Below are 72089 nucleotides of genomic sequence, written 5' to 3'. Positions count from 1 at the left end.
CGTTGTTAATTATGCTCAACACACGTGGGAGTGCAGGTGCCTCTTCAAGTTCATGGTTTCAATTCTTTTTGATATATACTTGGGAGTGGAGTTGCTAGATCACATGGTATTTCTATTTTTAATGTTTTCAGGAACCACTAAACTGCTTTCCACAATAGTTTTGTCAATTCACCTTCCTAACCAGAGTGTACCACACTTTCATTTTTCCACATTCTTAATAATACTTATCTTATTTTGTAAATAATAGCTATCCTAATGGATGTGAGGTGATAAATAAATAATAATTAATTATTAATAACAACCCATAAATAACTCATCTATTATTTGTTTACAATAAATAATTGTCAATTATTTATTTATTAATAAATAATTGTTTATTATTGAGTTATATGAATTCCTTATATATTTTGAATATTAACTGTCACATATAGGGTTTGCAAATATTTTCTTGTATTCCATAAATTGCCTTTTCATTTTATAGATTGTTTTTCATGCTGTGCTAAAGATTTTTATTTTGAAATATTTCACTTGTTTATTTTTACTTTTGTTGCCTGTGTTTTTTGGTGTTATATCCAAGAAATCATTGCCCAAACTAATGTTTAGAAGGTTTTCTCCTATGTTCTCTTTTCGGGGTTTTATGGTTACAGGTCTTACATTTAAGTCTTTAGTACATTTTGTGTCGATGCTTCTGTATGATTTACAAAACGGTCCAATTTCATTCTTTTAGGTGTGGATGTCCAGATTTCCTAACACAATTTTTGAGAGACTATTCTTTCTAATTTGTACCCTTGGTACCCTTGTTAAAGGTCCAGTAATTGTATTGCATGGGTTTCTTTCTGGGATTTCTATTCTGTTCTATTGGTATACATATATGCTAGTACCCTACTGGTTTGATTACTGTCACTTTGTAATTTATTTTGAAATCAGGAACTACAAGTATGGTACCTCCAGTTTTGTTCTTCTTGCTTAAAAGTGGTTAGGCTATCTGGGATCTTTTGTGACTCCATATGAATTTTAGAATTTTTTGTTTTTACTTTTTATTAAATATTTTATTGCTATTTCATTACGGTTATCCCAATTTTACCCCTCTGGAAATGTTTTGTTTTTGCAAACAGGATACATTGGGATCTTGATAGCAATCACATTAAATCTTGACATTGCTTTGGGTAGTATGGATATTTAAACAATATTATTTCTTCCATTTTATGAACATGGAAGAACTTTCCCTGTATTTGTATCTGCTTTATTTTCTGTCATCTATTTTTGATAGTTTTTAGTGTACAAATGTTTCATTTTGTTAGCTACATTTGTTCCTAAGTATTTTGTTTTATTTTATTTTATTTTATTTTATTTTATTTTATTTTATTTTATTTTATTTTATTTTATTTTATTTTATTTTATTTTATTTTATTTATTGTTTAGGTCAAACGTTGTTACTTCTTAATTCTTTATTGTTGCAATGAATGGGCAGTTATCATCCTGAACACAAGAGGACAGGGAAGCAGTGAGTTATTCCATATTAACCCGGGCACTTTTATCACAGTTACTGAAGTTTGATTTATTTCTCTCACCTTTTTAAGAGCCCACAGAATAAATGCCGCTCTAAGTATTGTACTTTTTGATGTTTGTGTAAATGGAATTGTTTTCTTAAGTTGCTTTTTGAATAGTTTATTGTTCATGTATAGAAACATGACTTATTTTTGTATTCTGATTTTGTATTCTGAAACTCTTTTGAATTCAGTTATTAGTCTTCAACATGTAAAATAATGTCAGGGATAAATTAACTTGTTTCTTTCTGATGTGGGTGCCCATTATTTCTATTTGTTGCCTGATTACTCTAACTAGAACTTCTAGGGTTGATAAAGAAGTAGTAAAAGTAGGTAGGCATACTTGCTTTGTTGTAAATTTCATAGGAAAAGCTCTGTTTTTGAACAATGAGAACTGTGGAGTTTTTATATTTATTGTGTTGAAGTCAGTGTCTTCTATACCTAATTAAATCTTTTCATCACAGAAGGGTATTGGATCTTGCCAAATGCTTTTTCAGCATCTGCTGAGATAGCAAGTGATTTTGTTGATGTGCTGTAGGTCACTGATTGATTTGCATGTGTTGAACCATTCCTGCATCTCAGGATTAAATCCCACTTGATCATGGTGCATTCTCTTTTTAATTGCTGTTGAATTCAGTTTTCTAATGTTTTGTTGAAGATTTTTACATCCATGTTCACCAGTGACATTGATCAGTAGTTGTATTTTCTTGGGTGGACATTGTCTAATTTTGGTGTCAGTGTGATCCTTGCCTCATAAAATGAATTTGGATGTGATCCCTCTTCAGTTTTTTTTCTTTTTGGCAGAGTTTAATAAGAATTGGTATTACTTTTCTTTAAATGCTTAGTGGAATTTACCTGTGATGCCACCTGGCCCTGGGGTCTTCTTTTTGGGGAGTCTTTTTATTACTGATTCATTCTTCTGATTTAATATTAGTCTGTTCAAGTTTTTTATATCTTCTTGATTTAGTTTTAATAGGTTTATGTTTCTTGAAATTTATCCATTTCTCCCAGGTTTTTGGTATATAATTATCAGTAATAGTGTCTTATAATCTTTAAAAATTTTTTTCTGTGACATTGGTTGTATTGTCTTTGCTTCCATCTCTGATATTATTTATTTGAAACTTCTCTCCCTTTTTAAAAGTTATTCCATAACTTTTTATTTTTTAAGAAATAGCTCTTTTTGTTAATTTTTTTGTTTTTCAATTTTCCTTTTGATTTATTTCTGCTCTAATGTATATTATTTCCTCCCTTCGCTAAGTTTGAGTTTATTTTGTTCTTCTTTTCAGTGTTCTCTGAGGTATAAAGATAGTTTATTTGATATCTTCTTTCTTTTGATGCAAGCATTTATCATTACAAACTTCACTCTTAGTACTGCTTTTGTTATACCCCATAACATTTCATATATTGTGTTTTCAATCTCACTTTCTTGTATTATTTTCTAATTTCCCTTAGGGTTTTTTCCTTCGACCCAGTCATTGTCCAAGAATGTGTTGTTTAATTGCTATATATATATATTTTTTTTTCATTTTCTTTTTTGCTGTTTACTTCTAATTTTATTCTATTTTGGTCACAAAAGATACTTGAAATAATTTCAATCCTCTTAAATTTGGTAAGAGTATTCTGTGACCTAGCATGTGGTCTGTCCTGGAGAACGTTCTTTGTGCACTTGAAAAGACTGTTGAATGGATATTTTTGTACATGTTGGTTAGATCCAAATAGTCTGCATTATTGTTAGAGTCTGGTGTTTTCTTTCTGATTTTTCTATCAGGATAATCAATCCATTATTAAAAGTGAAGTATTGGAGTCTCCTGCTGTTACTCTGTTCCAATGTATTTTTTTATATCTGTCAATATTTTAAATATTTAGGTGCTCTAATGTTGAGTGCATGCCGATTTATAGTTATTATATCTTTTTATTGAATTGAGCCTTTTATTATTATATAACGACTGACTTTCTTTTGTGACAGTTTTAACTTAAATAGCTCTTTTGTTTGATACAAGTGTAGATACCTCTACTCTCCTTTGATTATTATTTACATCAAATTTTTTTTTATTTCTTTGCTTTCAGCCTATTAGCTGTCCTTAAATCTAAAGTGTGTGTTGTAATCAGTATCTAGTCTGATCTTATTTTTTTTTAATTCATTCAACCACTCTAAATCTTTTGGTTGGTGAGTCTAATACATTTATATTCAGAGTGATCATTGATAGGTAAGGACCTACTGTTGCCGTTTCATTGTTTTCTGCTTTATAGTTCTGGTTCTCTTCCTCTCTTGCTTTCTTCTTTGTGATTTGATGATTGTTTGGTAGTAATATATATATATATCTTTTCTCCCTATCTTTTTGTATCCACTATAGAGTTTCATGTGTGTGTGTGTTTGGTTACCATGAGGCTGCATTAGAACCTCATTACGATCTATTTTAAGCTGATAACAACTTCAATTGCATACAAAAACACCACACTTTTAATATTTTTCCGCATGTTATGTTACTGATGTCAGAATATAGTTCTTTTTATACTGTGTATTCATAACCATTTTTTGTGGATATGGTTATTCCTAATACCTTTGTCTCTTAACTTTTATACCAGGGTTAAAACTGATTTATGTAATATCATTACAATATTACATTTTCTCTATCTGTTTAGTACTTATCTTTACTAGTAAAATTTATCTTTTTATACCTTTGCATTGCTTTTTAGTATTGTTTTATTTCTTCTAATCAAAGAACTACCTTAAGCATATCTTGTAAGGCACATTTCATGGTAAAAAAAAATGTTCAGTTGAAGGAATCCTTAATCTGATTGAATTCATTTCATTTTTTTTTAGTGCAAAAAGCGTGTCTATCAAAGTATATGAATGCTTATGATTTTTCTTGGCATCCAGAAGGCTTCCTTCAAATTTCTGTTCCTGAAGTATTCTGAAAAATAGTTAGTAACCTCCTGGGCCAGTGGCATAAAGCATGTATTGGAATAAGTTCTTGCCCTAACTTATTTTTAATAAAGTTTTAGAGAGATTTTCCTTGTATCTGCAAAGAACCCAGAGAAATGTTTTGGGGTGTATGTATGTTTTGTGTGTGATGATAAAATGAAATGCTGCCCCCTGTACACTATAGGGAACAATAACATGTTTTTCACCAAATATAGTTTCTCTTCCTTCATTTTAATTTAACTTCTTTGTTGGTTTTCATTATATTTATGTTTGATTTTTAGAAGATTTCTTTCTAAGCCTATTTTCATACAATTATAACTTTACAAGAAAATTAATTCCAATATAAGTAACTTTAAAATACATTTGTGTACTCTGTAACATTATTTTTTATTGCAGTTTCTCAAATCCAATTTGATAACATAAATATTTTATCCAGGTAACTGAAAAAAAATGTCTTTAATAATGGTTGTTAGTCCACTCTATGTGAAACAATAATTGGTAATGTCTTTATTCCACTGTTAACCTTGGCTGTTTATCAGGTAGGGGAATGATACCATCTGAGCAGATGCTGTAGGCCCATCACTATTGAAGACAGAGGAAAGGAAAAAAGAGCCATAAAATTTCCGGCTTCTATTTCTCTCTTTTAACACTTTCTAACACTTACCTATAATTATTATCTCTTCCTAAAATTTAAGGTGAGAATAAAAGGGCCTTGACTACTGTTAGGAAGTTCATCTATCCTCCAACTAATTGTTTTGCTTTCCTTTCTTTTAGATAGTATGTGCACTTTGCACATACTAAGTAAATGTTGATTTCATTTTGAGAGAGTTGAACTTATTTATTATATCTTCCATTTATTCTTAAAATTATATGAGAAGAGAATTAGAGGCTCTCTTCTTTTGCTTCCTGAAATAGTTTATCTTCTTATCTGTAAGCGTTGAGTCAACCGCCTTCACTCTTGCTTCCTCATCACTTGAGCCAAAACCTTACATTTTTTCATCAGTGCTTGCTGCCAGGTTAAATTTTGGGACAATCTGATTGTTCATGGTTTCTTTGTAATTTCAAAAGAAGAAGTGCTCTTCCCAACCCACTTGTATCATAATTAAAGAAACAACTCAAGAAGGTAAAATTAAGGTGATTTTTAAACATTGAATTCCATGGAGCCTCTATTCCAAGACTTGCTTCCAAGTTTAAAAACTATGTGTTTCACTTGGAGCTGCTGAAAATAATTATTTCATATGAATCATCTGTATAATTCAGACAAGACATGGAACAGCTTGTTTTTCTTAGTGGAGAAATTCACAAAGTTTTTGTTTCTCCAGCAGTAAGGAAAGAGGTCATTAAAATTTTCATAATAAATTGGTTCAATTTAATTGATTAATATTGTTTACAACTTAACTTCTATCCTAGTTGTATTAATCATAAGCTCTTAATAAACTCCACAAGGGAACAATATAAATTTTAATATTTATATGAAACATGACCTTAATAAAAAAGAATTCAGCTTTTCTGTATCCAAGTAATAATTTTCTTAATGTAAATAAATAAATGGCAAGCAGGTCTATAGATGTTAAAGAGAGAAAAGTCACCACAATGTAATCCCCCTGGTAAGAAATTTTCTAAGCTGCTTCCCTAAAATATTTTCCACATAAAGATCTTTCTTGCACATCCTAGTTTCAGGTCAAAACCAACACTATTTCCTTTTGGAATAAAAGCAAGGCTTTCTTAGAAATTGGAGAATTATCGAGACGAATATACTATTGATGTAGATGAAACTATGAACAACTTTATATAATTATATAAAGAAAGGATATTATATTGGACTTTAACATTTGTAGACATAATGTTGATATAAATCTATATATAGAATTTAACTATACATATAGTTAAAGTTTTATATATATACATATACATATACATATACATATATATATAATGTTTTCAGTTTCTAAATCCAGGAAGAATATTATATATATAAATATATATGTATGTATGTATACACACACACACACACATATATATATAGTAGTGGGAGTTAGTTGAGTGAAAATGGTCAACTTGACTGTGTGGAACCAGATGTAACTGAAGGGGAAATGAAATAGGGCATATGTACAGAGGTTTACATTTAATGTATGAGAAGGAGAAGATTCCTTCCTGTTCAACACATATATGTGGCCCTTGTCAAGGCAAGAGAATGAAACACCTGGTCTTTTTCCTCATAAACAAAGGTCTTACTTACCCTTTTCCCTTTATAGCAATTTTCTTCGCTACACTTTTACTGTTTTTGAAATAGAAAAGAAGGGTTTCTGGTATATTCCTGAAAGCAGGAGAAGTGTTTTTTTACTACAAGCTTAATAAATTACCAATTTGGTGTGAGGCTCAGAGAAACTGAAGTGTGGTCACTTCTTCTTCGTGCAGAAGGGACCAAGTTCCTCTAAGTCTGCACAAACAATTGTTGTTTTCATTATTTATAGAACTATAAATAATTCATAAATCCACAGGAAATATTTGAATCAAGAATGCTTATTTTGTCGTTCTGTATTTTGTTATACTAGGTGGATATTTTTAGAATGTTTCATGTCATTAACACTCTATAAGATGAGTGTTATTTATATGTAAAATGATTGTCCTCATGAAGACTCCCTCAAACAGAAACATCATTTTTTTTATTCAGTCAACGAGGGTTTATCCCAGCTAATCAGCAAGCAAATTTTGGTTGTTTGTTCTACACCAGTTTAACATGAAGTGTGATTCTTAAACAATAAAAATTTTATATATAAGGGAGACAATACGAAAGAGACAGAAGAGATTGACTCAAAGGTCAGGAGTATATGCAAATTATGTAAGTTTTATTCATTTTTAAATGTTGTAGTGTGATATAAATGTATGACCATATGTTACAAAAGTGAATCAGAATCTATGTTCCAATAAATCATTTTTTTGTTTCATTATTGGATATGAGAAACTGGGAAAGGTAATTTAAGTGCTGCAGTAATGGAATTTTCAGGACACTTTAATAGCCTAATGGTACAGCAAATGAATATTTGAAATTAGATTTGTCCCCCAAAACCTGAGGTATAAATGTATTTTTAAAATTCAAATATAACAGATAATAACAAAATCTGGAACCCTCGTGCTCAGGCCTTTACATTCATGGACCAACATGTAAGATTTTTTCTCATTTGCCCTTATATTAGTGAAAAATATATTATGGATCTACATTTGAGAAACTGGTGTTGAAGTAATTCAGTATTACTTTATAGACACAAAATCTGAATTTATAGGCAAATTGGATTTTGATAAACAGAGGAAGGATCAAAAGGTATTTCAGGTCAGGGAATAAAATCTTTGAAGAAACTGAATCCAGGAAGAATCTAGTTCATCTGTAGAACAATGATAAAGGTATTTAAGTAAAACATACCTAATATTGATTAGTGGACATGAGGAATCATGAACAAAATGAAGCCAGGATTATGGAAGTCTTGGAAAACCAGACAGTCTAGGTTAGTGGATTATCTGAGTTTCTTACACACTCTTATTGTTGTGTGAAATGGAGTCACATATAAGACAATTATGATGACATTCTTTAAAATTTTACCTTAATGACAGATTGCCATATTTCATGATGACTACTTTTTTCTAAAATTTGAGTTCCTTTTTTTCTAATCACTTAAAACACATAGAAACAACTTCTCCTCCCCCTCCTTATCTTCCTCTCCTGTCGTTCTTTCTCTAAATACACACACATATACATACACATATATGGTAATCAGTTAATGAATGACTATGAGGAAATCAATTTATTACTTTTGTAATGCTTCTTTTATTCTCCCTGTGATACTGTCATTTTCCCCATTGCTGTTATGTCCTAAAAGTGTTTTTTGAATAATAGAACAAAAACAAATCCGATTCTAATTATTGGAGGTGGTGAAACTTACCACGTATTAAGCAAAAACTACTTGATAGTCAGTGATCTGGAGTCCTTACATGCACACATCCATTGAGTCTTCTAAGAAACCATAGGAAGAAAAGATGATCTCCACGTTACAGTTGGGAATATGGCAAATCGAAGATGTTAATCCTCTTGCCCAGCAGCACACTATAGGTAAATAGCAGAGGCTGGCTCTGAACCTAGGTCTATCTGGCTCCAAAACCCTTTTCACTCCTCTGTATGACTGTTTACACGAATACTACAAACACAGAGTCGGTGGTCTAGAAGATTAAAATTGAACTGATTTTTTCAATGCATTTGTTTGAGGTTATTCAGTGGATTGTGTTTCTTTTTACCTTTCAAATATGGACCATGAAACAGTCACTTGTCGATTATTTTAATAGATAACAAAACCCACAACAACTGATTACTGTCTTTATTTGTTCATAAGAAGCCATAAGCTATGTGAGGAAACATGGATCTTATAACTACTCTTTGTAGTCAACAGAAAAAATAAACTACAGTACATTTTCTTGATAATAAGTAAAAGCAATGATTCTTGCAGAAAAAAGTTAGCCAAAGAGAACTGGCCCTTTTTTCTTTGTCACTTTCAGGTATCCTCATTCTTTCTTCTAATTCTGTCTTATTATTTGAATAGGGAAAGGGATAAACAGAAATCACAACCTAATCATGTGCTAATCTTAAAACATGCTGCCCTGACCAGTGAATTTTCTGAATTAAAAATGCTTCCCTTGTCCACCTTGTCTCTCCGTTATCAGCCATTCTGATAGTTTACTGAGGAAAAGAGAAAGCTCAGCTTTTCAAAGCTCTTTTGTGCTATTCAGTAATTATCATTATTGTCTTATTCACCTACCCCAGTTACTTCCATTGCTTTTGTTAGAGAAATAATATCAGCTAGCATTTGTTCAGCCCTTCCTGCCTGTGAGGCCCTGCTTGAAGCAAATTACAAGTGATGACTGATTTCTCCTACTTAACAGGGCGAGGCCTGTTCTTTTATCCCTGCCTTTCAGATGTAGAACCTGGGCAATAAACTGGTTGCATGGGAGGCATTTGAACTCAGACAGTCTGACTACAGAGGCTAAGCACTTAAGCCCCACATTGTACCACTTATAAGTCATGAGGAATTTAAAATGTACTAACTCTCATTTTCAGTATTGGTAATATGTGGATAGTATTTTCTAATTTTCAGAATTATCAAGATTAAATTAGATAACTTATTTAAATGATTAGCACAGTGCCTGACACAAAGCATTTTTTCAATAGAGTAGTTGCTATTAATGTGTTTTATTTAATTATATGTTAAGCATTGTTATATATTTACCTATGGTGAAAATATGAATTGCATATTATTATCACTACCTTTATTTTTATTCTGACATACTAGTTTCCTTCTATGATAAGTGAATGACAGGATTTTTTATTTACTTATGTACTCAAAGTGCATAGTATATTGTTGGGAACCACTCTGCCTGGTTTCAGGAGTTGTGACTGTCCCCCATGGATAAGGCTGAGTGAGTCACCTCCAGACTGTGAGCCACTAAGGAGACAAAGCTTATCTCTGGCAGCAGCGCTGCTTCTGCTTCATCCATTTCTAGCCTCCAAGGCTTGGTTGGTTAGTCAATGACGGGTAAGACCCCTCAGAGGAGGGGCAACCTAAGCCAGACACAATCACTTGGGAGGCCCTCAAGGAAGGACTCCGGGGGCTGCAACAATGAGGGAGTGATAGACCCTCACTCCCTGGCTATTCTGACATAGCCTGAGTCCCCATTTCCATGTGAGAGAAGCACTTCCTGCTATAATCCACGTAAGCCTAAAAACCTATGATGGGGAATGCAGTGCAGCCCCTTGCTAGCTAGAATGAGTTCTGGGGTGACTGGGCATAAGAAAGAATTTGTAAAGTCCTGTGAAGCCTACTTCGCTAAGAGTGCTTTCATTCATATGATAAGGGTCTGAGCAGGACATGAGTATGTCTCCCAAAGTTTTTGCCACCCCCTTACCTGACAGACACTGACTCAGACTAAGCCCTCAGATCTCTTTGAAACGTTATCTGCTATTTGATCCTTGTCGCCTGATACTGATTGATGAGCTTTACCTGTATTTCGATGTGTTACAAACCTAATAAAAGCCATTGAAGAAGAGGTTCTTGGTCTTTCTCCTCTGAGAGATTGACCACCTCTCCTCCCCAAGCAGGTCATGTCTCGGTAGTTTCATTTTCATCTGTGGCAGACGGGGGACTTGCAGACAAAGTTGCCTCCACAGTATATAGTTTCTAAAAATTAGCAGCCAGTTAATGCATATTTATTGACCCAACTAGCAATGTACAAATTGCTTAAGTATTGTCATGTGTTTTGAGAACTCTATATTACAACTGAACCATTGTAGAATGGAAGAATTTGATGCCCCCTAAAATTCCTTAAGATAAGGCCCTGGCTTGTGTGGCTCAGTGGATTGAGAACTGGCCTGCAAACCAAAGAGTCATCAGTTCAATTCTCGGTGAGGGTACATGCTTGGGTTGTGGGCCAGGTCCCTAGTTGGGAGAACAGGGGAGGCAACCTCACATCGATTCTCCTCCCCCTCTTTTTCTTCCTCATTTCCTCTCTTTCTAAAAATAAAAAAAAAATCTTTAAAAAATTTCTTAAGATAGGATATACCTTGTGTTCTGTAATGGGGGATGAAGAATGGTAAATTGGGTTATTAAATTAATTGAGAAATGCTAAAAATTAATGATTATATTAAAATGTTCCTGGTGTTATTTTCTACAACAGATCTACCTGACAGTACAGCATTCAAAAATTTTCAGAAATAAAGCCTAGATATTTATTTCATGACGGTTGCAAGGAAAGATGTTTGTCCGATTATAGCATAAACACTAGTGTTTCCTGAAAGTAATGTGTTTCCTAAAAGTACTGTCTTTAAGGTCAAGTATTCCACACTGGAAATTGCATTTTTTTTTGTATAGTCATTTAACAAACATTCATTGATTGCCCACTAAGTGGATGGATTTTTGGCACGAGACATTAATGGGTTCAATTCCTGTGACCACATAGCAGCTGTGTGATTTTTTTCTGACTATCTAATTATCACTACCTAGTCTGTACACTGGAACAGTGATACCAAATCCCCCAGGTTGTGAGAAATAAAATATTGTGAAGAAGGCCGCTTGAAATCAATCTCAGAGATAAACAGAAAATAAACAAATATGAAGATAAGAATGAATTCTATAAACAGTACAACACTACACAGTATTTGCTGGAAAAGAAGTAGGGGTATCTGTCTCTTTTCCAGGGATATGTCACATTTGCTACTACCCCAAACTACTGTTGACAGTCTGGGTCAGAGATTGCTCTAAGTAAGGAAGTGAGAATTCTAAGAAATAGAGTTAAGGAGCAAATTTGCTAGGGGGAAATTAAGGTATTTACAATAATTCGAGTATGTAAAACAGGATTTAGGTAAAGTGACATTGTGGAATATGAGAACAAATCTCTTACACTAATGGAATTAGAGTAAATATAGCATTCTAGTTCCTATAAAATGTGTTTCTATATTTACATGTTTCAATCTCATGGCTCCTGTTAATTTAACTCAACTAGTGCAGTTCATACTAATGGGTGTTAACTAGTGTGAGAGGTGGACTACAGCAGGATTACAATGGGGACGTAAGGAAAAGGGTAGCTTTGCTGGTTAAGTCCATGGGAATATCAAGAAATGAATGAACTCAACAAATTTAAATGATGATTTTGAACTTGATTATTATTTACCTTAAACTCTTAGACAATATCCAGTGTCCACTTCCAATGGACCTAACAGACACCTCTTTCATAAAAAACAAGTACAAATATACCTCTCTCTTTCCTGTCTCACCTCTCTGCCCTTTTCCCATCCCTTTCAGATACTCTGGGCATGAACATGGGCATGTAAAATAATATTTTACAAAAGATACTTAGAATAATTTTAGTACTCTGAACAAAATAGTGTAAGGTATACTCATCTTTCTTAAAAATGTACTCCAAAAACCTACTGAAATCCGTGACACTTACCCAGAGTTGCAATTTCACAACTAATGAGTACATATTTTTATTTAGTCACTTCTTTTAAGGCAAATCCTTTTTCTTTGCCTGAAGGTACCAGAACCTATCGACAAGAGCCTACCAATATATCCTTGATGCCCTGAAAAAATCTTGTATTTTTTTCTTCCAAGTTGTATGCAGATTGACCATAAAAATTTGATTCATGAATCCTTCTGACCAACAGGGACGGCATCTTTGGATATGGAGAACTATAATTTTTAAGAACATATCATGGAGTAGACACTACAAAAAACAGAGTCAAAGGAAGAGGGGAATAAATCATATCTTTGGAATGTGACTGGATTTTATTGCTTCTAGTGCAAGGACTGGTTTTCATGCACAATTTAGGCCAGGGTGTCAAATTCATTTTCACTGGGGGCCGTGTCAGCCTCATGGTCGCCTTCAGAGGGCTGAATGTAATTTTAGGACTGTACAAATGTAACTACTCCTTAACTAGGGGCAAGGAGTTCAGTGCTGCTGCCAGGTGCCAGGCCGGATAAAGCAAGGTAGAGGGCCAGATTCGGCCCATGGGCCTTGTGTTTGCCACCTGTGATTGAGGCTTTTCAAAGGATGATGTATAAAAATTCTACATGACCCACGGATCAGATGCCTTAATATGAACATGGAAGACACTGCCTTCAGAGAGATACGTAGAACAGATCTCATTTAGAAAGATCTAAAAACATCAAGAAAGGGGTGAAGGAAGGAGTGGGGAGAAATTGCCATGTTATAGTGGGGTCTGGCATTAGTGTTACCTGTTAGTCTTCCTGCCTTCTCTTGAGTTAAGAAATCCCCCGTTTTTACCACTTGCTGCGTAGGGCTTACCTACACATCCTTGTGGTCAGAGTCAGCACAAGTAAGATGGTTGACAGTAAAAGCCTGAAGAACAGCTAGAAAAGTTCCACTGACTTAAAAGACCACTCCTGGAATTCTGTCTTCAGAGATTCAGTTAAAGAAGGAGAAGGAAGGGAAGCAGGGAAGAAAGGAGGAAGGGAAAGAAAATTTGAGTTTGATCAATTGTCCGGAAGAAAAGGAGATTTAGAGATGATAAAAAGATTTTTGACATAGTGGTTTTTGAAAAGAGAAAAGCACGCTCCCTCTTTTCTTTTTTTGAAACTCAAGTCACAGTGACAGAAATCCAAGAGAAGTTTGTGAAATTCACAGAATTAAACAGACTGCCCGGCTTCCCGGGGTGGAAACCCAGGAGACAACAAATCTTGTAGTACAACACATGAAAAAAATAGGGGTATCCCTGAAAAATAGGGGTGTCCAGGCTGCTTGAAGAGTGACACATTCCCATACTCCCATAGTGTGGAGTGTTTAAAAGTAGACCAAAAATAGCAGAGGATCCAGACAATAGTAAAACAGTCCCTAAACTGGCTGGTTTCAAAGTATACCTAGAAAAATCAATGTGTGTCGCACTATTGAAAAGCATATAGTTAAAGACCTAAATGTAAATAGCAAAGCTAAAAATATTAGATAAAATAATTGGACAAAATCTTTGTGACTCTGAGTAGAGTGTGACTCTGAAATAAAACTATATGTGTCTTTAAACATTTATTATGTTTTTATTTAATCATACATGGTATTTTAGCCATATATATATCAATCTATCTAATTATGTATGCCCATTTTAGACTAAACATGATTAAATAAAAGTAGACATATAATTGGTGGATTGATATATGGTAAAAACATAAAGGATGTTCAAAGAAATATACTGGAAGAAAATATTTGTGAGATAAAAGGTATTAATATACATAATACATAAAGGACTTTGTCTATAATACAGTAGTTAAACACGCAAACTCTGGAGCTCTCTACCCACCCTCTGCTAGAACTTGAACCCTTTCCAGCAAGGCTGGTTCAGCTCCTTCCCAGCCAGCTGGTGGGTGAAGGAAAGTGCTTCAGCCTCTCTATGCTGTCAGTGCTCTCAATGATACCAGTACATTCGTATGTGAAGAGCTCCTAAATACTTAAATAATGTATTCAAATAGATTTTTAAAACTCACCCACTATGTAGACAAACCAAGTTTCACCAGAGTGAAGTTGGAGGCGGTAAAAGACATATTTATAGTTCGCTAAGATGGTTAGGACTTCAGATCATATGAATAATAAAATTAATCTTCAGGGAAAGTGATGTCTTGTTTCCTAAGAGTTTCATTTTATTTTTTTCTTTTATGTTTTCAGAAAAACCCTGAACAGGAGTTGTTCATCTGTTTCATGGCTGATTTATTTTGACCAAAAAGAATCATATATATTTAGTTTCTTATTTAATAATTTGCATTTTAGAAAAGAGGATGTTTAAATCTAGTTTCTTTTCTCTAATCAATTATCTATTAATTACCAGAAAGGGTGTTATAGTGTTTAGTGTTGCTGGCAGAAATATAATTAAATTTACTGACTTTGGGACAATTTAATTGGAAACTTAACAAAACCAGGCAGCTATTCCTTGCTGCTGTCTTGAGCTCTGTATTGTGTGTGTGTGTATGTGTGTGTGTGTGTGGTTAACGAGTAAACAATGCTGCAAATATCACATTAAAACATGGTGTTTTAACGTCTAATCTTCGAGAGCAGATGATTATTAAATTAATGTTATACATGGTCAAAAATTCATTACCAGGCTGAGATCAAAGGAGACCATGTAATTGGAAAGGTTTGAAGTCCCCAAAGCAAAGACCACTTCAACTATTTCTTTCATGAACCAGTCCATTCAAAGTGTAAAGTGAAAAGGACAAGTCAGTAGATGCAACTGATTGTGTCCTCTGGGCATTTTCAAATGCTTCTGACTTCTGTGTCAGCTTCAAAAGACACAGAAGTCACTGCAGATATGCTTCCCCCTGCATGTTCTCCACTGCTTGACAAGGACAGAGTCATTTTCCCCCAAAGAAAGCAACTAGGGAAAAGACTCACTTTTTATTCATTAAGAATTCAGCACACTTGGTTTAAATCCCTGCTAGCTGCCAGGTATTCTCTGGGCTTTCTCCAGGTGCAGTCCCAGTAGGTCAGGGCCTTGTGTCCGCTCCACCTTAGAATCTTACACACTTGGCTGCTGAGGCCGGTGACCAGGGCAGCCATGGGGAAAGTGCACCTTCCTCCAGGCCTCGCAGAGAAGCTGGACAGGTCCCCTGAGGACATGGGCCACATCCAGAAAGGATCTGGGTAGCTCCAGCACTGGTTTTGGATAGGCTCTGGCCTCCTGGACTGCAGTGGGGCAGGTGCCAAAGCTCCCTCAGAGCTAGTGGCCAGGCAGCGTGAAGTATGGCAGATGGAGCCTCAGGTCGGAGTCTGGGTCGGACCTCTCATGGTGGGCCAGCGGGTGCCACACACCTGCTACTAACAGCTGTGGGTCCCAGGCGCCAGGAAGTCATGAAGGGAGTGGCCAATCGTTGAGGCCCCACCCCTTGCCCTTTGATCTCTCCGCATCCATTAATGTTTGCATGGAGGCATCAGAACATCCCGGCTGATCAGTTCAGTGCGTGCTAGAACTCCAGAGGAGTAGGAAGCCAAGGAGAAACTCTCCCTGTTTCCGCTCTATTCTCAGTTTGGCACAGAAGTGGCTCTACACTGGCAATTTTCTTTCTAAGTTTTGTCTATTATTCTGCCACCGTCGCTTGTGCGGTGGCCGTATCCAGTAGTTTACCCTGTCCTCTACGATTATGCCCCACCTGGTTGGGACCCACCCCACTGCTCCTATACATGCTGTAAGCCCTTTTTACACCCTGTTTCTTCCAGGTCATGCACCCGGAGCATCTGGTTTTCACATGGTGCCGAGAAGGCAGTGTGCTCTCCCACAGACTATATGCTTCCTTTTCGGGGCCCTCCCTTTGGTGAACTGGAACAACCCTCTGAAGAATCCTGTGCTGTTTGCTCGGACATCCAGGCTGCTTGGACCCTCAAAAACAGTCTATATTCCTCCTTTGGGACTCAGATTTTCTCTCCTGGGTTCACCGCCTGTGCGGGTAGGCGAGGCTGAGAACTGGGACCATCTAGTACCATCCCACTCCTTGCCCAAAGGAGATGGTGGTGAGGGTAGGAGAAGAGTCTCCAAAAAGGATGGCAGATAACAAACACAGGTTCAGAGCAATGGACAGGCTCATGGGGACAGCCCCCATAGCAGCAGAGATCGACCCAGCTTCCCAGGGTTCACTGACTGTGCGTGAGGAGGATGCTGAAAAGTCATGGAGGAGCAAGCCTCCCCTGGCATCTGCCAGCAGGAAGCCCTGCAAAAGAAAAGTTTCTGAGCTGCTTTCGCTGCCACTGCCACCACTGATGTGGTATCAAGGTGAGCTGCCCCCACCCGCTAAGCTGCCTTGCCTTGCTGTGGACAAAAGCCTGGACACCTTGGAGAACACTGAGTGTCCTAGTAAAAAGACAGTCGAGGACAAAACAGAAGTCACCCAGCCTGCCCCTTCTTTCTCTCCACTTGTCTCAGTGACTGCAGACACCCTGCCCCTGGCCACTCAGACTGGGCAGGTTCCTGCTACCATCACTGCCATCTACAGATTTGACCTCTTGGCTGACTTTAGATGATGATGACATCGAAATGGAGACCACTCCCCCTTGCTGTGTGACCACAATCGTATCATCTCCAGACTGTGATGGAAGATTCATGCCGGTTTCCGAAATCCAACACAGCGTGGAGCACAGGTGCCCTGCCATTGGGCCCTTCTGGTGCTGATTCCGGGTGGGTGGGTTTGTGCATGTTCTAGGACCACAAAGGTCTTTCCAACAAACTCTCCTGCGAGGCTGGGAGTTTCTCCTGCTGCTTCAACCCCCACAGGATTTTTAAGTCAGAGGATTAGAGGCTTTATTTCTCTTCAATAAAACCCTGGGTTGTGCGGTCTCTTTCACTCCCAGTTGTTCCTCCCAGTTTATCTGCACTAAAATGTAGGATGGCCCACTCTGCCCTCCACCACCTGTGTTGGTTGGCCAGGCACCACCTTGCTGGCCCCAGTCCTCTAGCCACTGCCTTGCTGTGAGTCCTGTCTCTGTCCCTGCCCAGCTGCCTATCTCTGTCCCTCCTACCGGTCTGGATGAATGTTTATTCTTCAACTCCTTGGTTGTTGGACTTCCATACAGTTCAATGTTCTGTCAGCTCCGCTTTTTTTTAAAATTTGTTGTTGTCCTTTTTTTGGTTGTGCAAGGAGGCACAGGGTGTCCACCTATGCCTCAACTTGGCCAGAAGACCTGTTTGTTTATTTTTTAGACAAAAGCATCTTGAACTGATGCACAAAATATTTTTAAAATCTGTGAAATTGCGTACATTACTCCTTTTGATGGTATATTTCTTGGAATATATAGTTTTTATGGAAAATATCCCATGATGTGAGACTATCTTTTAAATAAAATCTTTAAATAACCTCTCTAAGTTTTAATGAAATGTACTATAATATGTGGTTTTATTGATATTAATTACATTTGCAAATACACATTTATAATTTTTTCGCATGAAAGTCAAATTTTGAGTGTTATAAATTGATACAGTTTGATTAGTCTCTTTGGGCCCTAGACACTATACTATGAAGCTTAGGCCATGCTGGGAAGGGGAGAAAATTAGTTTGATTCATGTAGGAAATTTCATAAAGAAGAACTTGTTATTCAAAGGGAGATTTTGTTTAGAAGCAGTGCTTCATAAAACCAGGGGGAGGGTTATTTTTGCCAAGAAATGAAACTTTAGGAGCTAGTGTAATATGCTTATGAGTAAACAAAGATGTACTTTTTCCATTTTTTCTCTCTCATTTTACTCTTTTTTCATGTTTTCTGATTTTCTGTTGGTGCTGTTTTGCCCTTCAAATTTTTTTATTGTTATTCTGTTACAGTTGTCCCAATTTTTCCCTCTTTGCCCTTCTCTGCCCAACCCACCTCCCGCTCCCACAGTCCATCCCCACCCTGTTGCCCATGTCCATGGGTCACTCACACATGTTCTTTGACTAGTTCCTTCCCCTTCTTTCCACCATTATCTACCTCCCCGCCCCCCACTGTTCAGTGTCAGACTATTCCATGTGTCCATGCTTCTGGTTCTATGGTGCTTGTTAGTTTGTTTTGGTCATTAGGTTCCCTTATAGGTGAGATCATATGGTATTTGTCTTCTCTCGACTGTCTTATTTCACTTTGCATAATATTCTCCAGTTCTACCCATGCTGTTGTGAATGGTAGGAGTTCCTTCTTTATTTCTGCTGCATAGTATTCCATTGTGTAAATGTATCACAGTTTTTTTTTACCTACCCATTTACTCATGGGCACTTAGGCTATTTCTGGCACTTGGCTATTATAAATGGCACTGCTGTGCGCCTTGGGGTGCATAGGTTTTTTTGAATTGGTGTTTTAGGGTTCTTAGGGTATATTCCCAGAAGTGGAATCACTGGATCAAAAGGCAGTTCCATTTTTAGTTTTTTGAAGAAATTCCATACTGTTTTCCACAGTGTCTGCACCAGTCTGCATTCCCACCAATAGCATCCTTGGCAGCACTTGTTGTTTGTTGGTTTACTAATCATGGCCATTCTGATAGTTATGAGGTGATGTCTCATTGTGGTTTTAATTTGCATTTCTCTAATGGCTACTGATACAGTGCATCTTTTCAAATACCTGTAGGTCATCTGTATGTCCTTTGAGAAGTGTCTATTTAGGTCCTTTGTCCATTTTTTAATTGGATTTTTTTCCCCAGTGTTGAGTTGTAGGAGTTCTTTATATATTCTGGAGACCAAACCCTTGTTCATTTGTATCACTGCCAGATACGTTCTCCCATATGGTTGGTTCCCTTTTCACTTTGATGATGGTTTCTTTAGCTATGCAGAAGCTCTTTAATTTGATGTATTTGATTTAATTTGATTTTCCCTTAGCCTTATTTTTAGTGTGTCAGTGCAGTGCAGTTCAAACAACAGCAGCTGTAAAGCCAGATTTTTGTAAGTGTCCCATTTACTAGCTACATGGACTTAGGCAATTCTCAAAGACTGAGTTTTCTCAGCAATCACAATACCTATCTCTCAGGGCTGGGATGAAGATGGTGCAAAATGACATTGTAAAGTACCTGGCATAATTCCTGACTCATTGTGATATTCAATAAATGTACTTATATGCTTTCTTTTTCCATTTCCTTTTCCTCTCTCAAACTGATGAAGCCCTTACTAAAATGAATTGTATTAATTATCAGTATTCTGTCCTTGGCTTAAAACTTTGTCTTTTCCAACTCCTTCAGATGTCCATCTGAATGTTTCTTCTGTATTGAAAGAGGAAAGAACCCCAGTTGAATTGTGAATCATGTTAAAAGAAAATGTTTCTTGTATATGCAAGTGAGGAGAAATTTATAAACTTTTTCAAATTGCATGTCTTATTTCTGAACATAATTTTAAATATTTATTAGCTTTCCAGTTTCAATTAATTTGAGTAAAGACTTCCTAGTTGTTTTTTATGCTGACTCACTTCAAATTTTTTCCTGCCATTTCTTTTGATATAACAGTGGACTTGTCTCAATGTCTTTATTTGTAATACTTTATAGTGCTAGTTTAATGATGAGGCATTTTTAGACTATTGTTAGGTAAGCATGATGACATTCCTGAGAATGTCTGTACAAAAGCAAAGTATTTTGGAAGAGTAAAAAAGGCTAATGTTACAGATTTCCTCCATTAAGGCAAATCAGAGAGGGGAGAAAAATCTCCTTCTTTCTCATTTAAGATTCAGTTGTTCTTAGTTCCTGCACTCACCTAAACTGAAGAATCTGGAGGGAAAAAAAAGAAGAAGAAACAAAACATGCTCTCAGTTCCTGGGCTCACTTAAACTGAACAATCTGGAGAAGAAAAAGAAAATGAGGAAACCTGGACACTTCTATTCAAACACCAACAGAACCCATATCTCCATAGATCCCCTAGAAGCACAAGATGAATTCGCATGTCCTTTGTTAATTCATTCACTTAAAAATACTTAATCCCAACTATGTGCCTGATACTTTGGGGACACTTAGGATGTATCAGTGTCTTGAACAGAGAATCTCTAGTCCTATAGAACTTCCATTTGCAGGAAGATTTGGTTATACAGCAATAAGTATAAAACCTAATAAATAAAATATATACTTTGCTTAAAGTTGATAAATGCTTTGAAAAAGAAAGAAAAGCAGGTAAGAGGACACTCAAATATTGTGAAAGAGGGTGGGTTGTTTTTGACCCATGGATAGTTAGTTATGTTAAGATTGTACTAAACAATGGACTAAGGTAAGAACATAAGATCAGAAATAGAAGAACAATGTATTCAAATACAATGAGAAAATGGTTGCTTAGTGTTTTAATCAATGTTCTTAGGGGAAAACATAGTAGAAATGTATTGAAGTTCTTTAGGTGATTCAAGGCATCTTCCAGGGAGCCAAACATTAGCCAGAAAAAGATCCCCAACTATGCCATATCAACTGTTGTAGAAAAGAGGTCACTGTCATCCCCAACCTGCACAGGTAGTAAGTATACTGTCTCAAGGCAACACACACACTCCCCTCATTTCTGCTCTCAAAGGGCCTTATTCCTTTACCATGTTACTTACTGTAAGATGGATTCTGCCCATGCCCACTTTTTGTTTTTCCTACTTGTCTCATAAAGATTCCTCTTGTTCTTTCTAGCTCTGTGACACAGATGTGTCCACCTGGTAGAATCTAAGTCACCTGTCTATGCCCTAGTTGACACACTGCATCCTGGGATTGACTTTGGAAGGGTAGGATTCACAGTGTGAGAAATCCCCAAATACACACAAGGCATGATTTAGAAAAAACCAAACATGGCAACTGTACATTACAGCAAGGAATCATTGATTAGCTTCTGAGTCATGTAACCTCATTTTTATACTATAAATTACTCTTAAATATTGTTTTTCTCAGATTCATAAGAGCATAGCTCTGTATCTTTCCTTTTAAAAATTATATTGTATTCATTATGCTGTTACAGTTGTCCCAATTTCCCCCCATTAGTCCCCCTCTACCCAGAATCCCCCACCCTCAGGCAATCCTTGTACCTTTGTTCATGTCCATTGGTCATGTGTATAAGTTCTTTGGCTACTCTCATTCCTCCATTGTACTTTACATCCCTCTGGTTATTCTGTAGCTACCAATTTGTATATCTTAATCCTCTCCCCCCTTCACCCAGTTCCCACCTGGCGACCATTAAAACCCTCTCATATCCACAATTCTGTCTTCTATTCCTTTTGTTGGCTTAGTTTGTTTTTCAGATTTAATTGTGATAGATAAATATTTATTGCCATTTTATTGTTCATAGTTTTGATCTTTTTCTTAAGTAAGTCCCTTCAACATTTCATATAATAATGGTTTGGTGATGATGAACTCCTTCAGTTTTCTTCTTGTCTGGGGAGCTCTTTATCTGCCCTTCGATTCTAAATGATAGCTTTGCAGGGTTACAGCAATATTGGCTGTAGGTCTCCGCTTTTCATGACTTTGTATATTTCTTGCCAATCCCTTCTAGTTTGCAAACTGTCTTTTGAGAAATCCACTGATGGTCTTATTGTAACTCCTTTGTAGGTAATTGTCTGCTTTTCTCTTGCTGCTTCTAAGATTCTCTCTTTATCTTTAACCTCTGGTATTTTAGTGATGATGTATCTTGGAGTGGGCCTCTTTGCATCCATCTTGTTTGGGACTTTCTGTGTTTCCTGAAATTGCATGTCTATTTCCTTCACCAAATTAGAATGTTGGAATGTTTGAAGTTGTCCCAGAAGCTCCGTACACTATCCTCATTTTTTTAATTCTTTTTTCTTCTTATTGGTTCTGATTGGTTGTTTTTTGCTTTCTTATGTCCCAAATCATTGATTTGATTATTGACTTCATCCACTCTACTGTTGTTTCCCTGTATTGTTCTTTATTTCAATTAGTGTATCCTTTGTTTCTGTCTGGATCTTTTTTATACTGTTGGGGTCCTCACTGAGTTGCTTGAGCATCCTTATAACCAGTGTGTTGAATTCTGTGTCAGATAGACTGCTTATCTCCATTTTGTTTAGTTCTGTTTCTGGAGTTTTGATCTGTTCTTTTATTTGGGCCATGTTTCTTTGTCTGCTTTTTTGGACAGCCTCCCTGTATTTGTTTCTATGTATTAGGTAGAGCTGCTATGACTCTCTGTTTTGGTAGCATGGCCTAATGTAGTAGGTGTCCTGTAGGGTTCAGTGGTACAGCCTCTCCTATCACCCAAGCCTAGTCTAGGTGTGCCCTTTGTGTGGACTGAGTACACCCTCCTATTGTAGTTGAGCCTTGATTGCTGTTGACAAGTTAGTGCAAGGGATTTATCTAGGCCAGACAGTTGCAACGGTGGCTGTGACCACTGACATCCAACTTCTGCCCTCTGTGGAGGATAAACTGTGCAAGGGCAGGGTGGTGGTGTGCTGACATGGTCCAAAACTGTCCACTGGGTGCACAGGCACAGGGCTTTCCTGGGTGGTACAGGCCAAGGTCATCCCACATCTGTTTTCTGACCCAGGGCCACCCTGCATGAGCTACAAAGCAATCTGCAGATGGCTACTACTTTTGCTGGGCCTGGAGGTTCCCAGACTAACCTCAGCTGTGAATCTAGGCCGGCTGCTGCTAGTGCCAGGCCTGGGGCCACTTAGCTAGAGGTATGGGGGCTGAGAGCTTACTGAGGTCAGTTGTTGCTTGTTTGAAAGGATTTAGGAAGCTGTAGAGTATGAGCCAAGACCAGCCATTCATATGGAAAACCCCCTGTTAACAGCTTTGGTGGATATGTAAGTTGGGTAGGGTGGAGTTTCAGAGGATCTCCAGGGTGGGGCCAACAGTTAGCCAAAGTGATGGAGTCTCAGGTACAGCTCAGGAGTTCAAAAAAGGAACAATGGCCTCTGCCTGCTTTTTAGTCTGGGAGGAAACTGTCCCCTAACTCTTGCCTTGATTCCAGACATTTTCTGATTCCAGTTCCTCCCTGTGTATACCACAGGTGCCTTTTAAGCTACTACCCCAGTGCTAAAGCTCAGAGAGAGTGGGTCTGAGTAAGTTTGTATGTGGGTTCTTTAAGAGGAACTGCTTGGGACTCCAGAAATGTCTTTCATTGACTCAATCTCCACTTGTTTTTGGAGCCACAAGATATGGGGATTTACCTTCCTGGCACTGGAAACCTGGGTTGGGGGGCCTGGTGCAGATCTGGGATTCCTCACTTCCAAGATATCTCTCCTCAATTTTTATCTACCAGACATGGGTGTGGGGCCATCTTGTTAATATTTCTGCATCTTAATCCCTCCTACTAATCTGGATGGATGTGGCTTCTTAAATTCTATGTTGTGGGACTCCCATTGAATTTGATTTCTGATGGTTCCAAATAATGGCTGTTCTATAATTTATTGTAATTTTGATGTGGTTGTGCAAGGAGGTGTTTATCTACACCTCTACCTCGACCAGAAGCTAATGTATTCCTGGCTCTGTGTCTTTCAAGGGCAGAATTTTGGAACATTTTAGTATTTCAAGCACCATGGCTTGTTTTCACATATGGTGAAGAGAGAATATTGGTTATTTTTGACAATAATGGTTTCATGGTGGTTATATTTGAATATCTAGTAAATAGAGTTTTCCTAAAGGTTATATACCAGTTACAGTTTTAAACACAGAACTCTAGATTTTGATATACTATGGGAAGAAGTATACTCTAATTTAGCTGTCTGTCTTTTAATATACTTATTCCTTCCTAAGAACAGATCACAAATATACTTCTGTCTCTTTTATAACTGGTAAGATTAGATGATGAGCGAGTGAAATATTGTCATAAAAAGTATGTGCAACCTTGTGAAAAATCACAGTGATAAAGTTACATACTATAAATATCAATGTAGGCATTTTAGTTATGATGTATGAAGCATATATTTTCATTTATGATTATAATATTTTTGCTTAGCTTTTCTCTCTTCCTTAACTTGAAGCTAATTTTAATAGCTTTAATCTATAAAGTATCTACCAAGAAGTCTTAAGTATATACATTATTCTTTTAAATACTTACATATATATACAAAGAATTCAGTACCATATAAATAATTGGTTGTTTTATAATTTTTTTTGCCTAATTTAAGTAAAATGAAACTGAACCAAAATACTCTGAATAGAGTTTTTATTACTTAGGTCATCACTAAAGAAGGCAGGAAGTGAGGCTGCAATCCTGAGTCAGAATTAGAAGGGGTGGTATGTGTGAATATTGGAAGAACTGCAGGTAAATTGTACTGGAGGAAGGAAGATCATTAAAGAAAATTTTCTGGCATAAAGTGAAGGTGCTAAAGGAAGGGGTGCGTGATTACTGGAGCCAATTCTTCCTTCGCTATAATTTTCAGGCAATATAATAAGAGTCTGCTAATGTCGACCGTAGAGTCAGCCCTTTACTCTCTGGGTTATTCAGTACATACACCTGACTGTGCAGGAAGGAAAAATCCTAACCAAGGCTTTTGTGAGACCGTAAAGCAAATATTACTTCCATGGGTGTATTACTGGGTGTTTCTATGCAAGGCTGGCAGAAAATTGGGCCATGCATGGGTTCCTTTTGAATTAGTCAGCCAGGCTATAACTTACCACGATTGAAAAGACTTTATAACAGTTGCCAAAGATGTTTGGACAAGCCAGATTTCCACAGCTTCCCACAGGGGAATCTTGACACATTTGTCACTTCCTAAATCAATCAGTGGCCTTGTTGTTTTGCTAACTTCACTAATGGCAGGTCTATTCTCCCCGGAGATTGTGGGAGCCTGGCCGAGGGGGCTGGGCAGTCTGCAGGAATATGTACCACAGCCAGGAACGTCGAATTGCACAGATTCTCCCTTGAGCTAAGGAATTTCAGACTCTATCATCATGCAATTCCTTGGACTATAAGCTAAGGAATTTTCAGAATAAAGCATCTTTTTTATTCTGGGCAGTGTGATAGATACAATGTACAGAGAGATTAATCTGGTCATTATGCAAACAATAGAACAGAAGGGAGAGCCAGGCCTGGCACACCTTTAACTGTGTCAAACACAAAAACAAAACAAAACAACAGCAATCTATTTGCGACACACATCATCGTTTTCAGTGCTTTCTCTCATGTGTTAGCTCAGTTGACTATAACAACCTCGCAAGTCTTGGGACATGGGCAATGTGGCTGAGCACAGGATTGGGAAGCCTGAAATGTGCATCCAAGCTACAATTAAATCTGTGTCATTAGCATCTGAGTGGTATTGTGCACAAGATAATGTGAGGATAAATGAGACGATGAATGAGCATGTGCTTTGTAAAAGGCTCTGTAAATATAAAGCAATGATATCGTCATCGAAGAGGACAATATCAAGTAAGCAGGGTTGTGTACCCTTATTTATCTGACCTAGGGCACCTGTGAAGAGCCCCAGAAATGTATGAAGTAGGAAACCCAGTGAAAAACCAGACTCCTGTGGACAAGCAGGGTGAGAATTTTTACTATCTTTATTTGGGCTTTAAAGGAAAAGATGACCCCTGAAACCTTAAGGAATCTGGGACATCTGGGTTATATAAGCAAGTCTTTGAAATGCAGCGATTATTTTTGGTCAGATAACACCAGAGGGGAGTTTTTATAATTCTGTTGTATGTGGAACAAACAGTACCTGTTCAGGTACTGGAAATTGAATGATGCTGCTTATTTGTAGAAGCGGCAGCTTTGAGGTAGCAGTTGTGACATGACTAAGAATCTATGGAAGAGAGAGGGAGAGAAAGAGAGATTATTATCCAACAGACAATAATTTTATTTTCAGACTCTAGAGCAGCTTGATCTCAGTTCCCCATGAAAGATTAAATATGTGCTCATATGCACCACACGTGCAAAGGAAATGCTTACTATAGGGCAAGGCTCAGGAATTTGGATGCAATTGTGAACAGCACTATTGAAGCTGCTCTAATTTTAAATTTCCTCTTGCAGCTGCAGCATTCTGCCCTATTCTCTATGAACGCAACACATTGATTTAAATAAAAATAGTTATCTGCATCACGCTTTCCTTTACCAGCTGCAGAGCTATCATAAGCCTTTGATTTACTCCCTGTTAGAGGTATAGAAATAAAATATTTAAGATTTAAAACAGTAATGTCCCTAGATCCTGTCAAGCTTGACCTAAAGTCAATTAATATGACTGGTTTTATATTTAACAAAGCAATAAATCTGGTTCTTTCTGTGAAGGGGAAAGGGAAACTTTTGGAACAATGTCCCTTTTCTCTGCTCACAGATTCTGTCTACAGTCATTGTATAGTTGACAATCTTTATAATAGTTCCTGAGCACCCCCTGGACTTTCTCTCGTCCTTGCAAAGCTGTTCCCTCTTTCTCCTATTCATCACCAAAAAGCCTTTAACAATACTTTTTTCCTCTTACCTGCCCCTCACATAGATGGTGCACAGAGACAGAAATCACTTCAGTACCCCTCCTTTTGTGTTTCCAAAGCACGATAAGCCTCTCTCTGTAGCACCGTGTTTCATCAGTGTCTGAGCACAGGCCGTGTCTGTATTTCCCCATCGTGGTATCTGTAGCACACATCGCACAGTAGATTCTTAATAAAAATTAATGGAACAGATGGAAGGCAGGAATGGGTTTCTTGCCTGTATTCTCACTTGTCTCTTCTGATGCCTAATACATCTGCTTAGCACAAAGGTGCATCATAAGAAATGTATGTTCAAGAAGTAAATCCTATATATTACAGTGATTTTTACTCATCTGTGTGGACTGTAAGAGAAAGAGAATAAAGGCAGGAGAGGAGTTATTTCCTTGATTGTTCTCATTGTTGCTAGAACTACCCACAATGGTTAAAGCCCATCTTGGTTTAAACCATGCTGCTCACACATCCCACTTCATCTCTCACCTCGTACCAGACTTCCCCTTTCTACCTGCCGTCCACTGCATAACCACAGACCTAATGCAGCCAGCTCTGTTGTAGCCAGACCATCCCATGCTTTCCTTCCTATCAGAAATATTCTTCATATTTCTTTACCTGGCTTCTTCAGTCTTCAGGGCTTGAGATTGACATCACTTCCTCAGAAGACCCTTTTCCAGTATATCAGGTTGACACTGGGTGAGTTTTTAATGTGTTGTCTTGCCTATTGAACATTCCCTGCTTTAACAGCCATATTTTGTTATAAGTTATGAGGTTTCTGGTTTTTTTAAACCCCTTTCTGTAAGATTCAAAAGGTCATTTCATTTGAGATAAAGCCCTAGATTCTTAAATATGGAACACAAGCAACCAGGCAATCAAACCACTATTTGCCATTCCAGTCTCATCTCAGCCTTAGGATCTTTGGCCATAATGTTTATTTAGTTGAAAAATTCTTCAACTTCCCTGAAAATTTCTTCTCATCTTTCAATCCTCTCTGAGCATAGAGCCTTTTCTGTAAACCCAGTAACTAGCTAATCCCTCGTTCAAAATATTCGCTGCACAGATTAATGAACTATCACTGTGTTGACTAATGATGAACACAAAATGGAAGCACATTACAGTTTAGTTAAATCTGTAATACTTTTACAAAGTATTCAGTAGTCATGTGCTTTAGAAAAGTCTAAAACTCCAAAGATGCATCATAAATTTATGTGCATGGTATATTACTTGTCTCTTCTTTTCATTAGGCTGTAACATTTAAGACCCAGAGGTTCCTTATGTTCTTGTCTGCTTGTATCAATTAAATACTTCAATAAGAATATAGAGGTAGCATTTAAAAGGGAAAATATTGCTTGGGCCACTACAGTTCAGAGTGCATGAGTTTAATGCCCACATCAATAAATAATCAATGCAAGGTTATATTTTTTACCTGGACAATTATATAAACTACATAGTCATTGTTTTAATTAAGCTCCAGAGCTATGCCAATTAGGACGTCTATAGAAAGATATAGAGAAAGAGCAAATGGAAGTAGGGCATTTAAGTGTCTGAGCAAGAAAAAAAAATGATGGGGAAACCCAGCAATCAATCCTGTATACAATGAAGTCAATTTGAGAAGTCAAATTGCAGGAACTGGTTTTCTCAATTTTCTATACAGCATCGAGCATACTGTTTACCTTAATGAACTGAGTACTCCTTGTGCCCAGGGAACCTATATAAGAAGAGCTAAGGGCTGCCTGGTAAGCCTGCTGTGCAGATACATGAAATATTAGGGATAGAAATTAAAATGTTATGCAGAAGGCACTGGTGAGTCAGTGAAGGGATTTAAAAGAAGAAGTGGATCCTGTGTGATTATTCCATTTGAGGTATAAGCCAATTGAAGTTTGGGGTAATTAATGCCTAAAAAAAGATTTAGAAATATCATGTTGTCTGTCTCCTATTGATGTAGAAAATTGATAATATTAAATATTCAGATCAACTATATACTAAGATTGTACTGTATGTTGGTTGTTCAACTACAAGCATTCTGAATTTTATCTCTAAGCTTCCCATAACTGTAGGAGATTTAGGTTGCTGTTGTTATTACTGTTTCAAAGGTGAGGAAGTCAGTGACTGCCCTATGTGACATCCACATTAGATGTCTGAGCTAGAATCCAAACCCAGGCCTGTTGCGCCCCAAACACAAGGCAATTTCCTAGCCACTTGGCACATATTTATTCTGAGGATAATTCTGTTGAGACACTGTCATTATCCTTGTTTTGTAGATGAGAAAAAAAAAAACCCAGAAAAATAACTAAGATAAGGCCATAACCCAGTCAATAGTAGAGCTGGGATTAGAACCCTAGGTTTTTTTTCTACTAGATTTACTTTGGTGTGGTAATACTATGCCATACTCTGGTGGCTTTGCGAGTGAGGGAGCAAAGCACCATTTAGTTTTTACATAATTTTGAGAGTTATTTTCAGATGGTAAGTAAACAAGGTACTTGGAATTTGTGGCCACATATTATAGGGATTTCTTCAAAGCAACCTTAGAAAGGCTTATATTTCAATATAATTTTGCTGTTTGAAAATTATTTCCATTTAATATCTATGCATTTAAAATAGGTTGTTGCGGGTGCATGGGGGAGGGGTGAGCTGGAATGGGAGAAATAAACAGAAAACTGTACTTGAAAAATAACTAAATAAAAAAAATAAATAAAATAGGTTGTTGCTGAGGACTCTTTGATCAAATTGCTGAAATTCCAAATTGATTTGTTCATTGATTAATTTATTTGAGCAAAATCTAGTCTATTTTTTAAAAATCTGCCTTCTTCCCAGCCATGCCACTTTCTAGTTAGGTAACAGTGGGTAAGTTCTTCAATCTTTTCGAATGTCAGCGTCCTTTTCTGCAAAATGTGGGTAATGATAATGCCAATCTTATAGGAGGGTTGTGGACTTAAACTAGTTAATAATATATATTATTTATGACTCTTAGACCATGTCAGTACAAGTAAAAATTCTTCTTTAGCTTCAGTTTCCCCATTATCTCAGATGCTTGCAGGTAAAAAAAAAAAAAGATGAAACACTTTGTATGGTGTAAGAAGTTAGCCAGGCTCTTCAAAGTAGTTATTTCCAAGCTTCTGCTGAATTTTCAGACTTGTAAGGGGGGAAGCCCAGACCTGAGTTGACAGAGGGGCGATGGAGAGCTGAACTGCTCTGCTTTAGGAAATAGAGACATTGTTGTGTCATTATTGGTTCATGTCCGAATGGTCTTACTTTTATCAAGAAAGAAAGACAAAAGGAAGAATAAGTTATATAGAGTGACTAAATCTCATAGTTGCCCAAGAATGAGAATAATATTAATAATATTAATAATAAATTTTAAGATATTTTGCCCCTCTGAGAGAAAACCATATTCATCGTCTTCAAGCTTTTAGTTACATAAAACCTTAGTGAATATTGTTTTCATTGTTTCTTTGTTTTTGTTTTTGCCTTTGGTATTTATTTTATGGGTTCAGTTGTTTCTTGGAAGTCGAAACATGGTGTTGAATGGATGGAAGAGACAGAAATAGGAGCCAGAGAAAAATGTTGTAGAATATTGTCTGTGGCCTAATTACAATATATTCATAGTCGATTCTAGTGTTAGCCACTAACACTCCAGGCTATCGGTATCAGAAGCTAACTTTGTTTGTTGGATGAGAGATAGATAGAGAGAGAAGGAGGAAGGGAGAGAGGGAGGAAGGAAGGAAGGAAGGAAGGAAGGAAGGAAGGAAGGAAGGAAGGAAGGAAGGGAGGGAGGAAGGGAGGAAGGGAGGAAGGGAGGGAGGAAGGAAGGAAGGGAGGGAGGGAGGAAGGGTACCAGTGACTCCTAACCCATAGAATCTCCATTTCTCCATCCTTTGCCACAGAGTGGAAGCCTCTCATGGGTCTGGCATGCTCCCTCCAGGGAGGGATGGAGCTTCTAGGCCATACCTCAGTCTTAGAAGTTTCCATCTTTCTACTCTGGAGATAGTAGACTCTCAAGGAATCATAATTATGGAGTTGAATATATGGTCAACTCCCAAAGTTCCTGACTGTGATTACTCAATGTTTTTATTGACCTCCACTTCCCACCTTCAACATGAATATCACCTCGCTTTCCTTCTACCAGAAGATAAGGCAGTACTCTTAGGCTGTTTTCTTTAGAACAAAAGACTGCTATCTCTTACTGGTTTATGTGCTCCTCGGTCCTGACACAAGAGAGGGTACGTGACATCTGTGGTTCAACATATTTATTGTTTTATGTAAAGAAATAAGTTTATTGAAATAAAGTATTTATCTAATTGGGCTGCTTGATTATAGGTAGATTTTTAAAAATATTTTATTTATTTATTTTCAGAGAGAGGGGAAGGGAAGGAGAGAGGGAGAGAAATATCCGTGTGTGGTTGCCTCTCATGTGTCCCCCACTGGGAACTGGCCTGCAACCCAGGCATGTGCCCTGACTGGGAATTGAACCTTGATCCTTTGCTTCGCAGGCCCATGCTCAATCCACTGAGCTACACCAGCCAGGGTGATAGATTTTTGTTTTTAATTCACAAAACATTTCATCCAAAGAGTGGTTCATATTAATATGCCAGTTAAAGGAAGGAAAGTCATATGCAAAAGAAAATTTACATGCTCAGTGTTAAACATACATTGCCCCTTTTAGGGGAATATTAAATAATAGAAAGTATAACTTCAGTAAATATCTTCTTTTCCTCTCCCCCATTGGTCCTAATTTAGTACACATGTTGGTAAAAGTATGTGTACTAAAATTGGGGAATCACTAACAAAGGGTGGATGAAGCCATGGGGACAGATAATCTTTTTTGAGTAGCATACAAAATGAAAAGGTCATCCAGATGTTCACCAGGTAGTTCCGGATGACAGGAGCAAAACCATCAGTATTCAGTGTCACTGAAGCCAAGTGAAAATAAAGTTTAAAAAGGAAAAAGGATGGACAGCATTGTTTTAAATGATGTCAAGAGAACAAGTATGATCTATGATAAAGTAGAATTATGCCTAAGGGAAAGTAAATGATTAACATATTTTAGAAAGGACTTGAAGAGTTACTTTATATGTAGACATTTTAATTTCCAGATAAAATTGAAATTTTTGTCTAGTACACAAAAAAAATAATATACCAAAAAACTAGATATGGTAGAAGAGAAGGCTGGTTTACTGAAAACTTAACTCACCTCAGTAGTTTACTATCTTTGCTTATGGCCAGATGTAAATAAGAAAAACATTCCCCAAAATGACACTTCAGTTGTTGGGTCACAAAGTGTTAAAAGAAATTTTCTGTGTTCTGTCATTAATATTTTCATCAAATTTCTGAACCATGAAGTTATTTCAACCAGACATCATGGTAATGCTAGGGTGAAATATACCATAAAGACAATGAAACATAAAAATATTAAAAATCATATACTATGTCAAGGAATAATGAAGAAATTCTTGGTAATATATACAAGTGCATTTGAATTCAAGAGTAAAATATAAATATGAAGGTGATAAGTGAAAAAGCAGACCTAGAAATGCTATTAAGTAATGAATAAGATTGTATTAACATACACAATTTAACTATGGAAAATATCTCCAAAATGAGATTTAATATTCTGAAATTAAACCAGTGGAGATTTCAGTAATATGATTTATAAAAGTAGTTTCTTGACTGTTGCTAACCCTGTCCAGCAGAGTCCGCCTGTTGTGGTTTACGACGAGAATCAATGCACAGGCAACAACAACCCTGTGTGGAAAAAGGGAAAACCCTTGCCTAGACAGGCTTTTATTGTTTTCCTTGGGTCTTACATCAAAGAAAGATTTATTATCTATCACACAGAACATTACTGTCTATATTCTAGGTGCAATCAAGGAAATAAAAATAGTATGCAGAGGGGGCTGGCAATAAGCTCGTTAGCTCAGTCCTTGGGAAAGCTCACACGGGTTTTGAAAGTTACCTTGAGGATAAACAATATACACTTGTTGCTTTACACCAGGGTGAGGGAGTTTTAGCAAGAGCAAGCCATAACAGTCTGTAAGCATTTTCTAGGCCTGATTCCCACAGGGAAACTCAGTTTGAAGGTCTGGCTCCTGCCTACCACTTCCCTTCTGTAGGTTTTCCATACAGGGCTGAGTCACATTTGCCAGGCCAAGACAAACCAGTCCCCTACACTTGACCATTCCAATTTTAACCATAAAGTGAACTTGCCTCCTAAGAGACATTTAAAAGAGAACATGTTTCTCACTTAGGAATAGAAAGTATCCATTGTGAGCATATCTAAAGTATTTTCCAATCGTATTCATCATCTATCTAATGGCATAATTGTAAAATAATTACGTTCTTTCCCCTCCCTAAATATTCCTATTTCCAGAGTGCACAAATACAAATTTTTTTAAAAACTCTAAGAAAAAGTTTTGTGTGTTTTTTCCCCCAAAATTCATAGCTTAGATTGTATTTACAGTTTCTCTTAGATTTCTCCACTTGGATATTCTCCTTACACCTCAGACTTAGTATATATCAAACTCAATTCCCTTTCCCCAGCCCTTTTCATTTTCCTGGTTCCCCCAATTTTATTACTGATTCTGGGATGAAGTCATCTTTGACACTTTCCTCTCTTTATCTTCAATTTGTAATAGGTGACCAAGTCCTACTGACTCTCATTTTATTCCTCATTTTCTTCTCATATCCTTATTCAGATTCTTTTTAGCTTTCCCTCCAAATGTTGTCCTAGTTTCCTAACTTGTCCTATTTGGACTCTCCCCATTCCAATCAACTGTAGACCTTATTTTAGATTAATATTATGGAAGTTCAGTTCTCATCATGTAAGTACTTTGTTCAAAATCTTCAATGGCTCTCTTCATTGAATGCTGAACGAATCCAAATGTCTTTACTTGGTAGTCAATACTTCCTCATTTTTCCCTAATTTTACCCTGGTTACTTCCTTTTATGAATCTCAGTTCCCAGTAACAGCAAAATATTGCTTCCCATATATATGGGAAGTGTGTGTGTGTGTGTGTGTGTATATATATATACTTTGATTTCTCACTTCTGTCGATCTGCTCCTGGCTTGTGCCAGCCATGTTCCCAGCACATCAACCACGGATCCGGACACCATGGAACCAGTGGCAATGCCATCTCCTCGAAATGATTTCTCTACTCTTTATCACATTCCCACTTTAGAAGTCATAAATTTCTTTTCTGAAATCAAGTAGCACTATTTTAATTGTTCATCACTTTCACTTTACCTTATAGTTATGTGTGCACTTATCTCACTTGTAATAACGAAAGCTTCTTTAATACAGGACACTTGATTTATCCTTAGAACAGTGGGTACTTAACATTTCCTTATTGTGTAGGAATTGATGTGAAAGTAAAATGATGTTTTTTTTCTCCTGTTTCCTGTTAAAAGTGGAACTTTGTGTCACTCAAGCAGCAAAAGTGTAGTGGTAAAGCAGATGACACCAATATGAGCACATTTAGGGTACTGGCAACATCAAAATTTATTAAAAAATGAAAGATAATCAGCACCCCAACTTTCAAGGGAAGAGATTTCTGAGAAGTGAAAAAATACCCCAGGATCTCAGAGAATGAGACTTTCCGGATAGATCTGGTAACCCGATGTTTCACTTTTGAGTTGCCTGACCTTGAATTCTTTCCACTCTACCTGTGGTGAAGTGATCTAATTTTTTTCTACAAGAGACTATAAATGCCATTTTGTTGTGGCTTATAAGAGGGGTAATAAAAAAAAGGTCAGAAACTATGGTAGTTTGATAAAAGTGAAATTTCTGAGTGGAGGCACCCTTTCAAATACTTGAACAGGTAGAAAGGAGGGAACAGCAGCATGACAGTGTAGCAACAGCTTCAAGGAGGATTTTAGGAGTTAAGGGATAAGAATGAGAAGTGGGAAGAAAAATGCAGATTGTAGCTAAAGAGAAACTTTGCAAACCGAGAGGTGTAGATTTCATTCATTGCTATGTTATCTAGTAGCTGTGGCTATATGACCTCAAGTTTCCTTAGCTGTAATGATCAAATAAGGTAAGTACTGATACTTAGTATGCTAAAGTGAGAGTCAGATTACTCCTCCAAAGGTTGTTCTGAAGGTCGTATGATATAATTATCAAATGAAGTAACCACTATATAATCAGGGCTCAATTAATGGGGAGTTATTACTGTAAGCGTCACTATAGCAGTAATATAGACATGGATCTAGATTAAGATCCTAGTTTTGTCCTCATTAGCTTGTGATTTAAAAGAAAGAAAACCTAAACCTACCTCAAGCTTCAGTTTCATTATCTGTACAAGCTCCTTGTAAAGCTTAAATTAAATAATGCATACTTCACACACTTATCAATTTCTTCTTGAATGTTAAATGAAATTTGCAAGAAGTCCCGTACTATGTCCTGTGCACAGTCTGCTTTATCATAGATCATACTTGTTCTCCTGACATTTAAAACAATGCTGTCCATCCTTTTTCTTTTTAAACTTTATTTTCACTTGGCTTCAGTGACATTGCATACTGGTGAGGTAACCTAGCTATCTTGACTCCTTTTTTAGAGCAATTTCAACTTCTCTCCCCCTAACATATATACTCTTTATTTCTGAGTGTACCTTCAGCTTCTTTTCTGTATTTTTCTCATCATCTTCCATGTTCCCAAAACATACTTCCACTTGTACTCTGCTTACAGATTCTTACCAATTGTTGAAGGTTTGGCACAAGTATCATCTCCTATAGTTTTCCTTGATATCTCTGTCAGATTCACTTTTTATCTTTTTTTTTTTACTTTGTTTCTGATTTTATTTTATTTTTTTAAATATTCTGAAAGTTGTTTTTTATTTTTTAAAGATTTATAAAAATATATTTTATTAATTATGCCATTACATTTGTTCTATTTCCCCCCTTCATTCTTCTCCACCCTGAACACCCCTCCCCCACCAGTCCCCCTTTAGTTTATGACCACGTGTCTCAAATTCTTTAGATTCTGTATTTCCCATACTTTTCTTGCCCTCCCCCTATCTATTTTCTACCTATCATCTATGCTACTTATTTTCTGTACCTTTTCCCCCCTTTTCCTTCTCCCACTCCCCTGTTGCTAACCCTCCTTGGGATCTTCCTTTCTATGGTTCACTCCTGATCTAGCTGTCCTCTTAGTTTGCTTTTGTTTTAGGTGTGGTTGTTAATAACTGTGAGTTTGCTGTCCTTTCACTGTTCATCTTTTTTATCTTCTTTTTCTTAGGTAAGTCCCTTTAACATTTCATATAATAAGGGCTTGGTGATGATGAACTCCTTTTATTTGATCTTATCTGAGAAGCACTTTATCTGTCCTTCCATTCTAAATGAAAGTTTTCCTGAATAGAGCAATCTTATATGCAGGTCTTTGGATTTCATGACTTGGAATACTTCTTTCCAGCCCCTTCTTGCCTGTAAGGTCTCTTTTGAGAAATCCGCTGACAACCTGATGGGAACTCCTTTGTAGGTGACTGTCCCCTTATCTCTTGCTGCTTCTAGGATTCTCTCCTTCATTTTAATCTTGGCCAGTGTAATGATGATGTGCCTTGGTGTGTTCCTTCTTGGGTCCAACTTCTTTGGTACTCTCTGAGCTTCCTGGATTTCCTGGAAGTCTATTTCCTTTTCCAGATTGGGGAAGTTCTCCTTTATTATTTGTTCAAATAACTTTTCCACTCGTGGCTGTTTCTCTTCCCCTTCTGGTACCCCTATAATTCGGATGTTGGAATGTTTAAAGATGTCCTGAAGGTTCCTAAGCCTCTCGTAATTTTTTTTGAATTCTTGTTTCTTCATCCTTTTCTGTTTGGTTTTTTTTTTTCCTCCTTCTGGTCCACTCCTTTGATTTGAGTCCCAGTTTCCTTTCCATTACAGTTGGTTTCCTGTGCATTTCCATTCACTTCAATTAGTTTAGCCTTCATATGTTCCTCTAATTTGTGACTAAAATTAACCAGTTCTGTGAGCATCCTGATCACCAGTGTTTTGAACTGTGCATCTGAAAGTTTGGCTATTTCTTCATTGCTTAGATTTATTGGTTCTGGGGCTCTGAGTTGTTCTTGAGCCATGTTTTGATCTGTTCGTGCCTGTTACTTATGAGGAGATGATCCTTAGGTGTTCACCAGGGCGGGGCCACCCAGGTCACTGGTTTGTGACTCTGTATGTGGGGGTGGGGTCAGAGAGGGACAATAGCGGTTCCCTCTGCTGCTTCTGTGGTTTGGCTGCGTTTTTGTTGCTAAATCTTTGTTGTTTTTAAACTTGGTCGTGCGAGAAGGCGCAGTGCTTCCACCTATGTCTCCATCTTGGCGGAAGTCTCACTTTTTATCTTCATTTCAGTTTTCATGGCCTACTACCTGTGTATATACCTCTCTTATAAAATTAAACTTTGCTGTACTAGAGGGAATTGTTTGTGTACCTGCCTGCTTTTAAAGGACTGAGAGCTTCCCACAAGTGTGTATTTCCCTATGTCCCCAATGGCAAACATTATACCAGAAATTAACAGGCTCCCAATAATTGTTTGAATCACTACTTTTTCACATTGAAAGGCAAAGGAAAACAGTTTCAAGGAGAAAATGGATAAACAGATCTAAGAGGATTAAAAACTATTGAAGTTATTTTTTTTTATAGAAGTATTAATTCGAGACAAATATCATTGACAGGGGACAGAGTGTGACAAGGCAGCCCTCCTGGAGTGCAAGTGGCACTTGGGGAGGTGGTTTCATTGTTACATGGGTGGTGAAATGGGTTTGATGAACAGCTACCCAGGCTGGACTGATGAGGGTAGGAGTGAAAGCAGCAGGAGCATTAGCTATAGAGGGTGGGTTCTAGGTTAAGAATCTAGAAATACAACAGCTTTACTGATATTCAGGACATATAGACTTCCCCTAGGTACCTACTGAATAAGATAAAGCCTCTTTGTACTACTCACACATCTCCCTTCCCTGTAAGATGTCTAATCTTATTTCTTTGTTGTCCTTTCTCTTTTTGTTCACATTCTTCTTCCAGGTTCACACACATACACACATAGTGAAGAGGGAGTAAGATTAGGGACAACAATTAATAAGAAATAATTTCTTGAGCTTTATGTGTTGGTCTCAGATGCATGTGTGTTCCATATTAGAGAAAGAACTGCTAGCTGCACGACCAAGTAAATTCCAAAGTCTCAGTGATTGAATACAATGAAGTCTCTTCCTGGCACACATAAATTGGCAGTTTGTATGTTGGAGGTGAGGTTGGGATGAGTACGTGATGGGTTTGGGGGAGGATAAGGGTGGAGAGTATGTGCTATAGAGGGTATTTCAGCAGGATTCCATGCTGATAGAGACTCTACTGTGTTCTGTATAGACCTCAATCCAATGGACATTTCTAACTCGAGGTTGTCTGAAATACACTCTAGACAGGGACCCAGGAGAAAAGGGAGTTGGTTTATTGAACAATGGGCCCATTTCTGCTACACAAAGTACAAGTGTTGCTGCCTAGAGGTGGCAAGAAGACAGTTTCAGCTGTTATATTTATATTCATAGGTATATATACAAATGTGTATGTGCACATATAAAGCTATGAAAGAAATTCTGGTAAGATATTATTTTAAAGCATAACAATAGCTAATCACATACTTTTCAAATACTCCACATGATATCAACAGGCTCTGCTTTAGTAAATTCATTCTGTAGTTTGGAAGCAGTGACATATATCATGACTAACTATAATATTGCTTATATATATTGTTTTTGCTCATTTTTCTAAACAAAGAACAGTGAGAACTTTAAATCACACTTGTCTGAGGTTCAGAAGTAAAGAGATTTGTGGGTGGGAGTGATTTACAGTCATATAAATAACCTTATTTCTGTTTTGAGGCAACTGGAAGCAGCACAGAAAAGCAGTGCATTCTGCTGAGTGACTGTTGTGGGCACAGGCATTGCCGGAAAGCCGGAGAGGAAATAACATAGCTTTGCTTGATGTTTGTACCATTTGGGCTGTAATTTCTACACTAATGAGATATTTTACAGGAAATTAAGTTAAATTTCAAAATTAAAAAACGATAGCTTTGTCTAACTCTAATGAATAGTACAATGTCAGCTTAACTCATTTCTGTCTGTGTACAAAGCATTTGCAAATACAACATTCTCACACTATCCTCATAATTACTAAATCTCGACAACTCTGGGCAACAAACTCTAGTCAAAGGAGCCTGCATCGAAGTTTGTAGTTGATCAAACTACAGGCCTGAGATTAGTTTATGTTTCTTAGGGTTTTAAATAGTGTCAAGTAAGGCACTTCCTTTTTTAAGTATGGCCCTAGGATTAACACAGTTAGTTAAAACAGTTAGTTAGTTAGTTTGACCTGACATGTTTTCAATATTAGGTATTGTCATGAACATGGTATAGCTCTTTATTTAGGTCTTCAGTTAAATTTTATAATTGTATTTACAGATGAAGAGTATATATTTACAGATATAGTTACAGGTGTTTTGCATTTCTGATCATATTATAAATGGTATCTTTAAAAAACTTCATATTTAGCCTTGGCTGGTGTGGCTCAGTGGACTGAGTGCTGGCCTGTGAACCAAAAATTCACTGTTTTGATTCCCAGTCAGGGCACATGCCTGGGTTGCTGGCCAGATCCCCAGTAGGGGGTGAGCGAGAGTCAACCACACATTGATGTTTCTCTCCCTGTCTGTCTCCCTCCCTTCTCTCTCTCTAAAAATAAATAAATAAAGTCTTTAAAAAAACTTCCTATTCAAAGTAGTTGATGGTTTATAGAAAAGCAATACATATTGATATTTCTATTTTCCTGTAGTCAATCTGCTAACCTCTTATTAATTCTAATAACTTGCCTGCATAGTCTTTAGATAATACAAATCACAATCACAAAATACAGATACCATCACCAAACAATAGGAGTTCTGCATTTTTCATTTAATCCCTACTCTGTTTACTTATTATTTTTGCCCTAGTGTGTGATGAGGAGCTCCAGGTAAATGTTGAATGGAAATGTTGCTGACAGAATTCATCCCTCATTTAAAGAGAAAGCTTTCAATGTCTTACTGTTTAATATTTGCTTTAATTATCATGAAAATACTATTTTAAAAGTTAAGGGAGGTCTATTCTTTTCAATTTTCACTAATCATGAATTAAAATTTATTCAATAAATTTTTATTAACTTTTCTGTAAGTCCACAAAAAATCTTGGTATCGTCCTTTCTGCTCTTTTTCTCAGATTCCTACAGCCAGTTTTTCTGATGGTTTTTATCTTCCAAAAAGCAATTTGACTACTTTTCACTATCCCCAGTGCTACTACCCTGGCTGACACCATCAGTACCTATCACGTAGTTATTCGAACAGTCTGCAACCTAGTTGGATTTGATGCTTCAGGACCTTTTTTCCCCTGCCTGTCCCATATATAACACTCTTACAACCTTCTCTTATAGTCTTCTCTGGCTCTCTAGGCTCCAGCACAAAAGTGTTTTTTTCTGTTCCATGGATATGCCAGCATTTTGCACTCATTAATCTACTGTAATACTCAGAATATTCTTTTATCTGTCTGCATGTCTGACATTCTCATTTCCTTGGAGTCTTAAAAGTCACACTTTTATTGCTCTCTTCTCTAAACACTGTAACTAAAGTTATATATGATACCCATTCATACCTTCGTTCCTTATTTTGTAGCACTTATCAACATGCATCATACCATAAATCTGACACATTTTGAGTCCTCTACAAACCAGAATGGAAGCTCCACAAGGACAGAGCCTTTGTTTGTCTTACTCATTACTGTATTCTCAGAGCACAGCGCAAAGCCTGTGCTGCCCCCACTGTGGAATGCATTAGTTAATTACTATCTTTTTTTATTTCTGAAGTTCTACATTTTAATAAATAAGCAATGTCATTTTGTATAGTTTCATCTTCCCTGTGCATACTTTCACATTTTTATTTTATTTATTCAATTCTATTAAGCATACTTACAGTATAATCTACGTCTGATAATTCCAACATCTACAGTCTTTTCTAGACTCTTTTAGCTCCTCATTTCCATTGGTTTTCAAAGTCACTGTCACTTCCTGTGTGCTTAGTTTTGGCTGTAAATTCCTCCAGAAGACATTTGCATTCTCTTCTGACAAGCTCTTATAACGCTATTTCACTAAACTTTATTAACCTTAGTGTACAGTGTGAGGGTTTACTTGGAGTACACAGTGCTATGAGTTTGTTACAGAGATCCACGGAGCACCATCTGAGGAACTTGTTTTGCTTCTGCTCTGCTTGGAGGTGATGTTTATGTGGTCTCCTGGGGAGGGACAGAGGTGAGGGAAGGTTTATTTATGCTTTGTTCCTTCACTGCAGCGTAGACATTTAGAGTTCCAGCCTTCTCTTCCTTGGACTCTCCAGGTTAGCCAGTGACTGTGTTTGATTTTGGTCCCCACACTCTAACAGACTGTCATCAGGTAAACTAGAACTAGATGTCGCTAGTCTGCTAAATGCTCAGAGCAGGATAGCTTTACCGAGACACTCCTCTCACTGGGTTCCTACCTTCCCTTTGCTTTACTATCGTGTCACATGGTTTACTACTTTAAGAAAGATTTTACAAACAATGGTAAAAGCATTTTAGTCATTTTCCAAAGGAGGGATAACCCAGAAAGCTTCATTCATCATATTAACAGAAGTAGGATAGAAACATTTTTTCAATCATATTATAAAAATTGTGTAGAAAAGTAATAAATAATTTAGAAATTTAGGGAAAGGAAAAATTACTTAATGATGTACCATACTAGTACAAATCCTATTAGTCTTCAATTTGTGTTATATACTTTTAAATTCATATTAATGACTGTCAAACTTTATGGATGATTTTGCATTGATTTTATTCAGTGCCTTATCAGAAGTAGTGAACCTTGTTGCAGCTTTAATACATAATTTTTTAAAACTGTCAGCCTTTTTTTTTTAAGATTTATTTTTTTATTTATTTATCTTTAGAGGGGAAGGGAAGGAGAGAGGGAGAGAAATATCAATGTATGGTTGCCTCTCATGCGTCCCCTGCTGGGAACTGGCCTGCAACCCAGGCATGTGCCCTGACTGGGAATTGAACCACCTTTGGTTCTCAGACCTGCACTCAACCCATTGAGCTACACCAGCCTGGTTTAGTACGTAATTTTTATATTGTAATGTTGATTTAAGAACTCCATGCTTGGACTACAGTGAGCCATTTAAATTCTCTTTCTTAGTTTTCTCATCTCTCGTACTTGGTCTTTCTCTCGAGTTGCTGTGAGGAAATTTTATGAAAGGAGTGATACATGTGAATAACTTAGAATAATACAGTCACAACAAATATTATTTTTATAATCATTTTCATATTTCAGTGGTTACATTTAATTTACTATGCATTGTGATAACAACCAAGTTATGTATGATTATTTTTCTTACTATTATTTTGGATCACTTCGTATTGCTGTAACATCAATAATACCATAATAGATGTAATTAAATATCACTTTTCTCCATACTTAGATAATTTTCTTAGAAAAATCTCAAAACAGATTTATTATCCTCCTACATGCTTATATATTTTTTGTTTTTGTACATAATGCCAGATACAAATTCAAAAGGATTATACCACTGTACAATGAAGGCTCTTTCCAGCTCAAATTGTAGAATGTTTATTGCTACTAGACAAATATGATCTTTTACAGTTATTTTAATTTGTGCCTAATTACTTATAAGAATGAATATTTTCTCATATGTCTACTATTATTTATACTTTGGCTTTTGGAAATTACCTGTTTTTGTTTTCCCATTTGTTCTTTGATAGAAGCTTTTTCTATCGATTTTATTAGCTCTTTTCTATAATAAAAATATTAACATTTGGTCTATCATGTTTTTGCCATTATTTTTCTTACTCTGACTTTCAGTTCTAGTTTTTGTTTTTGTTGGCAGAAATTTACACTTTTTATATCTTTGAATCTGTTGACACTTTTCCTTTGGGATTTCTCTACTCACTTCTAGATTAGAAATTTCTTGCCCTAAAGATAGTTCATAGACAATTTTTTTTTGTTTGGCTAAAGTTTAGTGTTGCATTTAGCTACTTAGTTAAAATTTATTTGGTATATGATGCTATGTAAAGAACCAAATGTAATCTTTTCTTGACCGCTTACTATATATTATAAATTCATTTATTAAATAACTGCCTGTTCATTGATTGAGATGCCTCTTTTATATTTATTAATTTATTAACTTTGCTCAAATTTTAAAAGTGATTTTTTAATTTTTTCTTTGATATAAACAAATACATTTATGATACTGAGCTATCTTTATAGTAAGGTATATCATATTTTGAGATAGGGAAGAAATTGCCTTTAAATAAATTCACAATGAACACATTCTAAGGTTTATCAGTTATGTACGTTTGTGATGAAGGGTAGGTATTCTCATTCTTTAATAGCTGCCAGATGGAAAGGGAATCAAGCCACTCAATTTATCTCAAAAATTACAGTAAGTAGGATTGGAACATAATGAAGAGCTCTCACAATTAGAGGTTTTCAGATGGAACTGACCATCTCAGGAAGCAGTGAGTTCCCCTTCACCAACTGCAATTAAAAGGTTGAATAAGAACTATTACCACTGGTTTTTCGTACAGGTTCTTAGTGTTTTTGGTACCTGTAGAATTCTAAGATTTCATGTATTTTTTAAAAATTGTGAATACATTGTTTCCACACTGTAGAAGTTAGGGGGTTAGAGTGTTTTGATTAACTTTTGAGTTTTTCCTAAAGCATAAAGCAAATCAATTTTTTAATTTAATTCTATTTGAAAAACCAAATTTGCATAGATTCTCATCAAGTTTAATGTCTACACTAACTCTACTCTTAACACTAGTTAACAGGGTCCTAGGAAATAGGCTCATTCCTAAGAGAAACACAAAGCTTATTTCATTCAAGTTCCCCAGGTAGTTTTCAAGCTGAATGATATCATTAACTGGACTTACCCAACAGGGGCTTTGTGCCATTATTGAGAGAGTATATGGATATTATCTCATTTTAAGGAGTATAATGATGATGAATGTATAAAACCATATGTAAGTTACATTGAAAACAAAGTTATGTCTCACCTGTTTAGGTAACTGAGGAAAAAATTAATATTGAATTATAAGATACTTAAAATAGAAAAAAATATAAAGCAATAAATAAAATAATAAAATACAATCCTGGTAGAAGAAAAATATATAATTATAATTTATATAGGTGTTACATTTAAATGGATGTATGTAGAAATAAAATGTTTTATTTCTCTCATAGTTAGAAAAGTGTTGATGGAATTGTGATCTATTAATATGCCTACTAATCTCTGTTCTGCGATAACCTACACAGTTCTATCTGAACACTAATCAAAAAAATTTAATAAATTTAATAAGTATGTGGGTCTACCTAATCAAAATGTAATATAGTAAGACATTTCCTATAAAGCAAAGGGAGTGCCATAGAAATCTAAATCACAAAAGAGGTAAAAATTTATGGCTCTTCAGATAACTCTCAGTAGTTAATAAAATTTATGCAGTGAATGACGTTTCTGCATTTCTGACTCCAAGAAACTTCGCAGACAGATCACAGCAAACCGCGCACTTTGGCGTTTCTCCTGCTGCTGTCTGTCTGTCTGTCTGTTTGCCGACACGACCTGAGCTGCTGGTGGGGGGCAGCTGGTTCACGGTTCCCAGAACAATCACAGAGGAATTTGCAATGTGTGGCCAGAATTTCAAAATTTTTGCATTGATTTTCTGTTCTGAACCATTTAGTATAATGTGCCTACTGAAGGTTATTGTCATTGAAAAGCACACAAACACATACACATACACACAGTGGTTTTACACATTTGAAAAAAACACAGTCTTGGTTTCATAAATAAATTGGTGTCAGAGTGCAGGTTAGAAGTAAAAATACTAAATGGTGTTTCAACGTGACTAAGTGCTTTACAAGGAACTAGATGAAGATTTTTCTGTGTTTCAGTTTACCGAACTATTCAGTTAGAATGATGATAGTACCCACTGCATTTGGGTATAGAAAGATTAATTATCATATTTTGCCATTTATAATGCATGCTTTTTGCCCAAATTTTTGAGGGAAAAATAAGGATGTGCATTATACATGGGTGATGCTAATTCCTTATCTATATAAATGTTTTTAGTTATTTTATTTATGCTTATGCATTAAAAGTGTAGCTCTAGAAAGCAACAATGATATCCATATGCAAAATAATACCCTAGAATACTATAATAGGTTTTGTTTCTAAAGATAAATAAATAAATAATTGAATTAAAAACTTAAAATGAAAGATTTTTTAATGAAATTTTGAGCCAAACACATGGGTGCACATTATACATTGGAGCTCATTATACATGGCAGAATATGGTAATAAATATAAACTATAAGTGCTATATTACATAATACACATTTATTATTTTTGATTTAATTAAATAATATACACATATTCAACTTGATATATGTTTATAAACTTGTGCTAAGCATAATAGAGAGGACAGGGTAGATAACACTGTCTGCATGAAGAGACTGGCATGAGTTCACCAGTTGTAAGATCAACTGTGATGTTAGAAAAAAATCGACTGAGAGGCGTGTTCCTGGGAGGATGGGGGGATGGTTGAGGACGACAAGCTAGGGGACAGGTTTAAGCAGTTATCTGTGTTTCAAAAACGCTGGTCCCCTGACCAGGGATTTTCCTGATACACATAAACCAAACTTTCCCATTGTACTTTTTCAAGTAGCCCTATCGTCTGCCACTAGAGACATCCTTAGTTAAGTTTAGACGCTTTTAAAACCTATTTACTTTCCAACCATCTTCTAAATATGTTATGCCTTTTCATATCTTCAGGCCTCTGAAAATGCAGTCTTTGCCTGGAATGCATTTTCTCTCCCTCCCTGCCCTCAAAAGTTATCTGCCGAACTTGTTCTCACCCTCCAAAGCCCAGCTGAAAGTTACTTTTCCCTGTGGAGGTTTCTTCCAACCCTCCAAAGGGGTGAGTTCCCCTTTCCTTAGTGTTCTCAGTGCTTTACTTTGTGTCTTTTAATACACTTATCAGATCATGTATCATAATTTGTATATACTGCCTGAAACAAGTTTCTGAGCTACTTAAAACAAAGTTGACCTCCCCACAAACAAGGACTGTATCTGGCCCATATTGGATTTCCTAAAATCTAGCAGGTAACTGTGTCTGTAACAGATGCTTTTTCTTGAATTGGGATATAATAATATTCATATCATAACTGTCTAAAAAGTAACATACAGACAGAAATATGACTGAGGGAGCAAGAGAGGGCAGTCAGAGCTAATGAGACATCTTTAGGAGTACCAGTCCTAGGAAGACTCCAGTGACTTCCAGGTGAGAGGAAAGGATTCCAGGTGGTAGAAGTGGCTGCAGACTTTGAGACAAAATTAAAAAGCAAACTGGCCCTCAAATTCAAATTCCTGTTCCTTCAAATTGTACCCCTTCTAAAAAGCTATCAAAAGCACATTGTAATAGACCTTATTATATTGTACTATTTGTCTCTTTTATTCTTTTTTACTCTTCAGAAGTTTAATTAATGTGCTAAATTTAGTTTTAAGTTTTTTCTGCTTTTTATGGTGCATTTTCCATTCCTGGGAAATTTTGTTTAAAAAAAAAGTTCTTTACAAATTTTAAAGTAAAAAACTTATATTTCTCACTGTTAGTTCAAAAAGCATGTATTTTTCTCAAATCTAAACTTTGCGTGTTTTTTTCCCACATTTTTTTCTTGTTCATTCATCTACAGTTGTTTTCATTTCCCTCCCACCCCAGCCATCTCCACCTCCCACCCTTGATCCTACCCCCTTTTGGTTTTGTCCATGTGTACCAGATCAGTGCTAAGCTAAGTGTGCCTGTGAAGGGGGGAAGAATCCTTCAAAAATGTCAAAATATGGTGTCTGCTCCCAAGGAGTTCCCAGAGTCACAAGATAGTAACCTGCTTACAGCATTTTGTGGGTTAAAATAATGTTTCATATGTTGAATCTTATTTCACCTTCCTTCTAAAACTTACTTATTATCATTATCATTTAATTTTTAACAGATGGGGAAACTGAAGTTAAGAGATTAAATGACAGTCGAGGTCCCAGAGCTCTTAAGTGAGAGCTCATGGACTTGAAAATGGGTTGTCTGACTACAGACTACATATCCTTTGAATGCACACTACTTTGTTTTTTTGCAAGACTCATGACCAAGTTCAGTAGTCTGACCTCAGGAAGCACAGTTTAATGTTGGAGACTGACACATTTCCAGTGTTTATATAAAATTGAATGAATATATATCTCTCTATATCTATATCTACACCTACATCTATAACTATCTATCTATCTATCTATCTATCTATCTATCTATCTATCTATCTATCATCTCTCCCCTAAAGGGATGAACTATAATATTGGGAAGTACATGAGAAGAAAATTCCTAAAAGAATTGATTCTTAGGCTGAATTTTGAGGAACAAGTTAGTGCTAGATTGAGAAAAATTGGAGAGATTGCCCTCATGTTGAGAAGACCAAGTACACACTTGTATGGCAGTAGGAAGAGACAGGATGCATTTGGGGAATTGGAAGGGCAGCAGAGAATGAAACAGAGAATGAAGGAGTGCAGGGAGCTCAGCTAGAGAGGGAGACAGAGGTTGGCTCTTGGAGAGGTTGACAGGCTCTGAAACGAAATCTAATTTCTGTTTTTCATGGAGTGAGGACCCCACCAAAGTGTGGCATGACCTAATTTGTAATATGAGAAGTTCCTTCAGCGAGCACAGTAGATGATTGTTTGGAAGCAGAACAAGATTGTTTGGAGGCAATGACACAGGGGAGTCCCCACAGTCACCCAGGGGAGAGGGAAAGAAAATTAAAAACACAAGAATAGCAGTACAAATGGAAAGGCAGGGACTGAAAGATCAGGCAGGTTACTATCTGAGAGCTTGATTAGTGGTTGTAGGTTGAGTGGAAAAATCGCAGGATCAGTGGTGATTCTCAGGGGTATGGCTTGGAAAACAAAAATGGGTGATGTTGCTATTTAGGGAGAGAGACATTCTGGGCAGGTCTGAAGAAAAGACCGTGAGTTCAGGCTGGTATAGATGGGATGTGATGTATCTTTGGGGCACTCAAGGGGAGAAGTCTAGCAACCATTTGTTTGAAGAAAGCAGAAGAACCTAGGATTTAGGATTGCAGTCTGTGAAGCTAAGGTGACTTATATTCGAAGTCTTGCTCACCATCTTTCAGCTACACGACCTTAGGCAAATTATTTATTTAATATCTTAAAATATTTAAAAAATGGACTTAAAATAACTAGCTTAAATTTTGTTTTGAAGATTAGACATGAGCATTCATGTAATTATTCATGGTCTACCTTTCCAACTCAATTGTCTGCTCTTTGAAAATAGGGACTGGGTCACTTTTGTTTAATTGTGTGTCTTAGTACCTAGGACTGTGCCTGGAACATAGTAGCTACCCAGTACATACAGAGTCATTTGAACACATTGTGACCAAATGTGTAGTAGGCACTCAGAGTCAATAGCAGTGTAACTGTCCTAAATGGGACTGGAGCTTAGCAGAGAGGGCTGGGAAAGAGAACGCAGGTGTGTGATTGCCTCTAGGGATGAGTTCAAAGTAGGTCGGCCACAGTGTGGAGTATGTACGCAAAACGTGTGCCTCTGAGGAAGGGACATTTTAAGGAGCAACTGAAGGAAAAGGAATCTATGCTATCATTACACTTGACTATGCCCAACTGTTTTTTTTCCCCCTAAGGTCATTAAATCTTATATTCCTAACATTAGAGCTGCTTCTTGGAGACACAGTTGTATTTGTTAACAGCAGGTTCAGCATAGTGAATTCTCCCGTGATATGCATTAGTCGATCAAGACTTGTAACTGGAGATCCTCCAAGTGGCCTATTGCCCCCTGCCTTCTGAGTTGCAGAGTTCCGCTGGCAGCATTCAGGGCCGCCATGGCTTCTGGGGCCATTTAGAGCATGGGCATGAACAGCTGCTCCTTCCATGCACTCCTGTATATAGCAAGGGGTAGGTGTCCCTGCTGTCTGCATGCATCTCCCAACTCCTGTGCTGCCTCTGTTAAAACATGAGACAACCGTGGTGTCTTTGGATGGGAAATCAAATTTGTTTCATGCTATTCTGGATTTAAGTCCCAATTAGACTTGGGAAGGTGACAACATTGTGGGTGTGTAAAATTGCCTTCCTGCCAGCTGAGTGTTTCTCCTTTTTGCTTGTGTGCTTTGCTTTGTTAACACTGCACAACAGATGCTTTCTCGGGCTCTCTGTCAACAGCTGGCCATTCGATGTACACTCAACTGTTCTTCAATCAGATGACAGAAATGTCTCAGGGTGATTCTCCAATCACAACCAAAACAACAATTTTTCTAAGTGATAGCCACAGTAACAATCATTTACCCAATTTCTATTCCATTCCAGAACACAAAGAAGGTGAGGAGGGTGAGGATGATGGTGTGTTAAGGAGCTGCTTGTTGTGATTGAAGTACCAGGTGACAGTGGCCTGAACTAAAATGGGACAGGGGGATTAGAGGGACATGAAGGGATTTAAATGTGGAGGGAGCTATGAATTATGGGACTTGATGCTAGATTATAGGGTAATGAGCGACAAGGAAAGTCAGTGATGACCCACTCCCACCTCCAATAATTTTAAGCTCCCCACTTACATGCCCTATGCATTTTTCCTTTTGTAACAGTCCTAACATCTATTATTTCTGGTTAAGTTTTATTCTTCAATATTAGGTAGAACCTGAAGGCAGAGACACACCTGTTTTTGTATCACAGTTTTTTCAGCAGCTGGTGGAGTGAACAAATGCCATTCACCAAGATGTGGAGCCCAGGAGAAGCAGCAGATTGGAGCTGGGTGGAGAAAGTGATAGCTGTGGGCACACATGAAACATTCAGATGGAGCTGTGTCATAACAAGTCAGAGACAGCCTCTGAAATGAGTGGAGAGTCCTTTGCTGGACATTTAGCTGAGGGAACCATCAACATCGAGATAGTAATTGAAACTATTAGAGGCTTTGAAATCTATGGAGATTTTTAGGGTGAGAGAAGACATGTAAGAACCCCAGGAACAGGAGAAATTAAGAATAGATAGAGAAAAACCCACTTCTCTTTAAAGGAGTTAAGTAAACTGAAGAAGTAAAAGCAACCTTTGATTTCAGTACCAAAATTGTATTGATTATGTCACTAAGTGTAGATTTGATGGAGTGTTAGCAATGAAAACAAGTTTGTGCCAGGTAATCTGGTCTCTGCCACTGTCTGTTTCAGAATGGCTATTTCCTTTTGTGGGAATTTAGAATATTTGTCTTTCTTTTTCTACAATTCCACAGTTTACTCTTTCAGTACGGAGCTTTCATCAATTTTATCACAAAGAGATATACTTTGCTCCAGTAGAGCTATTTTCAACTGCTGACTAAATTTTTACCTGTGACTGTTTTTTCTCCAGGTTTGCACCTTCCCTCTCTCAGTTCTTTCAGACTTGTGTGAGGCGTTGTAATAGTGGGACAGGTTTTCTGTAAGTTTCTAGTAAGTTTGGTAAAAGAAAGAAGTATTCGAGCCAATCTACAAATGACTTGTGCAGTTGTTATGAAAGTCTGGGTTATCAGAAATAGCCTTGGCTTTAGAAGCTCAGTGTTTTTCTATCTAAATTTTTGCACTCCCATAGATGAAGGCCATACAAATCCATCTCAAATTGATCAGGCTAGAGGCAGAGAAATGGACACCTGAACTGAAACAAAACATGTCTTCAGTAATTCTGACCTGACCTTTCAGGCATCTCCACAACCAAATTCAAAATAAACACATCACCAAATGTTGTGTGCATGCAGCTGGAGAAACTGGTGCTGGCAGTAATGAGGTCCACATCAAAGGGCTAACCAAGCATGGCAGAGGAGGCTGGGCACAGTTCTGCAGGCAGCGATCTCTGAACAGCAATAATCTTTGCTTTGGTACACAGCAGGTGTGCACATTGGACAAGAATTAAGTCATCGTCTGATATGCCAGCAAAAGGCCTGGTCCCTACACTCCTATAAGGGAGCACTGACCTCCCTCAGCTCCCTGGAATATAGCTAAATTGAATCCTGACTGCCATTGTAGCAGATAAAGCCTGAATTATTTGTAGGACTTCAGTTATCATGGGCATACCGTGGGGGTTGAGGAATAGATTATTTGACTTCTAATGTTGTAAATTTAATTTGCTTCTGGACACCTGCTAAAGGACTGACTAAATCATTCACTGGTGTGAAATACATCACTGAAAGATGATAGTGGCTGTATTTATTCTCATGGAGCCTATTTCCAGAGAAGTCAGCCTTATTCTGTAGAACCAGAAATGAATTTCTTCTGAAAGGTTTTATAACAGTTGAATATTTCCAGGTAAAGAGACTTGTTGAGTACTTGCAGGTTACACAGTAGTCAGAGTATTGATTAAAATGTAGAAAGACTTTAGATTGTTTTTTTATGGTACATTTGTCTCACATTTTAAATCTCTTCATTGTTGTGAAACTCATGTGCATTTGCCATAGATTTACACAAAGAAGTCCTGATTGCATTCTTGCTGGCAGTGTCCACAGACATGACTAGTAATTAATAAGTAAAAAAACAAACTATCTTCCCACCACTAAAAGTGGGATTAGGGCATACATGGTTTTCAGAAGAAATCTAGGAGCATTATTTTGCTTTTGGGAAGAAAAATAAAATTTCTACTTTGCATCTTCTTGTCACTTTTCTAAAGTAAAAAGAAAAAAGCTACTGAGGTGAACATTGGAGATATAAATTAATAATATGTACATCAATTAATATGTATATTCTGTAAATATTCCTGTTAAAAGTAGGACAAACCTATTATATTTCCAAAGTACTATATTCAGTATAGCCCAAGCAGCTAACACAAAAAAATCTCCCCCTTCCTTTGCCATTTCTAAAAAAAAAAAATCCAAAGTCCATATTACAAAGGTTAAGTCAAACCTAACTCAAGGTATATCTGAGTCATCATCAGTTTTTGAGTATTCTACCATAACTCAGTGGGACACCGGTCCAGGCCCTCTGAGTGGCCGTGGTTTGGAAATACCGGCAGTAGAGCAGTGACTCGGGGGGGGGGGGGTCTACCTGCCATGACTCCAGGGAAGCTGAAGACAGGGGAAGTATTGGCAAGAGCACAATTCCAGTCACCAGAGGGAAATGCGGTGGAGCTCTGATAATGCTCCTAGTTTGGGTTCCAGTATTTACAAATGAAGAAGAGATATGATTATTGTTGCCTGCAGGTAGTGAGGCTGTTGCACAGAGAGACAGAGGTAGGGGACAGAAATACCTCAAAAGATTTATAAACGATGTGCCATAGAACATAAAGATAACTTTGAAAGAGGTGCTTAAGGATAGCATTTGAATGGAATTACTTTTTAATTGGAATCATTTTCAGACTTGCACAAGTGCTTCACCATCCATCTGGAAGTACAACTGTCAATATGTTATTTAAATAATGCTACCCTTATCTTTTCAGGTCAAAAATGCTTGTTTTTATGCTTATGGTGGCTAAATTCTCTGCATATTCAAGTTTGGAATTTGCTATAGGAATGATAGGCATTCATAACTCCAAGGCCAGAGTTTCTTGCATTTGTTATGCCATTGGAATAAGATATGAGGTCATCCTCTGCATCTGGTGAGCTCTATTTCCTTCACAAGGAAAATTTGACATACCAAGGTTTTGTGTATCATATTAAAATACATACCCCATGCAATACTACAACAGGCAAACTAAGAAGAATTAGTTCTACATTTGGTAACTTCTTTATGACCTTTGTTTGCTCCCTGAATTAACTGTGTGTATGTCTGTCTTCCCTACTAGATTTTAAGTGTTCGTACCACGTTTCATTGAAATTTATATCCACCATATAATCTAGGACAGTGTTTTGTATTTGATCACTCTGATTTTTAAAATTATGTGGATATAAGGACAAAGCACAAAGAGGAAGAGAAATGTGGGAAGGTTTTGGGTCACAGCCTAGAGTTCCACGCAGGCTCTTTTCTTAGGCAACTCAAAGAAGGGACAGTTGTTTTGCAGAAAGAGCTATGCCATTTGTAGTTGCCCCAGTGAGTTTAAGAAGGAGAGGGAGCTCTTAGGAGATGCCCTAAAATTATTGCAGTGAAGTAACAGGAAACTACCTCATGTGGTGACTCTTTGCTATAGCTGAGGGTAAGACTGTAGTAAATGGATCAATGACCAAAATGAATTATTGTTAACCTGAGGACCAATAATCAACAGGGGCTGATGAGCTGAGAATGTACATGGTAAAGGGGGAGAGGGCAATGCAGCCGCTGATGTACACAGAGTTGAACAAAATTGGGAGCTACTAGACAGGTATGGAACAGTCCCCCACCTCCATCCGGTTAGAGTTTTTCATGCCATGAAGTTTGTGCTAGCAAGGAGGTCAGGCCATGAATTGTTTATGTTTTAAGTATCTTCAAGCAGAAAGCAGAGATTATTTAAAATATTCATGCAAAACAAGAATTAAAAACACGTACTAAAAGAGTCAAGTAGCATGGACATTGAAATATGACCAGTTCTTCAGTTTTCAGGTAGAGAAAGAAGAGGGAACTTCTACAGGAAAACATTTGGAGTTGCAGGCATGTCAAACTCATTATCACCGGGGGCCACATCAGCCTCATGGTTGCCTTCAAAGGGCCAGATATTATTTTAGGACTGTCTAAATGTGACTACTCCTTAACTAGGGTCAAGGAGGTTTGGCACTGCTGCCAGGTAGAAACAAGTTGCGGGGCCAGATAAAACCAGGTAGAGGGCTGGATTTGGCCCTGTGGGCCTTGTGTTTGCCTCCTGTGGAGTAGAGAGATGAAAACACAACTCTTTTTTAGAAATGTTTGCTAATGAAGTGCTGGAATTTAGTTTTTGTAGTTTGCCCTCTGACTTTTTAATGAAATTAAAGTAGTTAGTGGGTTTCAATGTTTATTTTTAATTGTATTTATTTTTATTTTATATTTTAAAAATATTAATTGTAATCTCCTTGTTCTGTTTTCAAGACCACTGAACTTATTTCTTTGTAAAGAAGAAAAAATAATGTAGAAAATAGCTGAGCTGGTATTAGTTTTCTTATTTCTGCTGAAGCAGATTGCACACAGATTTTGAAGTTATTCATGAGCAACTGAGTATCCCATACTTAATCACATTGTAGGCATTTACACTTACTCTGTAGACAGAGCACCATAGCACAAGTAGTTCACATGCGCAGTTTCAAGAACACCCTACTCTCAATCTATGTTATAAGGCCACTGAAAATAGTGTTTTTTTTCCATTAATGGTCATTTTCCTTGCTTTTCCTTTTGCTTACTTCTCTGTAATTTTTGCTAATGTAAGCCTAAATGACCAGTGGTTCTCCCCACAAACATTGAATGAATAGTTCTGTCTGAAAATGCTAATGTAAACCTAAATGAAGTGGTTCTCCCCACAAACATTGAATGAATAGTTCTGTCTGAAAATGTCATTGTTTCCTAAGCTTCCAGTTTCCAATACATCCCTGAGTTCCTCACCCTCTACCCTTGAAACATTCTCTTGCTTTCAATTTATGTCACCAGCTCACCCTGCCTAATCAATCTTTCTTGTCCGTGTGTTGCAGGAACTGCTGTGGCTGAATTTGAGCTTTAATTTCCAATTCCATATGCTCTTTGACCATGTCCTAAGGAATCTGTGAGATTTTGGTGTCCCATTTTTCAAGCAAGCATTTGTTGTAAATATGTCTGGCAGATGGCCACAACACCTGGGACAATTAAGCCCTAGGGATGGATGAATAGTCTCTAAGGTGAGCAGAATTTTTCCATCTGTTCAAATGGTGCACTGGGGATTTAAGCAAGCCAGCATTGGCTGCCGGGGTGTGTGTATCTGACGTAAACTTACTTTCTGGCCTTCCAGATACTTTTTGGTCATTCCTCTAAAATGTGGAAAAGCCAGAAAAGAAATATTTACTCTATTTTACAGCTATCTGGCTGCTGTAAATGGATAACTGAGTTCCTTTGGGTTTATCTTTAAGAAACAAAATCAGTTTTCATGAAATTCCACTCACATTTTAGATGCAAGATTGATTTTGGTTTATTCAATTGTAGAATATTCCAAATCCAGAATTAAAGGCTAACGAATAAATTAGCCCATTTAAAAGATACTGGTGTGCCATGTAACAGATTGGGGCTTCCAATATTCTGTCTGGCCCTCCTCTCCAAATGTCCCATCATCCCTACATCCATACAACCTACTCATTAAAAGCTGTCTGATGAAATCCTACCAAATTGCATCAGGAATATGTTGTTTGGAACCTTGCTTATTATTTTGAAGGTTTGTTTCTTTGTGTAAAGCCACAGGAAATCTTTTGCAAATTGGATGGGGTTTTTAGTTTGTTTATTTGTTTTCTGTTTGAGAATGTACAATAAATTGGCTAGTACAAGGAAGCTCTTACATGCCTCCAAAATTTAGTCACATCACCATGTGGAGTCATTGCCAAGTTTTCAAAAATGAGTCTGGACTGCTGTTCCAATTTACCATGGTTCCTCCTTTGTGGCAGATGGCATTTGCTCACGCAGGCGACACAGCTGAAACTGCATGGTGGAGGTGTCATCCCACTGCTAGGGTTTGGATTTTGTTGCTCTGAAGAACTTACATGCCAGAGTAACAGCTCTCAGTCTTCTTCACTGGCCATCGCTGGTTGGCGACCCCCTTTCTATCCATTTCCTCTAGACCATCCTCTCCCCAGTGCCATTCCTGGAACACCACTGTTACCTTTCTGATTTTTTTTTTGTAAACACATTGACTTGGATGGTTTGCTGCTAATTCCTGAATAGGCATTGTTAACTTTGAATCTTAGTACCGTTCTGGCTTAGATATGTGGACAATCTATGGCACTGCTTAGAGAATCCTCTAAATGTGGGACTCAACCTGTCATGAAGTTGAAGTGCCACGAAGGACTGAAAGAGCATGGCCCTGAATTCAGACCCACCAAACTGGGACTTCCCTGTGCCACCTGCTATCATTGCCACATTAGGGTGTGTGCTTGGCCTATGCTTCTTATAACATGGAATTAATAGTTATTTAGAAACCTCATAGAGTTTGGGGAATTAAATGAAATTGAATCTTTTTAAAAAATATACTTTATTGATTATGCTATTAGAGTCCTCTCTTTTTTTTCTTCCCTCTTTTCCCTCCACCATTCACCCACCCTCCCACCATCATCTACCACCTTAGTTCATGTCTCTGGGCCATACATGTAAGTCCTTTGGCTTCTCCATTTCCTAAACTATTCTTAACCTCCCCCTGTCTACTTTGTACCTACAATTTATGCTTCTTGTTCCCTGTACCTTTTCCCCCATTCTTCCCCTCCCCCACCCCGCTAATAACCCTCCAAGTGATTTCTATTTCTATGAATCTGTTCCTGTTCTGGTTATTTGCTTAGTTCATTTTTGTTTTTGTTTTATTAGGATCGATTGTTGATAGTTGTGAGTTTGTTGTCATTTTACTGTTCATATTTTTTATCTTCTTTTTTGGGGGGGTAAGTCTCTTTAACATTTCATATAATAAGGACTTGGTGATGAACTCCTTTAATTTTACCTTATGTGTGAAGCACTTTATCTGCCCTTCCATTCTAAATGAGAGCTTTGCTAGATGGACTAATCTTAAATGTATGTCCTTGCCTTTCATGACTTTGAATACTTCTTTCCAGCCCCTCCTTCCCTGCAAGGTTTTATTTGAGAAATCAGCTGAGAGTCTTTTGGGAACTCCTTTGTAGGTAACTGAGTCCTTTCCTCTTGCTAAAAGTTCTCTCCTCATCTTTCATCTTGGGTCATGTAATTATGATGAACATTGGTGTGTGCTTCCTTGGGTCCAAATTCTTTGGGACTCTCTGAGCTTCCTGGACTTCCTGGAGGTCTATTTCCTTTGCCAGATTGGGGAAGTTCTCCTTCATTATGTTTTCAAATAAGTTTTCAATTTTTTGCTCTTCCTCTTCTTCTTCTGGCACCCCTATGATCCAGATGTTGGAACATTTAAAGTTATTATGGAGGTTCCCAAACCTCTCCTCATTTTTAAAAATTCTTATTTCTTCTTCTTTTTTTTTTTTCTGGTTGAATGCTTATTTCTTCCTTCTGGTCCAAACCCCATTATTTTGAGTCCCAGCTTCCTTCCCGATACTGTTTGTTCCCTGTACATTTTCCTTTATTTAATTTTCATAGCCTTAATTTTTTCCTCTATTTTGCAATCATATTCAACCATTTCTGTCAGCATCCTGATTACCAGTGTTTTGAACTAACTCGGCATCTGATAGGTTGGCTATCTCTTCATTGCTCAGTTGTGTTTTTTCTGGAGCTTTGATTTGTTCTTTCATTTGGGCCATATATATATATTTTTTTTTTGTCTCAGTGTGCCTGTTATGTAGTAAGGGGCGGAGCCTTAGGTATTCGTCAGGGTAGAGCAACCCAGGTTGCTGGTTGTGAGGGAGGGGTCCAAAAGGGAACAATGCCTCTTGCTCAGCTTTGGGCTGGCTTTCAGTCACTCCCCCTGCTACCCACAAGCAAATTGGGCCCTTCTGGTGCTGATTCCCGGGTGGGTGGGTTTGTATACATTCTAGTACCCTGCGGGTCTCTCTAGGGAACTCTCCTAGGAGACTAGGGGTTTCTCCTGCCACCTCCACCACCATAGGTTTTTTCAGTCAGAGGTTTTGAGGCTTTATTTTTCCTCACTGTAACCCTGGGTTGCATGGTCTGTCTCACTCCCCATTTAATCCACCCGGTTATCTGCATGCAAATGTGGGACTGGACCGCCTGCTCTGTCAGCCACCACCCTGTCTGGTCTACCAGCCACCGCCTTGCTGCACATCTCGTCTGCTCTGACTGCCCATCTCCACCCCTCCTACCGGTCTGGACGAATGTTTCTTGTTTAACTCCTTGGTTGTTGGACTTCCATACAGTTCTACTTTCTGGCAGTTCTGGTTATTTTTATTTTAAATTTGTTGTTGTCCTTCTTTTGCTTGTGCAAGAAGGCACAGTGTGTCTACCTATACCTCCATCTTGGCCGAAAGTCCCCTGAAATTGAATTGTTATGTTTGATGTAATACATAAAAAGTATTGTAATTTTTGCACTGCCAATTTCCTAATAGTAGTAATCTTCCAACATTAGAATTAGCTTTCATTTTTTTACTCCTTTACTTTCTGAATCAAATCTTTTGTCACGTTCTATAAATTAGAGTCCTCCTCTTTTTCTGTGTCCATAGCTACATTAAAGTTTTTAAAAATTTCTCTTATAGTTGACATATGGTATTATATTAATTTTAGGTATGCAGCATAGTGATTAGACATTTATATAGCTTATCATAGTGATCTCTCTCTGATAAGTTTACTACCCATCTGACACCATAGTTTATTGCAATATTATTGTAATATATTATATTTTGTAGTACCTATGTCCTGTGCTGTACATGGCTACATTTTTTATTGGTTCTGATCATCATTGCAAAACAGGAGTGCTGCTGTATTTTACATCCCAATTTCTTTACCTTTTTTTGTTATTTCATTTCATATAATTAAATTTTCTTTCAATTTGCTAAATTTAGATTCAGATTTAGATTTGAACCTAACACATGTTGTGAAGATTGGCAGGCCATGTCATAAAGGGGGTTGCTAGACTCCTTTGTAAGTCACTGTGAGTTAAGGCTTGGTCTCTGGAGCCAGATGCTTGGGTTCAAATTGTAGCTGAACAATTAATTGGCTATGAAACTTTGGACAACTCACTTAATATCTCTTTATTTCAGCTTCCTCATCTCTGATAAGGATATAATAATAGTACCTTATGTCAGACTACTTTTTATAAGACATAAAGGAGATAATGCATCTAAATGTGCCTAACATACAGAAGGTACTCACTCATAACTGTCCATTTTTGTTATTAATCACCTTCAAATATTTTTTAGCATTAGCCTCTATTTTTGAACACCTACAATGACCACCTCTTCATTTTACATAAAACTGAAACTTCTTTATTTCAGTTCTCTATTAACTTCCTTTAAATAAATTCACAGCAAACTCTTGATACTTGTTAAATGTATACATTCTGCCTGCATATACACTAATTTATTTTCTCTCCTGTGTCATTCTTAGACCTTCAATCACCAACATAATTTATCTACAATATAAGCACAGGCAAACTATTCCACTTATTCATACTTGTTCATTTTGATTTGAGGTACAGATCTCATGACTCACTGAATTTACCTAAGTCATTCCTGTGTTCCTGCTTAGAACTCAACTTTGCAAGCCTCTTTCCCTTACTAAGTGCTTCTAAACTAACTCCTTTGTATTTTGTGCCTTTAGAACAACTAGATTCTGTTTGTGGTCACTCTATTACTCCACAAGCCTGCTTAAATCTTTCTGCTCCAGCCCTATTGCTCTCCTGCTGCTCCTAAGGCATGCCACGCATTCATCCATTGTAGGACCATTGTGTTAGCTTTTCCCTTTAACTGACAATAATGTTTCTTTCTAGCTATCTGTATGGCTAATGCTCTTACTGTGTTCAGGTCTCTGCTCAAATGCCACCACCACAGAGAATCATCCCATCATCTTTACATGGTCTGATTTTTCATTGTAGCATTTTAAATAGGTAGTTCTGATGCTTGTTTAGTGTCTTCTTTTCCCCACTGGGTGGCAAGGCCATCCTCTGTTTTGTTCCCTTTTCTGGCCCCAGCTCCTATCACAGTGTCCTTTATATAGTAGATTCTCAATTAATATTTATTGGATGGATGAACCAATAAGTTGTAACCTGGCATCCTCCACCAAAAATAATTCTAAGTACTTAAAATGTTGGGACAATATCTTTGATGTTGTAATATATCACTACATATTGTGATACAGAGGAAAATATGCCAGTATATGACAAAACTGGCCCAAATCCCCAAATTCTTAATTATTATCCAAGCAAATCCCAATAAATATTCAACATCTTAATGTATAAAATATAGCAATATCCACTGTGATGATTAACTTTACATCACCTTGCCTAAAGAGTCTTGATGTTTGAGAAAATACCACCAGTACAGACTCTGCTGCAAAGACATTTTACAGATGTGATTAAGATTTAAGTAAGTATTTGAATAAAGCAGATTATCTTCCATAATGTGGGTGAGCTTCATCCAATCATTCGAATGCCTTATAAGGAATAACTGAGGTTTCCTAAAGGACAAAGAATTCTGCCTCAAGACTGTAACACAGAAACCTTACCTGGGTTTCTAGGGGGCAGAGTTTGGACCCAAGATTGAAACATCAACCCTTCCCTGGATTTCCAGCCTGCTGGCCTACTCTAAAGACTTCATACTTATCAGCTCCACAGTTGTGTGAGCCAGTTTGTTAAAATATCATATTCTCCCTTCTTCTCTCTCTGTCTTATCCTCTCTTGATATGTATATGTATGTGTGTACCTATATATATATATATACCATATCATGTTACTTCTTTTTCTGTGGAGAACTGTGACTAATAAACCTACCAAGCCTGGTTATAGTTAGGATTAAATAAAATAATATGTGTATGGTGCTCAATATGATGAATGAAGGAATAAATGAGTGTAAGAAATTGGATGCCCTCTGAACAACTATTATTCCAGGTGGCTGTAAAAACACATACGATTTAGTCACCTATTAATAAACTCTGGATACTTTTTGAGGCTGAATGTACAGCACGTTGCATTCCCAGTGAAGGCCTATGAAAGCCTAATCATAGACAACGTCAGTCACTGAAAAGGAGTCAGTATTTCTTTTATGATGGCAAAAGTATTGTTTGAGAATAAAAGGAAGTCATATGCCAAATCACTCCATGAATCTTGCAGCAGCTTTGAGATAAACCTTTTCTACATCTGAAAACACTTTCTAAGAGTGTTTGGACTACTTAGTTCACTAAGTGGGGCAATGTTCTTTGAAAAAAGTTATACATAATTCCATAAATGTTAACTATTTTAGTTCAGATGGAATTCCAAGGTGGTAAAGCACTTTTCAAGCATTTGAGCGTGTGGAAATTACACAAATTTTAAGAATATATAAATTCAGGTGGTGTTCTAGGAAAACGTATTATGTTCCAAAGAGCTGAGAAGATTGACGTAGTGACTATAGAAATTTAATAGATTTGCATGTGTTAAAGAGGTTTTTGCAGTATATAGACTTGGAGGCTTATCAGATGCCCTCATGTTGGGGTGTCTTTAAAGGTATCACTTAGAAGAATAAAAGGTAGACCCATGTGTCACGCATGGCAGAGCGGACACCAAGATGATGGTAGAAGAATTTAGTGATGTGCTCACCAAAACCTAGGCTATAGGGAGAGATGAGAGGAGGATGAAATGATGAAGAGATCCAAAATGAGATGCTAGAAATCAAAGTGTCTATCCCCAGTGTCTATTCCTTAGCTTCCTGACCAGAGCCCTGGAACAGAAAATGATATTTTTAAACTCCATTGACGTTCTTACTGTATTGGATATATCCTGAAATTCAGCAGCAAGTCTCCAATGCTACTACCACTTTCTTTTCAAAGCCTCCTGATTTGCTTGCTGAGGATAAGTGCCCTAAGGAGAATGGTTTGCTAATTAGGGTAGAAATTTGTCTAAAATAGGAAAATATGTCTACCACTTTAAATATGCTTGTGTGATAAACCTACTCGCTGGAATCAGCAGCTCCTCAGACATCATTAAATACTTATTTTTATAATTAGTTTCAGGGGAGAGAAGATGGCGGGCAAGTAGGTAGAAGCTGAGTCCACTCACTCTTGCCCCCAACTCACATACTTGGCAATCTTCCAAAAAATAAGCTGAACGTTCAGTGGAATCTTAGCTGATATAAAGTGTGGAAGCCAAGCAGTACAGAGACACTTCACAATGAGCAGCAGAGAGGTTTTAGAGGTTGAAGGGGAAATATGCGTGGGGCCTGCAGCCATGGAGAGTCTAGTCAGAAATTGTAGCTTTGTGGCTCCTACTTTCCCAGGAAAGAGAACCCCAGATCCAGTCTGGGAGTGGCTTAGATACACAAAGTCGGGAAGATCCAGGCTACACACATGCACACAGTGAGCACCACACCCATAGCTGCATCAGCAAATGCCAACTGAGAAGGTGCCAGACAAAGAGAGGGATTCTATCTGCACCTGGTTCAGGCAGAGGAGGCAGGTTGCAGCCAGCCGTGACTGTGAGAGCTTCTGGCTTTTTGGTGAGGTGGTGCGTATGGAAAGCTGGACAGTGACTCAGTGCTGCAGTGGCAGTGCCCAAAGAGACTTTTTGAAAGGGAAACTGAGCTGTGCTGGGCAGGGACCAGTTGTGCAGCTGCCCTTTTAGCCAAGGGAAGGGACTGAAGGTACGGTTTGCTCCCACTGAGTGCAGCTGGCCAGAGAGATCAGAAAGGCCACAGCGAGGAGACTGCTCAGCCCCAGTTCTGCCCCACTGGCAGGGCAGAGGCAGCACAGAGTGGAGTGTTCGGGACTGTGTCTCCTGCAAGGGCAGTTGGCTGGGGACTGGGTGGGCGGGAGGTGAGCACCTGAGATTGTACAATATTTGCAAATCAATAAACATGTACACCACACAAATAAAGGACAAAAATCACATGATCATATCAATAGATGTGGAAAAAGCATTTGATAAAATCCAGCACCCATTTATGAAAAAACACTGAGCAAAGTGGGACTAGAGGGAGCACACCTCAACATAATAAAAGCAATATACGAGAAACCTACGGCCAGCATTATACTCAATGGGCAAAAAAACAAAAGCTTTCCTCTTAAAATCAGGAACAAGACAAGGGTGTCCACTTTCACCAGTCTTATCCAACGTAGTTCCAGAAGTTCTAGCCACAGCAATCAGACAAGAAAAATAAGTAAAAAACATCCAAATTGGAAAGGAGAAAGTAAAACTGTCATTATTTGCAGACAACATGATAGTATACTTAGAAAGCCCTATAGTCTCCACCAAAAAACTACTCAACCTAATAAGTGAATTTGGCAAAATAGCAGAATACAAAGTCAATATTCAGAAACCAAAGGCATTTTTGTACATTAATAATGAAATGTCAGGAAGAAAAACTAGGAAAAAAATGTATTTACTATAGCAATGAGAAAAATAAAGTACCTAGGAATAAATTCAACCAAGGAGGTAAAATACCTGTACTTGGAAAACTATTGAACACTGAAGAAAAAAATTAAGATACAAAAAATGGAGGCATATACTATGTTCATAAATTGCAAGAATCATCATCATTAAAATGTCTCTACTACCCAAAGCAATTTATAGATTCAGTGCAATTCCTACTAAAATACCAACAGCATTTTTCACAGATCTAGAACAAATATTTTAATTAAAAAAATTTTAAATTTATCTTTAGAGGGGAAGGGAAGGAGAGAGAGAGAGAATATCAATGTGTGGTTGCCTCTCACATGGCCCCCACTGGGGACCTGGCCTACAACCCAGGTATGTGCCCTGACTGGGAATCGAACCACAATCCTCTGGTTCGCAGGCCTGTGCTCAATTCACTGAGCTACACCAACCAGGGCTTAGAGCAAATATTTTAAAATTTTATATGGAACCAAAAAAATCACAAACAACCTCAGCAATCTTAAGAAAGAAGAGTAAGTGGGAAGGATATCAAAATCTGCTAAAAGGCCACTGTAATCAAAACAGTGTGGTATTGGCATAAGAACAGATACACAGATCAGTGGAACAGAACCGAGACCCAGATAAACCCAAGTCTCTATGGTCAATTAACATTTGAAAAAGGGGACATCAGTATACAATGGAGTATATAGCCTCTTCGATAAATAGTGTTGGGAGAACTGGACTGGTACATGCAAAAAAATAATGAAACCCTATCACCAACTTACACCATACACCAAAATATACTCAAAATGGATAAAAGACTTAAATATAAGTCGTAACACAATAAAAGTCCTAGAGGAAACTATAGACAGTAAAATATCAGACATACATGTAGCAATACTTTTGCTGATACATCTCTTAAGACAAGAGAAATAAAGGAAAAAATAAGCAAATAGGACTACATCAAATTAAGAAGCTCCTGCAGGACTAATGAAACCATCATCAAAATGAAAAGAGAACCAACTGTATGGGAGAACATGTAACAGACTGAAAGTGACCAGAGGAGACAAGGGAGGGGTATAACGGTGGAAAGCAGAGGGGACTAGACAGGACATGCATGAATGACCCACGGACATGGACAACAGTGTGGAGACTGTGGGAGTGCGGGGGTGGGATGGGCAGAAGAGGACAAAGGGGGGGGGGAGTTGGGACGGTTTTAATAGAATAACAATTAAAAAATGTTTTTTTTTAAATAGTTTTTTGTTGCTCCAAGGAGAAGTAGAATGTAAGATACAGTATTTTATGGCCTTTTTGCATCTTTGCTTAGAGAACAACATGAAACGTTTTGCTAGCCCACTACTTGGTTTGGACAATCTAAATATGACTTACAATTAAATATTTAAAAACATAAAAATAAAAATTAGTTTCACACTTTTATATTTTATCAAATTCTGTTTATTTCAACAGATGCTGAAGTAATCCAACCAAATTCAGTGGTAATTAAAAAGATAGGGGAAATGTGTAGATTTTAGTTCTTTTCTCGGTATTTGAATTTATAAAAAATTTTAAGTGAAAATTACACAGATATTGAAGATATTTGAAGGAAAGAAAGAACACATTAAAGGGATCAGAATGAATTCATGGTCTTTCCCACTAAAATTCTAGGGGAGATTGTGGCTGTGTGTGGCTGCGTGTTGCTAGGTAAATGACATTTTTGATATCAGTTGAATTCCTTGTTTTAAAGAAGATTTGTCTTAGAGCATTGAGCTTGCAAAGATGAAGTACCACAAGCTGAACTGTATTTGAAGTTCACACTAACTTTTGTGCCACACACCATAAGCATTCAGGAGTTTTCTACCACATTGTCTCTCTGTCCCCAACATTGTCTTGAGGTGTTGTCTTGCTCTTTTGATTGTAATGGGCAAGATGGCTGGGAGGCCCCAGTCAAGAGCACACCACTTGGGAAGCAAAGAAAGGTCGCAATAGCAGGGTCATAACAAGAGTGGCCTTGATGGGGAAGGGCCTGAAAGGGGACTGAGAGAGCCAGCAGTTGACATACCCTGCAATATGAGGGGTAGGTCAGGGTGACCTAGGAAGAGCCACTGAGGGTGCTATTCTAATCCAAGTGATCTGTAAAATTTGAGGTATCCAGTCTCTGAATGTACTTGCCTAACTCATCATTTTTCTCGAAGCAAAATGTAATTTGTCACAAGTGACTATTCTGTTGATATGCACAGTTCTGAAGTGACTTCAATCCGATAAAATTATTAAGCTGTGAGACACCGCAAACCCTGGGCATTTTGGAATAAAAATTAAAATAGTTGCAACCAAAGCTTTCAACAGCAGGAAAGAACCTTCTCCTCAACCCCATCTCTTCAGGTTTTGCAAGCTCCATTTTACCTTGTTCTAAGTATAGCTGTTTCATGGGCCTTTTCAGAAATCAAGTCACCAAAGTTTAAAAATATCTGCCAGTTTGGATTTTAAGAAGAACAATGTTTGTCTTTACTGATTTTTTTGGCTCGTTTGTTTTCATTTTTGCTAAATTGCAGATACCTTGTTCTCTGCACATTCTCTGGACACTGTACTCTTTCAAATATATTCCCCCTCTCAGAAATAAATAAATGAATAAATATATATATATATACACACACACACACACACACATATTTGCCAAATTATCTTTCATCCAAGTACACACAAAATAATTTCATTGACTCATTAGGCTTCAAGGTGACAGATCTAACTTCAGAAACCTATAACAAAAGGGCTAGATAATATGGTATTGTTTCTGACAGGCAGCCAAGATTTTGACCACAGGTTTTATTGTCCAGATCTGCTCAGTGAAACCCCATGTCAACAGTGCTCATTATGCAATAAGGCCGCAGATATTGCCAAAGAATCTAGGGACCATAAAATCTGCATACTATATATATATTTGCATATGAAAATTAAGAGGTCTTAACTCCAAGTGGGAAAACTAAGTAATTTCCTGAACTTAATGCTTTTGTCTTTCATCTCAGTGGTCATGTCTGGACATCTGAAATTCACAACTAGTTGTGCCATGATGCTTAGGAAGAGTAGGGTAGTAGTGAGCATGTTCCTTGCTAATAGCAGAGAATCAAGCACAAATGGATAAAAGAGGTCTCTGGTCTTTTGTCTCCTTTTACTACAGGGTAAGTGAGGTTAAAACTGTAATTTTACATTTTTATTCATCTGGTACCCACAGTTCACTAGCTAGTGACAGGGAAAGAACTGGACAAATCCTTCTGACTTGTATTATTTTGATACTTCTCTCCTATGATATTGTCTTAATATGGTAAACCATAGCTACAATAAAGAATTTGGACACAACTCACATCCTTTTACATGTGCTTAGTAAATCTGTCCTTGTCTAACCCCACATGAGCTATCTGAGAGATGTTCATAGAAGCTGAAAATAGCCAAGGACTTCTTACTCATATAAGTCCACTTCTGAGAAAAATACATTAAGAAAAGGCTTGTTCTGGCTTTCATAGCATGCAAACTCAATCATATCAGTTCAATATACAAAAAAAATTAATAAAACTCTTAAAGATTCACAGGAATTTAAAGCACAGCATAAGGAATATAGTCATTGCAGCCTTACTGTATAATGAAATGGCCACTGTTGATGCGGGCTCAAGGTTATATCTGTGTAGAATTGATGAACTAAAGGTTTTTCAATCATATTACTGATTTTCAGTCACTTTTAACGTAGCCAAACCAAGTAATATTGAGTAAATATAACTCTTAATCATTAGACTTATTATAAATAACACATTGACAACTTTTCTAAGTAGAGATTTGCATTCCTTTTTGTTTTATAATTACAAAAAATTTATTAATTTAACATACACTTACTGAAAATGAACTGTGCTCAAGGCATTGTGAAAATCTTTGAGAATATAATGATAAATAACTGACTTCTTTCCATAAGTAGTTTCAAAAGTCTCAGTGCTTAAAAGAGATTGCAGAGAGCTTTTAACCCAGTCTGTTAACAATATTCTTCACAGCTACTGCTGTGCATTTCATGAACAGGCTGGTGGCAAGATCCTATGTAGGGAAATCAGGGGACCTGAGTTAGAATTCTGACTCTGTCATCTGCTTGCTGAGTAGCCTTGGATAAGTCAATAAAGAGTGAAACTCTCTTAAAAAAGTAAATAATTACACTTGACATTCAATACTATTTTATATTAGTTTCAGGTGTACAGCATAATGTTTAGACATTCATATAATTTAAGCAGTGATACCCTGATAATTGTAGTACCCACCTGGCACCACACAGTTATTACAGCATTGTTGACTATATTCCTGATGCTGTACTTTCTATCCCCATGACTATTCTGTAACTACCAATTTGTACCTCTCAATTCCTCCCTCTTTTTTTACCAACCCCCAAACCCCCTCCATCTGGCAACCATCAGTTTGTTTCTTGTATCTGTGAGTCTGTTTCTGTTTGTTTGTTTAGTTATTTTGCTCTTCAGATTCTGCATGTAAATGAAGTCATTTGGTATTTATCTTTTTCTCTGATTTATTTAACTTACCACAATACCCTCTAGGTCCATCCATGATAATACAAATGATATGACTGTATTCTCTTTATATGGCCAAATTGTGTTGCATTGCATGTATGTATTACATTCTCTTTTTCCAATTGTCTACTGATGGGCATTTAGGCTGCTTCTGTACCTTGGCTGTGGTACATAATGCTGCAGTGAACATAGGGGTACATATATCTTTTCAAACTAGTGTTTTGATTTCTTTGGATAAATACTCAGACTCTTAAGTTTGTGTCCTAATTTATAAAATAGGGATGTAATAATACCTATCACTTAGGGTTGTTATAAAAATGAAATAAATTGATACTCCTGTCAAGTGCCTAATATAATGACTTGCCTAGGTTCTGTATTATAAATAGTAGCTGTTTTCAAAGAATCATCATACAAATAAAGCAGCTCATTCTATTTTTCAACAGCTCCGATTGTCACGAAATCCTGAAATCTGCCTCCCTGCAAATTCCAGCCACTGGAACTCATTGTGCTCACTGGAGCAGATAAGTGTGGTTCTTTCTTCCACATAAACACCCTTAAGATATCAGAAGAGAGTTTCCACCCATCCTTATTTTTCCCAGTTGAGCAGTGAACATTTTTTGTTACCTTTTTTTCTTAAGTATAATACGTATATTAACACTTTTGAAAACCATTTTTACTAAAGTGGAGGTCAGTATAGGATGGAACATTTTTTTAATAACTTAAATCTGCTTAGTAATTGGAATTAGAAAATCATCTGTCCTCCAAGTTTTACTTATGAGATAAAGCTCCATGAACTTTCACCAAAGTGCTAGTCTCCTGGTCCATTTCCAGCCTGCTTACTAAATCATGTTCTACATGCAAATCTATTTCTATTCATTGCCCTGAATAAAACCTCAGCTAACTTAGTATAGTGGTATTAGTATTTGCAAACTATTAGGTCTCCTGACCCCTTTACACCCTTACAATTTATTAATGACCTTCAAAATCTTTTGTTGACGTAAGTTAAATCCCTGAGTGTTTACTGTTCTAGAAACTAAAACTGGGACAAGTATCTACTAATTCATTTAAAATAACAGCTCTATAGTATATTAACACAAATAATATATTTTTATGAATAATAATACATTTCCCAAGCAGAAAGAAATGGTGAACAGTGACATTGTTTAAAATTCTTAGAAATAAATGTTTAATGTTTAGCTTAATAAAAAACAGCTGATTTTTTTTACATCTGCTCCTGCAGTTGATCTGCTATAACAGGTTGTTTTGATTGGAGTATGTGACAAAAACATAAGTCACAGAGATGTGTAGTTGGAAAGTGGAATATTTTAATAGTATTTTTCAGGTCATTGTGAGTATTCTTCTTTGATACTATACCAAATCTCTACAAATGGTAGTTTCTCACAAGGTAGTTGAAATATCTGTTCTGAAATGATATTAATGACCTTTTGCTACCTGTTAAATTAAAGTCTAACTTGTACTTTAAAAGGAACTTTTACCCCTGAATGATTTTGTAATATCTGTCATGTTTTAGCTCTATGGAAACTATTGGTTCACTGAGTTATACAGTTATTCCAAAGATTAATGCATTTCATTATAACTAGCAAAAAATCATATTCATTGATATCACTCCAAACCTCATCAAGAATATTAATTATGAGAAAGCTGTCAAGCTCATGGTGGCAGATACAAGTTTACCAAAATTTTAATTTTCTCTAAAACTTGAATTTTGTTATTGGCAATAAACAATGTCAGTTGCTTACCTTATACTGATAAGTTCACTTCATTCATTTTCAGTAAAATGTCTGCCACATATGCCTTAGTAATAATAAAACTTGTTTTGACATTACGGAATGCCTGATAGAATCTCGAGGACCACAGGGTCCCCAGATCCCACTTTGAGAAGGACTCTCTCAGCCTTTAATAAGGCTCACTAGTGTTGCACCTGACTTCCTCCCCAGCCGTATCTACCATAGAATCTGCTGGGACCTGCCCCTACCTGCTCTCTAGAAATCCCAAACTTTCTTAGTTTCCTGAATATCCTCAGCCTCCCTCATACTCCTCCTCTACCTGTTATACCTTGCTAAAAACTCCTTTTTGCCCAAGATTCATGAAAGCTTTCCTGAATTATTTCATGTATTATTGGGATGTTAACTACTTCCTCCATGGGTCTTTACTGTATATACCTTGTACTTCCTTTTAGCATTGACCTTACATAATTTTATGTGTTTCTATACCTTTTACTTTTATACAGTTAACTCAAGTATTGTGACTCTACCTTAATATTGTCTATATCAGAATGGGTATCCTAACTCTAGCAATTATTAACTTGAACAAGTTACTTAAACACTCTGTCTCTGATTTCTCATCTGTGAAATGGAGTACTCTTACTTTCCCAGAAAAATACTGTGAGGACTGAATGAGAAAATGCATATATTGACTTAAAATAGGAACTATAGTTATTATTACTAAATGTTTTGGAGCAATTACCCCATGGATGAGATAATTATGTTTTAATTTCAAAATAGTTAGTTAGAATTGAATCTATAAAACTGTCTGAGTTTATAAGGGTTTCTTGTCCTCTATTTTCTTTTTTTTATCTAGGGCCTAAATCCTAGATAGTAATTTACTTGGGTAAGTTTTGTTATTTCGTGAACCCCTTTTTGGTAAGCAAACATTTTCAGATATCATATTCCTGCCTGTGTTTATTCCATGAAGCTCCGTATTTTAAGCACATACATGGGTTTCAGGCTCTCACTGATGGAGTCAGTCTAGTCTGTCCTTTGTCTGACCAAGAAATCCATTACCTACATCCTGCTGGGTCTCATGAAATTCTTCAGCTCTTATTCCTACTGCTCCCATTTCAGTTTAGATCTCATCCCTTCTCACCTGGACTATTCCAGATAGCTTCCAGTCTATCTTCACGATTTAATCTCCATTCTGATTGCAGAGAGATCTTCATAAAATGCAAATATAACTAAAACCTCTATTAGCTACCTGTCAGATGCAAAATGAAGTGAGGAGTCTTTTGCAAGTCATACTAAGGTTCCGTATGCTCTCACCTCCTTGTTCCTTGCTAGGTGAACTTCCCTCTGCCCCACCCTCTCATGCTCCTGCTGTACTGAGCAATTGTAGTTTCTAGAATATGAAACATCTATATTTTAGGGCTCCATTTTTTCTATTCCTGGCTGCCTTTCTGAAAATTACCACTAAGCTTTCCAGACCAAGCTCTTCTGGTCTGATGTCATTCTGCTATGACTTTCTCCTCTCCTAAGTTTGTTTAAGCTCTGTGTCCTATAATGACTTATGCCATAGCTCACAGCACTTTGTTATATCTATTTGTGTTTTTATCTCTTCTCCTTCACATATTAAGGCATATTTACAGAGCCCACCAGTCATAAACTTCTCCATAGGAAACTGTCCTCCCTCTATCTTTGCTGTATGAAGACCCGCAACTTGCACCACAGAATTCTGTTCTCCTGGCAAGGTCTCCTGACCAGTAATGTTCAACCGACAAGAATGCAGAAAAACCAAAGGAGGCTCACTAACCTATGACCTATGACCAGTGGCATACCTAGCATGACTATTTAAGTTAGGCTGATAAGATTCTGTTTGGCAAATGAAGTCGAAAAGAATTAAGTCATAACCTGAATGTGAAAGAACTTCTAGGAGCACTGTCACTAGTCCCTACCTCCGTGTCTACTCTCCTGCCTACACCTGCGCCTGTAGTCCCTGCCTGCCCATCTTCACCACAGAGGTATTGCACTTCCTCACCGTACTTACTGAAGGCCAGCCCCTCCACTGTGCACCCAATCCTCTCCTCTCTTATTTGTTCAGGAACCTCAGTTCAGCAATTCTTTTCTTTCTTCTGGTTATCCTTTCCTTCTTCTAATGGACCATTTTTGTCAATAAGTAAGTATTCTGTAATTTCTTCTATTAAGGAATAGTTCTCTTGACTCCACATTCACTTCTAGTTCATGTCATTTTTCTCTTGTTTTTTCCATGACAAAATTTCTGGAATAAAATCAACTATAATACATGTCCTAATGAAGTCCTTTAATTCCCTGAATCTGTTTTCATCAAGCTTTAACTTCACCATGGCAGAGGTGAGAGTTTTGTCTTCCTCTTCCTTTGAAAATCAAAGTTTTTACCCTGGTTCTCAAGCCCTCACCCTTAAATCACTTTCCCTACCTGTCCTTCAGGAAATCGCACTCACTTGTGTTTCCTTCTACCTCATTGGCCCTCCTTTGGAACTTCCTTAACTGTTTCCCCCTCATTTTCATGCATTAAGACACTTCTTTTTTTCTGTCTACACTGGTCTTATTTGGATATTCATCTAGTTAGTTGGTCCTATTTGGATATTCATCTGGTTAGTTGGTTTTGTATAACTCCTGTCTATTGAAGAGTCGCGGATTTTAATATCCAGTTCACACCACTCCCCTCAAGTTCAGATTCCAAGTGTGCCCTAGATATTTGCACCTGTATGTCTCCCAACTTCTTCATTTACCCAACCCAACAACACTTCTAGTAATGCTGTAGCTAGAGTAATCTTTTTTAAGGTTAGTCAGAGGATATTATCCTTCTGCT

The sequence above is a fragment of the Artibeus jamaicensis genome, unplaced genomic scaffold (genome assembly GCF_021234435.1).
Source record: "Artibeus jamaicensis isolate MK-2021 breed Jamaican fruit bat unplaced genomic scaffold, CSHL_Jam_final scaffold_584, whole genome shotgun sequence".
Lineage (NCBI taxonomy): Eukaryota > Metazoa > Chordata > Mammalia > Chiroptera > Phyllostomidae > Artibeus > Artibeus jamaicensis.
Note: the sequence above shows the minus strand (reverse complement) of the source record.